Here is a 72089-nt window from a genome sequence, read left to right as displayed (position 1 = left end):
GTTTTAGAAATTGTTCATACGTAGAGCGAATCAACTGAGATATATAAACGCCGTATGCAGGTGATGAAGATATATTGCTGCATAAGTAAGGGAAGTTGCAATAGAAAAGTTAAAGTCATCACGTTTATCATAGAACTTGGTTGTTAGATTACCATTAACGTCTTTTTCAAATAAAATTTCCAAGTATGAAACAGGTGTGTCAGACTCTGTGGTATCTTTTACTTCAAGCTCTCCAGGATATATCGCATCGACATAGGAATGGAAATTACCATTGTTAATTGACAATACGTTGTCGATATATCTAAATGTTGAGTTGAAGGCCGCAGCAAGTGTTTTCTTCTTTTCACGCATAAGATTTTGCACAAATTCAGCTTCATATGAATACAAAAATAAGGTCTGCTAAAAGCGGAACTTATGGAACATATGGAAATTCCAATAGATTGTTGGAAAACCCGGTCTCCAAAAAACCACGTAGATATTGTCAATCAGAAACCCAAGCATCTTTTTGATGTCAACTTCAGAGTTCTTGTGTGTGTAATCAGAATGTGTTTTAACAAAAATAATTTTGCAAATGACCAATGACGAAGTAAGTAAATTTACGAGTTCCATTTTTATTGAAAAAGCAGCTGTCAATGATATGAAAAAGCCTGGGACCCGTTTCATCAAAAATCGTAAAGTTAAGCCTTAACTTAGGGGTACTTCCGGAGCTTTCGCCAAAATTTAGTCAGGCGTAATTTGCGTTTCACCAAGTGGCGTAAGTCTAATCGTAAACGATAAGCTTAGTCGGAGGACTAAGTCCTTGACAACGTTGCATTGCGCAGGCACAAAAACATAAACATTGTCCAGTCGTACAAATATGTATTATATTTGTAGTACGTCAAAGTACAGAATAAAACAAATTATAGATGAATTAATACTTGCACTTATTGAAACATGCATTGGTATATAGTGTCATGTAGGAGACATGTATCTTATAAGAAACCAATTTTAGTTTTTTACAACATTTCAATAATAAAAGTCTTATTGGTTGAAAGAAAGAAAAGGACCGTACATGTACATGTATTCCGGAATAAAGCAAAACTATTTATTTTGGAATTTTAATTACAGCCACTCCCCCCTCTTGCCGAAATTGATACAGGTTAATGACTTCGCTTTTGATGATAAATTTCATGCTTCGATAAATACTGATTCTACTGATAAATACTGATAATTAAGTTTGAGACAGAATAAGATTTAAAAATTTTCATAAGAAATGTATATGCAAGCAAAAATAATGAATTCAAAATGCAAACGGTTTACATATGTTCACATTTTCAGTCAAGAAATAAACTTTACACGTTTACTACTAAGGTACATGTAAGATAATCCTCTCTAAATTTATTAATTTTTGTCAATTCAAAATGATTCATTATAATATTGTTATTGTTTGTTAAAATGACACAAAGGTTCATAATATATTACAAAATACTAGACTCTAGGTCGTGCAGTTATAGAAAAAAATCTATCTGCAGATTAAATGTAATGTACCGTTTTAAAAGTACGCAGAGAGAGAGAGAGAGAGAGAGAGAGAGAGAGAGAGAGAGAAAGAGAGAGAGAGAGAGAGAGAGAGAGAGAGAGAGAGAGAGAGAGAGAGAGAGAGAGAGAGAGAGAGAGAGAGAGAGAGAGAGAGAGAGAGAGAGAGAGAGAGAGAAATGACTACAAAGATATTCTTACAAAAATTCTCTCCCTTTGTGGTCTCTGTCTAAAATTAAGTTACAGCTACTCTTAATTTTGTTTTCATTAAAAATGTATTAAGTTATGCCAAAAAAGAAAAAAAATGTATATTTCCATCTTATATGTGCTTTATATGCGCTCAGAATATCTTATACTATGTAAGATTTACTCTTTTAAACACAATCATGAAAATTAAAGATGTCTTCTGCATCAATATTTGTCTGAGAAAATTTTTTTAGGAATAATTCATTCTTGAACTTAACTGTGTAATTATCACCGTCTTACATCGATATTATAAAAGCAATAATATATTTCCCCATTTCAAAAATCTTTTATTGTTTATGAGACCCCACCCCCCTCACTGGGTTCCGTCTTAGATTCGCCGGGAATTTCAATTGACCCAGATATACCTAGAAAAATAATTACTTTCGTCTTTAACTGAGTACTCTGTACATTCAATATTAATCTGAAAATTAAGGAGGTTCTGAACCCTCTCTCCGACCCCCTCTAGATCCATGCATGTGGACGAGAAGTAAATTAGAAATGGACTCTTCAAACATGACAAAAAACTATTTGGTTTTAAGATGGGTTATTTTTTTGAAATTTTTTCTTAAATGTAGAAAATTAATAGAAAGAGGATTACTATGCTTTTGAAACCAATTTTTTTTTGTTTGTTTTTTTTTTTTTTTTTTTTTTTTTTTGTTTTTTTTTTTTTTTTTGTTTGTTTGTTGGGTTTTTTTTTTGTAATTTTTGTTTTAAAGAAAATATGTTTTTGGGAAAATATTTTCTTTAAAAATTGACAATTTTAATGGGTCTCTTTTTAGTGAATGAAACAGAAACTAGAGGTACCGTAAGCAATGAGTTCAATAAAAGATACACCCCCCGCCTCCCATATAAATATAGTGTCAGTGTCCACGTTTTGCTTTGGGAAACCCAAAAAGTACAATGTACAATAAGGCACAATGGCAACATGTAATAAAGATTCTGTGAAAATTTCATCAGATTTCAATCAGTGGTATGAGAGGAGTTGCGGATAGAGATGAGTACCCCCAAACCGTAACAGACGGACGGACATCCCGATTACTATAAATATATATGTACCCTCCCGCTTTTCAAGCGGAGTGTAGAAATATAGTTGAATAATGAATTGTTTGTATTTTAAATTCTTCTTAGAACCGTATTTTTTCTTTGGAACTCGCTAAATTGTTTAAAATTAAAAAAAAAAAATTATTTTAGCTTTACGCCCTAACTTACGCTTACCCATGAGTAGACGTAAAATTTTGGCCAAAATTTAGTCAGGCGTAACGACACGCTCTTTAATGAAATGCAAATCTTCGTGTAGTCCCGACTTTACACCGGCGTAGCGCTACGACTGGGCGTACGACCTTTGATGAAACGGGCCCCTGGACTTTAATTGATCGTGAGGAATGGTTGTGTATAAAGTTGGAAAGTCGTACGTTTTTAAGCTGTTGATTTTGGTAAAATCTTGTGACTTCAAATTATCCAAAACTCTTTGGAATTTTTGAGTATCCACATCTGATTCTCACCACTTCTTGAATATATTGTTGCACAGTACTCTTGAAGTTCTTCCTTCACTACTCTAATATCTAAGTGAGGAGTAAAGAAAGAGGCTTGGTTGAACATTAACTGGAACCCACAATGTATCTTTGTTTGCAAGGATTCTTATGAAGTTTCCGAATCCAATACATATATGGTAGTTCAAAATCATTTTGGTTCTTTGGGATATTAAAAATATTCAAATCTGACTGGTTTTTAAGAATTTCTTCCTTAGAAAGGGAACTTCGAGTATAAGTTGCTTTACACTTTATCTGTTTATTAAAATCAAACAGGACCGAATTCGTAATTTTTTGATAATATTCAGTTAAAGGAGTTACTAAAACTAGTTTCCTTATGCAACGATTTGAAGTGCTCAATTAAGTCATGATATAATACAAAGCCATAACCTTTACATTCAAATCTACGTTTGTGTTCGTTTGAGGCTCTTCTAATGGATCGAAAAATGTCACATTTCACACGGTCTCCCGCGTGGCGCAGTGGTAAGAGCGTCTGCTCTAGAGTCGCGAAGTAAGGAGATGATCCTTACGTCGCAGGTTCAAATCCCAGTGTCGGACGTGGACATCGGTCCTTCTGATAAGACCATATAAACCGAGGTCCCGTATCACAGTAAGTGTAGGTACGAAAAAAATCCCTCCCTGCTCAAAAAACTTAGGTGCCGAGTATCGGACAAAATTTGCAGCTCTCCACCGGCAAGTGGTGGCGTCTCCATGAGTGAAAACTCGAGAGAGACGTTAAACAATATACAATCAATTACATCTGACACCGAGCTAACAAACAGTAATCAACCTGAAATCCATGAAATATGGAGTTTATTCAAGATCTAAAGTCCATAAAACAATACAAAATAGGAGCAGAGCAAACATAGACCTCTAAAACATCATAGGTTGGATTAGGTACCATGGAGGAGTGAGCATCCCCTGCCGACCGTGTGCTTCTTGTCATGATCGGGAAAAAACAAAAACATCTGTCGACAATTTAATGTGCAAATAATGACTTAACAATTCTTGAAAAACTCAGTCAGCATTTGATTAAATGATAATTTGTATTTCCCGACAAGGTCATTTTGTGTACCATAGAACTTATGAAATGATGACTTGAAACAAGTCTGCTGATGTTTTTGATTCATCAACTTGTTTGTCAATAATTTACCTCGTTTTAAGAACTGTACATACGTAGAGCAAGCTCTTGCATATTGAATCATCTGAGAGATATAACCCCCCCCCCCCCCGAAAAAATTCCAAACAAACAAAACAAACTGGAATCTGACCAAACTCGAGTCAACATGATTATATGAATAAAGTATTGATAATTCGTCAAGTTACTAACCAAAATAATTCCTCTAACGGCAAACGAAGTTGGGGTCGTATTTTCTCCAGCATGTTGTTTTCATTGCTTTAGGAAAATTTACCTGCATAAATAAATTCCTTTATATTACAGAAATCAAAGGAATCGGCTAAATTAAACTTCGGCCAAACTAGAAGCTTTGATAAAGTTAAAAAAAAGATCTATGAAAGAGGATCTCTTTATCACAGCTAGTCTTTGTTATTAACACCATTTTGATGCAAAGTGATTCTATCCAGAGAAAAAAATATATACGGAGCTTTGGTTCACGCGGAATACCTCATCATGCGAGATGATACTTTGATGTAAAAAAAAAAATCCTTTCAAAGCGACGGAAAGGTAATCGAAATTCAATTTTAATAGAACTTTTCGTCATGAAATCTCCATATACAATTGTTTTCAGTTGAAAACAAAATATGATTAAAGAGATTAAAGAATATTTATTTGTAATTTGTAAAATTAATGATAAACATAACGTTCGGTATTCCTTTTGGAGCAAAAAAGAAAGCTTCCTTGTATGATTGTACAGGCTGCGTTACGTCCCGTTTCTTTTCCATTTTAATTTATACATAGAGACATCACTTGTGAATTGGTGAAGTGATTCATCTTTAGACCTTAGCTGAGGCGTTTAGCAGTCGCCGAACCTCTCCTTCAGACTCGTTAAAAATTACTCTTCTCAGGTAGTTTATTCATCGTATTGACCTAAAAATAAACAGCAAATTGTACAGCAAATTGTACGTTTATGAGATCCTGAAAATAAATGATAGAAACAAAATATTATACCCGGTATACTTGTTTGATTCCACACCAAATAAATCAGAAAGCAGGGTAAACAACTTAAAACGTTGTATTAATTTGGGATTTCCTAGTGGAAGATAAACAGTATTCAAGCACTGAAACCCATTCAAGCAATAAATCTATTCAAACGATTCAAATGGGAGATAGAACACACATGGGACCAGGTGCCATAGAGTAGAAAGCATCATCTGTCAACCGGTAGCTCCAATCGTACTCACTTTGTCATGATCGGGCAAACAGAACAATCGAATAGAACTCACTGCAATAATAAAGACCTGACGATATGAATGAAAAACATCAGTAATCATTTGGCGAATAATATATTGTAATTGTTGACAATGTCGTTGTATCGACCATAGAATTTTCAAAATGAGGACTTTAAGCTAGAATCTTGATATTCTTGATTCATCAATGTGTTTAACAAAAGCTAACAAAAGCTAACAATCCTATTATATTTTTATTATGTTGATAACCCCAATTCATATACAGCTTTGGTCCATTCTATCTTGTGAACGCTGACAACAGAAATCTGTCTACATGTTTCTGTACAGAAAACGGGAGCAAACTGTGGCTTTATATGTATGGAATGATTTGAAACAAATATAGATAATAATGTTGATGTTCTAAAATCACAAACATTCTATTTATAGTTTTTTGAAGATAACTGTCTATGCGTAGAAACAATTATCAATTTCAAAGTCTGTTTGTATAAAGTAAGAACAACGTAATCGTTAATTTCAAGATACAGCTGTACTTCCTGTTACATGCCACGGGTGGGGCCCTTATCTCCAATAAATGCCTATTCTTTTCCATGCATTAATAATGAATTTATTAAGACAAGTAGCAGTTCCCACGAGGACTCTCGGTATTTCAGGAATAACATCCTAGTTACAACCAGAAATCTTGCAATATTCTGTTACATTGTTTATTCACTTAACTTGTATATTAAAATAAAAATCTTGCAAACATTTTGATCTTAATTCAGGGAGACGCTATGCGGGCGAAATGATCATAATACTAGGTCGAAGGAAGACCCTTATTTGAAGATAAAAAAAATCATTTTCCAAAGACGTACACAGTTAGTGAGAATAAATCTTGTTAAACTCTCGGTGCTCTGGAATCTGTGCCTGTGCCTAGTAAAACCTTTCGCGTGTTTGCCGTTTGTAGTCATCAGATGTCCAATTGATAACCAGAATTAATGGAGAAAAACATCTTACTTAAAACCCATGAGACTCAGAATTCCTCGAGATCAGAATTCAGAGATCCAGAATTCCTTGGCTTGGCACAATTTTTTTTTTTACTTTTACACTGAAATTTATTTAAGAACGTTTTCTTAGATAGTGTTATTCAAACCAGTGCAAGATGTTTTATCGTCATTTGTTCCACATAAGTGCTTTAACAAAAACCGATGGATTTCGCATTGGCTATTACGAAAATATCATCATCACACATTATTTGTAACTTCCTAAATCCCCTTTTAGTAAGACTACATCCATTTGTTTTCAGTACTAAATGATTTCAGACCTACACTGAATTTCATAACACACTTTCACTATACATCTGTAAGTTTTTACTTCTTATTAAAGACTGATATTTACACACAACACTTTGAGATTATCATTATAAATAAATCATGATATGAACATTTGCAAATATTTTCCAAGATCAACATTGAAAAGAAAATATGTTCAATTCTGTATGAACGTATCCTGGGGTCAGAGGTCATAGCGCGACCAAATCACACGGTGAGATAATATTTTGCCTAGACATGTCTCTGTCACGGTGCAATTGGTTTTGGAATATTTCGACGTTAAAAGATCAAAAATCCATAAAAGAATGCAAAGTAGGAGCAAATCAAACACAGACCTCCAAAACATCGGAGGTAGGATCAGATGCCATGGAGGAGAGAGTATCCCCTGCCGACCAGTCACACCTGACACGTGCCCCTTGTCATGATCAAGAAATAACCGGGTAAATATTCGTCGTCAATTCGGTATATAAATAATGGACTTACAATTAGTTGCAAAAAAGTCAGACAGCATTTGACTCAATAATAAACTGTATTTGCTGACAAGGACATTGTATCCACAATACAACTTACAAAAAAATTATGACTTTAAACAAAACAGCTGAAATTCTTGTTTCATTAACTTGTTTGTCAATAATTTACATTGTACCTCGTTTTAGAAAATGTTGATACGTAGAGCATGCTCTTGCGTATCGAATTAACTAAGATATATAAACTCCGTAAGCAGGGGATGAATGTATTTTGCTGCATGAGTAAGGGAAGTTAACGATAGAATAGTTAAAGTCATCAAGTTTATACTAGAACTTGGTTGTTAGACCACATTGGTTTACCAATAACATCTTTTCACGTAAAATATTCAAATATTAAACAGATTTGTCAGACTCTGTAATATCTTTTATCTCAAACTCACTAGGATATATTGTTGCGACATAAGAATGGAAATTACCTTTGTTAATTGACAATACGTCGTCGATATATCTAAATGTCGAGTTGAAGGCCACAACAAGTATTTTCTTCTTTTCACGCATAAGATTTTGCATAAATTCTGCTTCATATGAATATAAAATAGGTCTGCTAATAACGGGGCGCGATTGGTACCCATGGGAATTCCAATAGATTGTTGGAAGACCTGGTCTCTAAAAACCGCAGATATTGTCAATCATCTTTTTTATGCCTACTTCAGAGTACTTGCATGTACAATCAGAATGTTTTCTAACAAATATTTTCGTAAATGACCAATGGCATGGTATTTTAATTAACGAGTTCTGTTTTTATTGAAAAAAAACAGCTGTCATTGATATCAAAAAGCCTGAGCTTTATCTTATCATGGTACAAAGTTGAAAAGTCGTAAGTTTTTAAGCTGTTGATTTTTTTCTTCAGATTCAAGTCATTTATTCAATAACGTACAACATAATATTGAGGTAAAACTTCCGCAGAAGCCCTTTGGTAATACCTCACCTGGGTTGTCAGGAGCTCCCTGGATCGGTATCAATGTTTCCAATATTTAATCACAGAATTGTATCCAATAGAAAAAGGAGGGGAAAAATACATTTTATATATCAATATTGATATTTCATTTTTATACATATACATAAATATATCATTAAAAACATTTTTGCACAATTTTTATAGGTATCAAATAATAAGTTTAACACAAATAGAAGCATGGCCCTTGTTGCAATGGGAACTGTGTATAAAAAGAAAGAAAGAAAGTCTATCAATTCCACTGTTATTAGTATTGAGGGCCAGGTCACCCTCCAATAAGGGTATTTTTATGTTTTCAGAAAATTTAAACAAGATTGATATGTAGAGCAATTTGAGAATAAAATTAGAAGATAAAAACAAATCAGAATGAATGATCTAAATACATGAATAATTTTTTCTCACATACATAGTTTGTATCTAGCATTACATTTTTATTAGATAATCTTTAACTTCAACATTCACATCAAACATATTTCAACATATTTTAACATAAAGTTTCCAGGTACTAGAAAATTATCATAGCAAACTAGAACACCATTAACCAGTGTATTTAGTGTTATGGATAAAAAATATAACTAACAAAAAAGAATTAAGGATGGTAAATATAAGAATTTTACACATTCAATGATAAAATGTATTTTGGTGAAAATTATTGTAACACAATTAGCTATTGATAGGAAATTAAATATTAACTGTTTACAATATAGTTTGAAGTATGAAGCGCTGCTTATTTTTTCAGAAATGTTTTTTATGCGCAGATCATGATATGAAGAAATTGAACACAGAGAATAGAAAGAGTAACGATTTATTATCACAACATTAAATTTAATATATGAGGTGCATATGAAAATAAAATACTTACTGTAGTACCTATTTAAATCATGTTAGAAAACATCATGGAGCGATGCTTCCTAAGTCAGAAAATCACAATGTTGTATGTGGTTGTAAGAAAAAAATCTTCTAAATATTTCTTCATGTGAAAAAAAATGTCATACTAATAAAAATACTGTATTAAGTACTTGAAACATTAAACCATTTTTAACATGGTCCTTCAAAAGATACAGCTTATTCAATTTATAAGGCTTTTGTTGTTGGATTTAAAGGTTTTATTGTTACATATAATAAAACAATTACAAAGAAATTGGCAAAAGAAATAGAAAGTAATGTTTCCATCATATATCAGATCTCATCAAATTGACTACTCAGAGGTCTCAATTAGGAAACTGATTAAGAAAACTGTGAGTAGTATTCAAATTTTGTAATTTGAAAGTTATCTGTCTTATCATAGGGTCGTTATCCCTTAAACAATTAAGAAGGAATCTTAGTAATCCTGTAATAAAACGGTTGAAATTTTAAGTAAGTAATGACGACCCCCACCTCCCGGAAAAAATTAAAAACAAACAAAAAACGTTGAATTAACGTTTATTCAATGTTTAATCAACATTGATTTTCAACATTGATTCAACGTTAAGATTTCAACGTGGAAATCAATTGTCAAAATCTAACATAAACTAAACGTTGAATCAACATATATAATCAACGTTGATCCAAAGTTTTATTCAATGTTGTGTGCCTGCTGGGGAAACATGATTTATTTTCTCCTTGAAATTTGTCAAATCATGTGATTGTAATAGTAAATTAGATTTCGTTTCATTTTTGAATGCAGTTTTAATACTTAAGTCAGTTATTTTTGAATTCTCATTTTTAATTTTTTTGTTTTCCATATGACCCATTTATAAATATATTTAAGAGTGTTAACAAAGGTTCTTTGGGTTTCCGGTTCTTCAAGTATCCTAGTGTTATTTTGTGAAATACCATTTGGTTGTAGCACATTTTCATGTCTTCTAATAACTTAATTAAGTGTTGCTTTCACTTATGTGCAGTGGAAAAAGAGGTGTTGTTGATTTTCTTTATGGTTTTTACATAAGTTGAATAAACAATTGGATAGTCCAATTTTACATAATTTATCTTAATATACAATATATTATGCACGCATTTCCATAGGAATTCTTGAATTTTATTTTTTAGCTATCACTTTTGAAATACTGTCCCAAACTAAGTTCCATTGTATGTTATTTTGATTCATTTTTCCCATTTTTGTTGATATTTTAGAACTGTTTTGAATTCTTGTTTAATATTTTTGCTGTGTTCTGTAGCTTAATATCTTCATTAGTTACCTCTTTATTAGTACCTCTTTTTCTGAGTAAATTATTATTCAATTTATAAACGAGTTTTGTTTCGCTATGATATACTGAGTTGTTTCTTTTCATTATCGGATGAAACAATTTATAAATGGCTGATATTATTTTACTATATTCAAATATCAAACATCTTTTGTCTAATAGTTTATTAAAAATAGCGTCACTATATTTATTTTAATTTATCATGGGGAATTGTTGTATAGAAAGTTGAAAAGTCGTAAGTTTTTAAGGTGTTGATTTTGGTGAAAACTATATTTAACCTAAAACCGCACTCACCATTTTAACCCGAAAATCACTCGGAGTTATGTTATCTAAAACAGGCGATACCGCCGCTTGTGACATCAAATATTTTGAAAACTTAGGAAATAGTACGATAATTCTCAGCAGCGATACATGTTCTTTCATTATAAACAGAGAAGCCTTTAACTGGACTGTTGAACATCAATGTAAACATTCAAATGTTGGAGCGAAACGAGCTTGCAAGACTAAACAATATCTAGGTCATTGCCCGTCACAACATGCAATACATCGGCCCGTTCGTGAACGTAATAGACCTATATACAGTATTCTTCTCAAATGTAAATATAGAATAATAAACTGCAATGTTCTTATTTTCTAAATAAACAGGAAACGTTACCAGCTAATTTTTGACACTGTTTTTTTTAAAAAGTCTTTCGAGAAGTTTTGACTCATATTGAAAGGTCACAATTTGACGGTGAAGAACTGTACTCGGCATTTAAGACAAGTCAAAAAAGAAATAAATATTGCATATTGAATTTTAGGCATGGCTTAAATCTTGAAAAATGAAAATATAAAGAATGTATTATTTTGATATGAAAATTTATATTTTTTTCCTTTAAAGTGGAATTTAAAGTATAAAGCAAGACAAATACAATAGTCAAACTGTAAGTGAAAACACTGGAAAAAAGTCTGGAAAATTTCCTTATTCCATTAATACTGTGGCCAACAGTAATAAGATTAACAAAAAAAAAAAAAAAAAAAAAAAAAAAAAAAAAACTACTCCAATAAGTGTCCCTGACCTATTTCAAAACAACTGCACATTTTTCCAGATTTTTCTATCTAAATAGAAATTTTATAACAATTTAATTCATCTCGAAACGTAAACCACAAATGAAAGTCACTATGTCTTTCTTTGGAAGCAGTACAAAATGACGTGGTTCAGAGATACCAGGCATAAATCCATATCTAAGCGGCATGCAAAAGCTTGACCCGCTGCTTAGGCATTTGTAATCAATGTTAATGAACCAATAATTGCCTACAGATGCTTTTATGAAATTTTAATTTCACGTGAACTTCAAGAACCATTTCTACAAAGTTCATCTTTCTTCTTTTATACGAAAATTGCCTTATTTATTGAGTTTTTACCCTAATATAATAACATTATATATGTTATCGGATATTCACCTGTTAGTGAAACATAAAATGGTATAAATACTTTGAAAGAATCAATTGAAAATTGTTTGTATGGTTAGGGTTAGGGGTACCCTGAGCTCAGGCAACTAACGCTCAGTATAAATAAATTTAAAAAAGTACAAAAAGGACACAACCAACTTGGTAGGCATTTTCAAAGAGTATTTATCAAGGAATATATGAAAGTCAATTTAGAAACCTTCAAATCATTTAATTTTCGATTAATTGTATGTTGTTTGATGTCCTGTTCGAGAATATTTCACTCATGTTGAGACGTCACCATATACCGGTAAAGGACTTCAAAAATTGACCTTTACTCAGCATTTTTGACCATTGAGCAGTGAGGGATCTTAATCTTGCCAATGTCTACCCAGACATTGGGCGATGGTTAAAAAAATTGATTTCAATATAAGAATTGTCGAATTTGTTAAAACGAATTTGATTGTTTTGTCAGTTTCTTTTAATTCATTAAAACGAATTTAATCTGTTATAACAAATTTGAAGAATTCAATGTAATAAATTCAAAAAATTGTTATCTCAGATAAGACTTGTGTAAATGAAATATTCAATTTGTTTTATCATAAAAAAATAGTTTCTTTTAAACAAATTAGTTCATCCCTTTTATTAAAGTCGTAAATATTTTTCTGTAGCATACAAGAGTTGAATTTCTACGGAAGCCCATTTAGGACCTATAAAAATATTTTTGAAATTTGATATAACGAATTGTAGAATTTGTTATAACGAATTTAATTCATTATAACAATTTCTTTGAATTTGTTACAGCGATTTTAATCAGTTATAAAAACTTGTTGAATTCATTTTAACGAATTCTTGAATTTGTTATAATGAATTAAATTCGCTAAAACGAATTCAAAAATTTGTTATAACAAATTGAATTCGTTTAAAGAAATTATAAAATTTGTTATTATAACAAATTAAATTCGTTTAAACAAATTCCTAAGTTTGTTATAACAAATTAAATTCGTTTAATCAAATTCAATAATCAGGGCCTATAGAAAAGTATATATGAATTCGATATAACGATTTGTTGAATTCGTTTTTACGAATTTAAATCGTTTTAGCAAATTGTGGAATTCTTTTCAACGAATTCAATTCCTTATAACAAGTTTTAGAATCTGTTAAAACGAGTTTAATTCGTACTAACAAATTTTTGAATTCGATATAATGAAATCAACAAATTTGTTATAACAGATTAAATTCATTATAACGAATTCAAAGAAATTGTTATAACGAATTAAATTCGTTACAACAAATTCGACAATTCGTTATATCAGATTCAAAAAATATTTTTCGATAGGTCCTAAATGGGCTTCCGTAAATTTCAAAAAAGGACATAAAATCATTATCACAAATCTTAGAATCTGTTTATACAAATTAATTTGTTATAACAAATTTTAGAGTTTTAGAATTAGTTTTCGTTACGATTAAAAACATGTATTACAAATTAATCTGGGCGAAGCCGAGGCTTTCCATCTTGGACATTTTTAATTGGAGTATAGCCCTAGAGATTTATTAAAGCTAAGACTAGTCATTAAAATTGTTCATTGGCTGTGTGATATTCTATGGCAAGTCAAACGTTGCAATATTCGATCTTTTCCATTTGTATTGTAAAGTTTTCCATTTGTATTGTATAATTTTTATTTGTATTGTATAATTTTTCATTTGTATTGTATAATTTTTATTTGCATTCTATAATTTTAAATTTGTATTGTATAATTTTTCATTTGTATTGTAAAACTTTTTTTTGTATTGTATATTGTTCCATTTTTATTGTATAATTTTCCATTTGTATTGTATAATTTTTCATTTGTATTCTATATTTTCCATTTGCATTGTATAATTTTCATTTGCATTGTATAATTTTTCATTTGCATTGTATAATTTTTCATTTATATTGTTAAAAAAATCATTTGTATTGTATAATGTTTTATTTGTATTCTATATTTTCCATTTGTAATGTATTATATTTCATTTGCATTGTATCCGAGGGATTGTTTATTTTGGTTTGTTATGAAGCCCCCCCCCCCCCCCCCCACCCGGTTCCGACGCCTATGAGAGTGTCATTTTACCTTTTTTTGGTTGGTTCCCCCCCCCCCACTTTCGATTAGCCCCCCTCCCGCTTTCAATTTGCTTCCGACGCCCATGCTGTGATCTGTATTGGTTTCCGGATGGGGAAACAAAAACAGATTACAGTATGGGCGTTGGAAGCAAGTTGAAAGGGGAGCTAAACCAACGAAAAAAAAGGTAAATCCCAATTTTCAATGCCTATAATTATAATGTCTACTTTTTCCAAAAAAAAAAGGGGGCCGGGGTAAGCCCCCCCCCCCCCCCCCCCCGGTTCCGACGCCTATGCGACAGAGTGCAGAGACATCGGCCGTTATAATTGATAGCCAATGAGCGCGGCCCTTTACATTAATTACTGGTCACCTGTCTGTATATCGAGGATCAGACAGGCAAGCCAGTCTATGCTCAGACTGGATAGCACGTGTAAACTTCCAACATATATCTCGGGTATAACCAAATCCAATATATGTTTTGATTAAACCAATGAAATCCTTCGTAACAAACCAAAATAAACAATCCCTCCGATACAATGCAAATGAAAAATTATACAATAAAAATGACTTTTTTACAATATAATTGAAAAATATACAATGCAAATGAAAAATTATACAATGCAAATGAAAAATTATGCAATACAAATGAAAAATTATACAATACAAATGGAAAATTATACAATACAAATAAAAATTATACAATACAAATGGAAAATTTTACAATACAAATGGAAACGATCGAATATTGCAACGTTTGACTTGCCATAATATTCAAGAAATAAAATCTTATATTTCTTGTAGCGCACACTGCCTATAGAAAATGAGCTTGGTTACCACTTGTTATTTACTTAATTGTTTGGAAATGAGGGATGATTGCACCGATCCAGCCAAATAGGAGTGACAAACATGCAGATAGTCTGATATAATAGAATGCCGTCTTTGATTTCATTGATTTTACTCTCAACTCTGTCCATGGTCAATTTCGCAAAAGTCCCCCCTCCCATTTGACCTTTAGGTTTTCTTTTGGGCTTTAGGCTATTTTTTTCTATTTAACCTTATATTGATGTCATAGCTATTAACTAAATGGTAATCTCGCATACTATAACTTTCGGATTAATTCACTTGAGACATTTTTTTAATTCTTGTTTTCATTATTGAAAAGATAGCAAGTTCCACTTTAATGAAAATATGGATTGAGTACCAGAAATATCTTTTAGCGCAGATAGACTCAAACATAAACAATGATCTTAGAAACGAACTACTGTGGTGTTTTCCCAGATGTACGGTAATTTGACTGTAAGTAGAGATTTCAGGCGTATCATTCTTGTTACTCTCAGTAGAATACGTCTAGTTATATACGCGTAGTGTACAACAGAGATCTTCTCTGCTTCATTATTCACATACAGAATGTTTTAACTAAACAGTTGGACAAGGAAGCTACCTTACCAAGTACTTTTATTAGCAAATAATTTATTTTAACTTTTCACTTGCTTTTCGATCTGAACACTTGAATGTTCAACTCATATTGAGGATTTACTATAATCGGTTATGTATATATAGTCCTCATTGACAGCAGGAAACAAGGACTTCTAAAACATTTTCTATCCGATGGGTACTAATAGCGCTTTTCTACTAACCAAACTTTTTTTTATCTTCCTTTAAACGTATTCAACTATTAATACATTACACGATTTAAACACAACTCTTCAACTCAACATTTAGATGAATGGACCAAGTACTTTGAATACATCGTTACTGCAGTCCAAATGCTAATAGGATATATCCCCAAGAACCTGAAATAAAAAAAACTGCGGATTCTATCATATGTTTCATAATTGGATGATAAACTCAAAAAACCCAACTAAAAGCTAAACTGCTTGACAAACGAGATGTCTTCAGATTTCCATCGTCACTGTTCCTTATTTATCTAATTCCGCTTTCGCTTGCATGAAACATATGGAGATAACGAACAGTATTCAAGATCAAAAGTTCATAAAACAATACAAAATAGGAGCAGAGCAAATACAGGGATCAGGTGCCATCACTGCCATGGAGGAGTGAGCATCCCTTGCTGACCGGTCACACCCGCCATGTGCTCCTTTGTCAAGTCGGGGAATAACGGGGAAATTCAGTGTATAAATAATGGACTTACAATTAGTATGACAAGCTAATTCAGAGAATTTGTGTCCCCCGCTTAGGGAAAAAGTAAACCATGCGCAGTTCGGGGGAAGGGGGGGGGGGGGGAGTCGGATCGCCCTGACTGAATTTGTAGCAAATAAAATATGTCGATATGGATATGAAGATTTGATTGCTTATTCTTAATTATGTGTATAGAAGATTCTTTTTATATGGAATATTTATCACACTGTAATGATGATTTTATGAGTTTGAACAAGCTAGACCTCATAATCTTTTTCATTTGACATGCTGAATACTATCATTTAGTAAAAAAAAGTATTTTGGGAAAAAAAAGAAAATGGATCGTCCGGAAATCGAATCCGGGACCTCTCACATGCGAAGCGAGAAACATACCACTACGCCACGGAACTTCTGTTCATTTCTGAAAATTATATGCAAAAATGAAGTCACATACATGTATATATTCACGTTCGATATTGTCAATTTTTACACAATGCATGATGTCTCATTTAACCTTTATCAAACAGTTCTAACAGATGTAATAAGAATATAAAGTCCGCCGAGAACCTGTTTTATACGTAATAACTCTCCTCATGGATCTGTGCTAAAAATTGCGACATATAATACAATAAATACTAATAAAACAAACGGGGTGGGACACTCTGAGAGGGGTGAGAGACGTCCTAGGAAGTTTTGGTATAAAATTACACTGCAATAGCTCAAAATCTTCTTGAAATATAGCCCGTAAAGGATAGTGTTACACACAGACGGAATGTATAAATTTACGACCTTGAACTTTAATCTTTTGACCTCAAAATCAATAGGGGTCTTCCTTATGCCACAGGGAGTTGTAATGTAAAATTTCAGTGCAAAAGCTCAAAGGGTTCTCGAGATATCGGGCGGAAAAGAAAGTGTTATAACAGACAGAATTTGCAAATTTATGACCTTGACCTTTGACCTTTTGACCTCAAAATCAATAGGGTTCTTCTTTGGTCCATAGGGAGTTGCTATGCAAAATTTCAATGCGAAAGCTCAAAGGGTTCTCGAGATATCGTGTGGAAACGAAAGCGTTACAGACAGACAGAATGACGGACGGACGGACGGACAGACCCAAATTAATATCCCCCACTTTTCAAGCGGGGGACAAAAAACGTCAGTCAGCATTTGGCTCAATGATAAATTGTATTTGCCGAAAAAGTCATTGTATCGACCATAAACTTTACAAATCGATGACTTTAAACGAAACTGCTGATATTCTTGTTTCATCAACTTGTTTGTCAATAATTTAACTCGTTTTAGAAAATGTTCATACATACAGCATGCTCTTGCGTATCGAATCAACTGAGAAATGTAAACTCCCTATGCAGGTGATGAAGGTATATTGCTGCATAAGTAAGAGAAGTTTACGACAGAAAAGTTAAAGTCATCGCGTTTATCATAGAGCATATGCTTTTTTACATCTCCAATACTATTTAATGCTAAAGGACATATTCCGAGCAGAATCAATTTCAGACTGTGGCAATCTAAGGAGAGATATTATAATGTCACAGGGAATTCAACAACCTCGTTTTAAGAAAACATTTATTATATTATATATACTACTTATAATTATCTTAATTTGTCCAAGGAATGTACTGTCTACCAAGGCAATATAGTATCCGGGGAATGATTACTCCTCTTGGGCACTTGATCTCACCTCTGAAATAATGTCCCGTGTTTTATGATCTGTTTATAGATGCTAATGCACGTATTTAGATTTTTTTAGCCGATCGGTTACTGTTAGTTATGTTCATTAGGACAAGAAATTTCTATTGTTAAAAAAAGGCAAAGGAAATTTGATTTAAAAAGAAATATATACTGACTTCAATTACACTCTCCCACCGATTCAGAAATCTAAATAGTGCTCACATTTTATATAGTCTTTTCTGTCAAGTCAAAAAATTTCATTATATCTACTCATTATTCATCGGAGATTTTTCTACTAATTCCCTTGATTCTCATTGTCCAGTCAACTTATCGATCTTATTTTAGTTACAGACATCTAATGGAAAAATCATCATCACATGCCTTTTCCGTCAAATCGAGAAATGCGGAGTTTCATCTCTACTGATGGGGGATGCAAGTGATTTAAGATTACTGACAAAATGCATCAATTTATCATTCTGTGTGCTTAAGGTACAGGTGATTACGACAATTTGAAATATTGTCATGGAATTATAGCCATATTTTTTTGTTTTTGACTTTATTGAAATTCATAAGACATAGTTTATTAAGCTGTATAAATGCAGTTTGGTAACCCTTAGTTCAAAAATTTATTTTCAAAAATTTATGTAAAATATATCGAACCTATACCCCTAAAAGTTCGTAAGAAACAAAGTGTGAAAGACGAACAGATACAGATAAATCAAAATACTCTTGTAGCTCAGAAGATGACCCCAAAAAATCAACATTTAATACTTGTTTTGTTTACATATTTTCTTTTCTTTAATCTAAACAAAACGAAAGAATTTTTATGTGATAGAAAAATGTACGGTTCTAAAGCGTTTTTTCTTCATACAAAAAAAATCATTGTTATCAAATTATAAACTGACAGAGTCTGCGTGAGAACCTTGAAGAAGCTATTTACTTTGGAATTATCGAAAAAAAGGATTTGAATTCAAGGATGAAACATTGTGCACTTTAAATAAATGGGCTTCTTCGATGGAATCTACTAAATACAGCTGACAGAAAACGGTAATCGTTATAAATATATCTGAATCATCTGTGTATGTTTCAAGTGATGAAAGCAAATCAGACACGAAATGATTCTTCTCCAAAGCTGTTACTTAGTTAAATATTGATGATCGAAAAACGGTACAGATATAAATTTAGATACCATGTTATTTTTGTTTGTTTGAATTAATAATTGCAAATAGCATGCAAAATGCCTTCTCTTAATGGGTGGAATTGCGTTGATTAAAATGTTTACCACATTGACGAGTAGAATCAATGAGAGTAGATATACATTCCTTAATTTATTTGACGTCTATCTTTAAATAGATAGATTTTAATATTACTTGTAATTGGGCAAATGACACATATCACTTCTGACTATCCACCTTATTTTATAAATCAATGCTGATATATTAGGTTAAAAGAATTAAGCACAGAAATTGGAAAGAGCTAAGTTCCATTCATCCATAATGAAGCCCATCCGACAAACAACATTAATTGACCAGCATTTCTCTCCTCGATTAGAAACAACCTATTATATGATAACCAAGAACAATTTTCTCATGACCTTTTTACGACTTATAAGCATATCCTGAATCAGAGGTTGAGCTATATGCAAAATATTGATGAAACAAATTTATTTTTTAATCAATTATGAAGAAATAATTAGAATTTGAGGAAAAATGACAAATTTCTCAATAATACACAAAAGATCCCAGGTATTGTGAACTGAAATTGAGCAGTTTTATATGTCAGAAATTTACAGGACAAAAAAGGCCCTTAGTGAACTCTTTTCTTTGTACGGCTTATTACCCCTCTACCCAGCCCCCTTTAAGTTCTATCATCTCATTACATGGAAATCACCTGAAAACATAACTTTTTTGAATTATGTAAAAGGTACTTTAAGCATCGAATAATTCTGCAAAGATCACATTATTTTTTTTGCATTTCAAATCATTCGTAATTAAAGAAGGTCAGTTGCTTTCCCATTTATTAAAAAAAAACCAAGAGGCCCAAGCGGGTGTGACCAGTCAGGAGGAAATATTTCTCCTCTATGGCACCTGATCTCACCTTCTTTTTAAACTAGGGGTTCGAATTGGCTTTGCTTTAGATTTGTAGCATTTGTAAACTATATCCAAATCTTTAATGGAATTTATTTAAACAAGCACATGGGCGTAAGTTAAGTTGAAGGATCATATAGTGGAGTGCATCCCACCCTCTTTTTATGTGACTATTATAATTTATCATAAAGATTTAAAAAAAAATCATAATAAATATTATACAATTTGCAACCCACTGCAAGTGGCTGGAATCTTAATATGAGTGAAAATTCTTAAAGGGACGTGAAACAAGAAAGAGAACTATTTCATCACCTGCATAAGGAATTTATATATTAGTTAATTCGATACGTTTTTATGTGAATATTAATTATACTGAGGGGGTGGGGCAACATGACACGTAAATACAAGTATAAATAACATACGTGTGCATATAAAATACGCCACTTTTTAAGAATTTCTAAAATTTTGTGAGGTGCATGGTGTACATTTTTCTGTTTATTTCTATATCCCGTATAACTTTGATTTATTTATTTGAGAGGGTGAGGGTGTGTTGCGGGGGGGGGGGTGTTACATTAGTAATGACACGCTATGAATCTTTTCAACAAGTAATTAGAAAAGGAGACTGTCGTATATAATTGATACATGTCGTTTTTCTATCGGAAGTAATATCACTTTTCTGAAAAGAGGCTCCGGTTTGTAATAGATTGCAAAAATTCCACTATTCTTAATCTGGCATTGGCGTAGTTTGAACATTTCTGTCACTTAGTATTTATAAGTGTTAATGCATGTGATTTAGTTTTGATGTGTTAATGCATGTGATTCAGTTTTAATAAGTGTTAATGCATGTGATACAGTTTTAATAAGTCTTAATACATCTGATTCAGTTTTAATAAATGTTAATTCATGTATTTAGTTTTGATAAGTGTTAATGCATGTGATTTATTTTTAAAAAGTGTTAATGCATGTGATTCAGTTTTGATAAGTGTTAATACAAGTGATTCAGTTTTGATAAGTGTTAATGCATGTGATTCAGTTTAAATAAGTGTTAATACAGTGTAGTTTTCTTGACATGTGACTGAGTCCAATCAATCTTCAGCAAGCTTTTGGATTTAAAAAAGCATGTTTTTCGTGTTTTTTTTAAATTCTTTTTTTCCTTTTCTCTTCATAAATATTTTTACACTTATTGTTATTATCATTGCATGAACCGGTAATTATTATACTCTGTTGTTGAAGAAAAAATATAATTATGAAACTGAATTTGTATAATAGTTGTACGTTTTATTTAGTTAAATAAAAAATATGTTAACAAATTTAATTGATTCAGCACGATATTCATGAGGCCATCCTTAAAAAATTGTTTGTTTGGAATTGCCGCCTGAAGGGTTTCAGACACAGGAGGGAGGGAGGGAAATTATTTTATTTTTTTAAACTGAAGAAAAACTTAAAATTTTTGATAAAAATCTTAGTAAAAAGTAAATACATTTTCTGACTTTTAAATAAAGTATCTTCCATCAACAAAAAATCCTAAATTTACATAGATCTGACACTATCTTTCGGTGTTTTGTATGGTGCATATGATACATGAATAATGGGCAAAAAAATTGATTAAATAAAAAAAAATTCTTCGTACTCTTGGTCAATAAAATTTTTTCAGGAGGGGGCATTTCAATGAGGCGGGAGGCAATTCCAAACAAACTATAATTTTATTTTGGCCTGATATAAGACCCTTTTAATGCTCAATGTACATGTAGTTCTACAACAATCAGAGTCAAATATGTCAAGAAAGAGACAAGAAATAAAATATGCAGAAAGCGCAAGGGAAAATATTCAGTACAATAAAACAAAGATTTTTTTTTCGAACGCAGTCAGTGCGCGATAGTTTGCATTTATTGTTGCAAAACAATGACGTCGTTTTCTATTGTGATGTTAAATTCTGCCAGATTACAGAAAGGAGGGGTGCTTGGAATGGCTCATATTATATTTTCAGTGCGTACTGATCCCTATTGACAAAGCAGGTAACAGAATTGTCTTCCTTTGTAAGGCTCATTACATAAATTGTAATTTAGAAGAACTTTAATTTAATTCTACAAGTGCTAATCCAATTTATACTCATAGTTCCCTTTATTAAGGAAGAAATTCTTCAAAATCATGTAACGATAAATTCAAGAAGTGGTGTAAATGAGATGTGGATACCCAAGAATTCCAAGGTACTTTTGGACAATTTGAAATCACATGATATTATCAAAATAGACAGCTTAAAAACTTACGACTAATCAACTTTATACAAGACCATTCTCCATGATAAATTAACTTCCAGGCTTTTTGATATCACTGACAGCTGCTTTTTCAATAAATATGGAACTCGCAAATATACTTACCTTGTCATTGGTCATTTGTAGAATTATGTAATTATAAACTAGTTTGAGTGTACACACAAGTACTCTGAAGTTGACTTTAAAAAGATGCTTGAGTCTCTGATTAACAATATCTATGTTGTTTTTGGAGACCAGATCTTCCAACAATCTAATGGAATTCCCATGGATACCAATTGCGCCCCTTTATTATCAGACTTATTTTTGCATTCATATGATGCAGACTTTGTGCAAGCTTAATGCGTAACTCGACATTTAAAAACTGGTATATCGACGACATGTTTTTATTAAACAATGGTTACTTCCATTCTTATGCCGTTACAACATATCTAGGTTAGCTTGAGATAAAAGGTACCACAGAGTCTGAGAAATCTGTTTCATACTTGGATATTTTACTTGAAAAAACGTAAATGGTACCTAGCAACCAAGCTATATGATAAACGTGATGACTTTAACTTTTCTATCGTCAACTTCCCTTACTTAAAAACACTATACCTTCATCACCTGCATACAGAGTTTATGTATCTCAGTTGATTCGATACACAAACATTTCTAAACCGAGGTAAATTATTGACAAACAAATTGATGAAAGAATGTAAGCAATCTCGTTTAAAGTCATCATTGCATAAGTTCTATGGTTGATACAGTGACCTTTTCAGCAAATACAATTTATTATTAGTCAAATGCTGACTGACGTGTTCATACTAATTGTTAGTCCATTATTTATACACTGAATTGACAACGGATTTTCCCGTTATTTCCCGATCATGACAAGGAGCACGTGGCGGGTGTGACCGGTCGGCAGGGGATGCTCACTCCTGCATGGCACCTGATCCCTCCTCTAATGTTTTGGAGGTCTGTGTTTGCTCCATTCCTATTTTGTATTGTTTTATGGACATTTGATCTTGAATACTGTTAGTTTTCTCCATATGTTTGATTTTTTAACATGAAAACAATGCGTGCCTCCAGATATTGTGATAAACTAAGTTTGTAAAAACAAATGCAAAACAATATATATATAGTACTCTTTTCTACAGACATGAAGACTTCTTTTCTGTTTATCTCCATATTTGATGATAGGCGTTGACAACGAGATAGCAATTCTACATTACAAATGTAGAAACTTCTAATGATAACAAAATTCGAAACTCATAAAACGGTGCATAATTGAAGGTTTCTTGTAATGGTTGTTTCAAAGCTTCATGTATTTTTTCCTTAACGATAGTTATCCTTTGTTATATCATTTGCCTTTAACAAATTTGCTTGACTTTGTCGTTATAATTTGTTTCCAGTAAAACTTTACTCCGTGTAATGAACAAACTATCTGGTTTACATAAAACGCTCTCATGTTATCAAAGTTGATACAGAGACAGACAATTCCATAATAGTTGCCACAAATGCTGTTTTCAGGAAAAAGCAGGAAATCTGTAATGACACTTGCAAATTGCCCGATCTTTATTTGAATGGAATTCGGTTCCAGTGCTACAACTGCAATACCTTTCTTATCCCTTTCAAAGTAATCATTAAAGTCTTCTTCTGCTACAACTATTAGGAGACCAATATCGAAGTCTGAAATTGTCATCCCATTTTGTCTATTTTTAGCCTGATTTTATGCTGTTCGGACAGCTGAGTCTCGTCTTTATTTTCAAATGACAAACTTACATTTTGAAACACATTTTTACACATTGTAAAATGCAGTTTGCTCGTTAGCAGATAATCACATATGTTAACGCTCCCATATTTTATTTACTGCTTAAAGACTTTTTTCTTTTATGCATTAAACTTTTAAGATTTTTTAAAAGAACTAAATGCGGTATATTGCATATATTTGCCCCCACAAAAGTCAAACTTTGAAAACTTCCTGAAATGTGCTGAAATCAATAAAATATATGAGAAATATAAATTAACAGAAAATATTATAGTGTCAAAGCAGTGTATTCACAATTTTTGTTTTTATGACGTAACAAATTAGTCCGATTTTATATCCTTTTTCAGAAAGAGGACAAAATGGACAAAATTTCAACAATTTTAGCTTTAAAATTTATAGAGCGCAAGCTTGTTCAGGAACAATATTGACATATTTCATTGATATTATCATTCTACACATTATATCAAAATATTGATCCTGAACACACATGCGCTCGGTGACTTTTGCTCAAAATATCGACAAAATATGTACATTTTTCTGTGAAATTCATACAAAACTGAAATTTACGTCATGTTTGTGACGTCATTACGTACATATGGTGTCATTACTTATGAAAATATTCAGTGCTTTGAAATCAGCATATACTCCCCTGTTTAAAAACTTGATTAAATATATCTCCATCAAAGTTTGATTTAGGGGGGCAAATATTGGTTATTACCGAACAAAGTTCTTTCTTTAAAGTCTAACTATGTAAATCGTTTAATCAATTTAATCTAATCTTGAATAAAATTTGTGATGAGTTCATTTTTATTTGTCAGTCGAATTAACATTCAAATAATATTGTTCGACAAGAAGTTCCGCTTCTTTAAATCCTTCCCAACCAATTGCAACCAGTCGAGACGGAATTCCATTTCATAAACGACTAAACTGTTTTAACTGTATATTGAATTCAATACCTTGTCATATTTTTAAAACGGCTAAATAGTTCTTCTTGAACCTTTAACATTTTAGAAAATATTCTAAAATATTTTTTTCAATTGATATGAAACTCATGGAGATAACAGACAGTATTTAAGATCGGAGGTCGATAAAATAATTAAAGAAACTAGGAGCATAGCAAACATGGACCTTTAAAACATCAGGGGTGGGAACAGGTGCTATGGAGGAGTGAGCATCCCCTGCCGACTGGTCACAATCGCCGTGTGCTCCTTGTCATGATCGGGAAATAACGTAAAATATATGAAGTACAGATATGTTCATTCAAGAAAGATCTGAGTATTATCAATTTCTAAACAAGGTTAATGTTATAAAAAGTAAAACATCAAAAACAACTACACACGCAGAAATCAGTCAAGGAAACAAACAAAACAATCAAATTCAAAGAATTATAGTCCCCCCTCATCGCAGAAGTTCTGGGTGAGATGTCTTTTTGTAAATTATTATGGTATATTGTGTCAAATATGAACGCCATATAATATGTCATTAGGAAGTTATCACCAAAGATTTTTTTTGAAAATTAGGTCAGCATGCTCTGAAATTTCTAGTCACAGGTGATCCACATGTCAAATATCAAAGCCCTTTCTCTTCTCAATTTCATGGCAAATTATTATTTTTGAAAAGTATGTCAATATATAAGGTCAAGGTCACAAGATAAAAAATCATAGTGTACAGGTGATCCACATGTCAAATCTTTATCAAAGCCCTTTCTTTCTTTTTAAATTTTATGGCAAATTATTATTTTTTCAAAGTAAGTATCATGCTTGAATATAAATAAATTTGATGGTGCTTTGTTAAGGCACAAATAATTTAATTTCAGTTGTAACGCGTCATTTGATTGGTTAAACGTTTTTTTCCATTTCGTTTAACATAACTTGCCTAGGTCACAATGAGTTACGTCAAAAACGTATCCTTTTTGTTACTTTTTAAATTTTATCAGTCAAAGTAACGTTGCAACTTTTATTCAGCAGTAAGTCACATCATGCTTGAATTAAATCCTTGTGTAAATTTGATGGTGCTTTGTTAAGGCACAAATCAATTAAACACTGGACAAACAAGTCAATCAAATTCATGCCAGACAAAGAGAGCCTTACATTTGTAGGTGTACAGAATGGAAATCAGGTGTTTTACTACGATTATTCTATTTATTATTTCTCTACGTACGAACAAATGCTAAAACGGGATCGGGTGTTAGAGTGAGCATCCCCTGGCGACCGTTGTTGTTTTTCCTCTATATAAACGTAAGGAATACTTTTATACGCGAGAATGCATTTTCGTACGCTCATTGTCTCGAGTTAGTACTCGAAAATAAAGTTCTCGCAAATAAAAAGTGATTTACAGTTTTCAAAATCTTATACATGTATATGATAAGAAGAAAACATTAGTTTTGTATTGTTTTATGGACTTTGATATTGAATACTGTTCGTTATCTCCATATCCTTCTCCATATCCTTCTTGTGGTCTTCAACTCGACAGACGACAACATAACGACAGCATATAATCAATTAACAAGTTATCTTCATTCATGTGTCGATTCGATACATCCAAGAGAACCTGAAAAAAACGCCATGGAGTCTGACACAAGTGTTTCATATTTTGATGTTTTACTGACTTTTAACGATAATGACCTATTAACAACTAAGCTCTATGGCAAACAAAATAGCTTCAGCTTACCTAGCTTCAACTTTAATTCTAATTCATGTAGTAATATTTCACTATCACCTGCTTATAGTGTTTACGTCTCCCAACATTTCGATACTCAAGTACTATCAATTTCCAAAGGAGGAGTGCTTCTCATTGATAAGTGGATGTAACAGGAGTCTCAACAACCTCGATTTAAGTCAGCATTTTGTGAATTTTTAGGTCGATATAGAGGGTTTGTAAGCCAATACGATTTATCATTAGCTCGTATTTTGGAGGAGGTTTTCTTAGAACTTTTTAGGCCTTTCTTAATATGCTGAAATTTGACAACGGAATGTTCCGTCTTCCTTCTCAATCCCTGCTCGCGGGGGGGGGGGGGGTGTAAACAAGCGATGCTTATTTCTCCTAGGCACCTGTAATTTCAAGAGGTCCGTATTAAATACCTATTTTTGTGCATAGATTTTTTAAAATCGTAATCTTCACCTTTTATACATTTCAGACATTTTATGCATTTTTTTTTTTATCATTTCAGAACTTTCAACAATTAAAACTTTAAAAATACGTATAATTTTGTGAGCCTTGTGCATCACACTTTTTACAGAAACATGCAAAACATACAAAAAATAGCGCTTCAGTTGAAAAAAATTCCATGCAATTTAATTACCAAACTCTTGCCTACACGAATAAAGAATAATTTATGGTTTCCATACAAATTTTGCCCTGTGATTTTAAAATGAAACTGGTGTAAAAGTTGAAAACTCATGCTTTTTAAATAATTGAAATTCAATGCAGAAAAAGTCATACAAGTCATTTTTCTCACATGCGTTTTTAAATGCTAATTATGATGATAAACATGTGTATTTTCCCGTATTTTCTTAAAAAGTTGCAGAAGACACCAATTTTCAATGGAATTTTCTTTCAGATAACATTGTCCACAGGCATCGCCCACAAAGATCTTAAGATATGTGATTTGTTATTGAATTTTGCACAAAATATCAAAAAATAAACGTGGGCGACGGCTGTGGGCACTGTATTCTAAAGGAAAAGCATCCTTGAAATATGCCAATTTGAGACTTTTTCTGTTGAAAATAGAAAGATGCTTCACATTAATGACGTCATATTTGCAAAATGGTAAACCTTCATGCCATATTCTTTCCTGATTTATCAGAGTCATTTATTTAACTAATATTTAAGTCAGTTTCAAAACTTTTTGATGTCATTACATTTTTAGGGCGCAATAAAGCTAAAACCATACCTTCCTCTTTGGAATCAATTTCAGGGCAGATTCCAAAAGTGGCCGCGTTTTCGACAAGCATCCGCGGTAGTCACTGATCAAACTAACGCCATTCATGAATACTCTCTACTACGCAACCACAATAATGATTTATTACGACTGCTTGCCCAAAATGACACAAAAGATAAAAAAATTAAACTTTATCACAGCAGATGATTGTACTTTGTACCACAAAATGATATCTCCTATATGATGCACCATAACATTTTTTGATATTTTGTGTCAGATAGCTGATTCTTACATTAAAATAGAATGAATAAAGATTTCTCAACTACGCAAATCCTGCAATGTAGACGTAAATACTGACTATGCCTTTCATAAATTCTCTTCAAAGTCGTAAACATTTTCTTATATTTCAAAATGAAACTTTCATGTATTCATAAAAACAGGACCGACTTTGGAATTTTTTGATAATTTTCAGTTATAGGAGTTACTAAAACGAGTTTAATACTGAAACATAGAGAATAATACATACCCTTTTCCACATCACATCCTGTATCAGCCCGAGACACCAATATCAGCCAGAGGGCCGAAGGCCCGAGGGCTAATATTGGTCGAGGGCTGATACAGGATGTGATGTGGAAAAGGGTATGTTTTATTATGTTCATTACATACTTAGTAATAAAATACAGAACACATTAAGTTGAGAAGAAAATAAATAAATAATCATGCACTGACTTCTTAGAATGTACACGGTCTTTTGTCTCACACAGTTCGGGTTTGTTTCTACATGTACTTCTATTTCAAATGTCCCCGATCCGTAATTTGAAAATAATCAATTATTTATCAATTTGATTATCCTTACATTCAAAAAGCTAAAATTAAGAGAATTATGTAACCCCCAAAATATGTGAAGGAAATGAAGATAACGAACAGTTTTCAATCTCAAAGTACAATCACAAGAACTACTTTTGAGGTTTAATTTACTTAGGGTGTGATATTGATCTGTATCAGCCCTGCGATCCATATCAGTCCTGCAGGGCTGATACGGCTTTTGTGACGTCAGGCATATCGCTTATGCAAAAATCCTATATTTATTACTAAGTATGTAATAAAATTGGAAATGCATCAGTTTAGTCATGATATAATACAAAGTGATAAACTTTAAATTCAAATCTATGTTTATGTGCTTTTGAGGCTCTTCTAATATGGATCGACAAATGTCACATTTTACACGTTCGTATTTCTCACTGATATAACAAACAGTAATCATCTTCAAAAGTTTATGCAATATATGGATAAAATACGAAGAGTTTTTAACGTCTGAAGTCCATAAAATGCATATAATACAAGCAGAGTAAACATGGATGTAGACCTCCAAAACATCAGAGGTGGTGTGCGCTGGAGGAGTGAGCATCCCCTGCCGACCGTGTGCCCCTTCTCATGATCGGGAAAAAACTGAAAAATCCGTCGACATTTCATTGTGCAAAAAATGACTTAATAATAAGTATGAAAAACGTTAGTCATCATTTGACTAAAAGATAAGTATCATTTGCTGACAAGGCATGTATCGACCATAGAATTTTCGAACTGATGACTTTATACGAAACTGCTGATATTCTTGTTTCATCAACTTGTTTGTCAATAATTCACCTCGTTTTAGAAATTGTCCATATGTAGAGCAAGCTCTTACATATTAAATCATCTGTCAGAATTTAACAAAACACCATCACCCCCAAAAATCCAAACAACCAAACAAAACAAATCGGAATCTGACCAAACACGAGTCAACATGATTATATAAATAACATAGCTATTGATAATTCGTTGATTTACTAGCTAAATTAATTCCTCTAACAGGCAAACGAAGTTTGGGCGTATTTTCTCCAGCATGTTGTTTTAATTGCTTTAGGAGAATTTATCTGCATAAGTAAATTCTTTTATATTACAGAAATCAAAGGAATCGGCTAAATTAAACTTCGGCTAATGTAGATGCTTTGAAAGAAAAAAAAGATATATGAAGGATGATCTCTTTATCACAACTAGTGTTTGTTATTAGCACCATTCTGATGCAAAGCGACTCTATCCAGAAAAAAATAACTATACAGAGCTTTGCTTTACATGGAATACCTCATCATGCGAGATGATACTTTGATGTAAAGAATCCTTTCAAGGCGACGGAAAGGTATCGACATTTCTTTTTAATGGAGATTTTCGTCAGTATCTTCCAATACGAGTATATTGTGTCATTTGTAATCGAAAATTGATAATAGCGAGCGCAGCGAGCGACGCTCGCATAGCGAGCTCAATAGAGGAAATTCGGAATGAAATCTGCACAATGTTTCAAGAAATTTTTATCTCACCGCGTGAAAAAATTCCAAACTCCCAATAATCCTTTGCGGTGCATAGCAACATAGTGGCTGAAACATAGCAACAACTTACTTGATAAAAATTACAAACAACGATTTAATGCAATCTCCATGCCACAAAACTATCGTTTGCGTGTTAAGTCAACAGGACTTTTTATTTGACGTCATACGTTCGTCACTTAAACGGCTCGGGTATTTCCGATGCCTGAGAAGTGATTTCTTTTTATTCTTTTCTTCTTTTTTTTAATGATTTGAGGATAGGCAGTGCAAGTAAAAGCTGAGTAAAAGTTTTTGATTGTAAATAACTACGCTCGCCCCAACGGTCGCACCGTAGAACATATTAAACATAAGGCATTCATGTGTAGGGGCATTAAATTCAAACAAAACGAAATACGATTCATTGAATAAATGTACAGGCTGCTTTATGTCCCGTTCGAGATTGCTTTTTCATTTTAACTCTCATAGAGACATATCATTTTTGAATTGGTGAAGGGTTTCATCTTTAGACCTTAGCTGAGGCGTTCAACATTCTCCGAATCTCTCCTTAAGACTCTTTGAAAATTACACTCTCAGGTGGTTTATTCATGGTTTTGGCCGAAAAACAGCAAAATTTGAATGTTTAGAAAACCTTTTATATAAATGATAAAAACACCTTCAACAACTTCATGAAGTTTTGATCTTTACTTAACTGTGATATCTATTAAGCGCATAGGTCAAAAAATTTTATCAAATACTAAGCAAAATTTATAAAGTCAGTGAAGAATTGAAAATGACAAAGGATTTCTTTTGAAAAGTGATTAATCTTTCTTATACCTAAGCTTATCAGCTTTGAATGATGCAAGATAAGCTAAAGGGAAGCAAAAGTAAATAATAATTTCTTATCAAAAGACGACGATCGACCTGCATTTTTGTCACTGGGTGCTTTAAAGATGTTTGTCATGTGTAAGAAAATTCCGTATATCGTCCTGGTAGAAATAAATTCCCATAAGTCAAATGCAAAATCTTGCGATTTTGTCAGACTTGAAAATTCATTTCGAAGTAAAACACTACGTTGGATTTTTCAAAAATATTTAATAATGAAGCGAACTTTCTATACACCCCTAAGAATATGAAACATATGGAGATAACAAATAATATTCAAGATCAAAAAAGTCCATTAAGCAATACAAAATAGGAGGAGAGCAAACACAGACCTCCAAACATTAAAGCTGGGATCAGGTCCTATGGAGGAGTAATCATTCCCTGCCGACCGGTTACACCCGCAGTATTCCCCTTGTCATGATCGGGAAATAACCGAAAAATCCGTCGTCAATTCAGTATATAAATAACTGACTAACAATAAGCAAAAAAAAAAAAAAAAAAAAAAAAAAAAAAAAAAAAAAAAAAAAAAATAAAAAAAAAAGTCAGTCAGTATTTCACTCAATAACAAATTGTATTTGCTGAAAAGATAATTGTTTCGACCATAGAACTCACATAATGATAAATTTAAGCAAGAAGTCTGAAATTCTTGTTTCATTAACTTGTTTGTCAATATCTTATCTTGTTTTTAAAAGTGTTCATATGTAGAATATCCTTTCACGTATCGAATCAACTGAGATATATACACTCCGTATGCAGGTGAAGAAGGTATATTGCTGCATAAGTAAGGGAAGTTGACGATAGAAAAAATAAAGTCATTACGTTTATCAAAGAACTTGGTTTTTAGATTACCATGCAGTAACATCTTTTTAAGTAAAACATACAAATATGAAACAGATGTGTCAGACTCTGAGGTATCTTTTATCTCAAGATTCACAGGATATATCGTATCGACATTAAAAGGGAAATTACCATTGTTAATTTACAGTACGTCGTCGGTTTATCTAAATGTCTGGTTGAAGGCCATAGCAAGTGTTTTCTTCTTTTCACGCATAATATTTTGCACAAATTCTGTTCATATAAATACAAAAATAGATCTGCTTATAACGTTCTTAATTTGTACGCATGGGAATTCCAATAAATTGTTGGAAGACCTGATTTTCATAAACGACATGGATATTGTCAATCAGAAACTCAAGTTTACTTTTTATGTCAACTTCAGAGTACATGGATTTACAATCAGAATGCTTTTTAACAAGATAATTCGCAAATGAACAATGAAAGTGTAAGTGCATGTTCGAGTTTATTTTTGATTGAAAAAAGCAGCTGTCAATGATATCAAAAAGCCTGGAATGGTTGTGTGTAAAGTTGAAAAGCCGTAAATTTAAAAGCTGTTGATTTTGGTAATATTTTGTGATTTCAAATCGTCCAAAAGTTCCCTGGAATTTTTAACTATCCATATCTGATTTTCAACTTTCTTGAATATATCGTTACACAGTACTCATGAAGTTCCTCCTTCACTACTGTAAAAATCTTAGTAAGAAGTAAAGAAAGAGGTTTGGTTGAACATTTACTGTAACGTGCTATGTATCTTTGATTATCCCGCTTCAGACGAATTTGTCGATTACTGGTTGGATAAAAGCGAATCACGTGACGCCCTGAAATTTTCCGTATTACGTCTCCGTTTCCGTATTTCGTCTCCGTCGAGGCGTAATATGAAAATCGGGCACTTGTTATTGGATTAAAACTTAATATTTTCATAATATGCACAAATATATTTTTTATATTGAAAAAAAGTCTTCAGCTAAATGTATCTTCATACAGGGTGTGAAATGGAAATCCGTATTGGGCGAGGCGAATTCTTATAACGTTTCGGAATCCAGTATAAAAATGGAAGTTCAAATTCATATGGTTCTATCGGATATTAAAAAATATTTAAAATTTACATATGATACTACGAATTTCTTCCTTAGAATGGCAACTATGGGTATCGGTTAGACTACCACTTTTAGAATTAAATTGAAAGTTCTTCTAAATCGCAATTTATATAATGAGCCTTACAAAGGAAGACAATGTTGTTACCTGCTTTGTCAGTAGGGACTAGTACGTACTGATCATAATATATGAGCCGTTCCAAGCAACAAAAAAAAACCCTTTATGTAATCTGACAGAATTTTACGTCACAATAGAAAAAGCGGCGTCATTGTTTTGCAACAAAAATTCAAACTATCGCACACTGACTGCGTTCCATCAAAGTTCTCTGTTTTATGTCACTGAATTTTTTCCCTTGTGCTTTCTGCATATTTTTTTCTTGAGTATTGTCTCTTTCTTGAAATATTTGATTCTGATTGTTGTAGAACTGCATTTACATTACACATTAAATGTGCATGGATACAGATTTGAAGTTCATCTTTTCTATATAATATCACATCTTATATATTGTAATAGTATTTCACTCTAAAATATATTCAGAGAAGAAATGTTCGGAAGCAAAAACCCTTCACAGACATTGTCATTCCGCGCTTGGTGTTTCGTACAGTGTTTAGCAAATTGAACACACCCGTGAAACATACACAGTTTTTTGTACAAAGGATCATATGCTCTGTGATTATTTAGGTTTACAATTCACCGTGTGTGTTCAAAATCTGCTCACCACAACTGCACGGACTGACAGTATACTGTGTGTGTGTTTTGGTTTCCAACATTTCTACTCTGAATTGTCTGTATTATAGTTTTAATATTTTTCATCAATACACAACAAGATTACCACTTTTTCTAAATATTAAGAATAGAATTAAAATTTGTGAAAGTACAAGGATCAGGATGTGTCAATCAAACCCGTACAAAAAATTTGTAGAACACATTAAATACACTTTTTTGAATATTAAATACTCGTAGTTAGATTCATATCTTCAAGCAGGCTTCAATCCGAAAGCCTGCTGAAGATTGATTGGGCTCAATCACATATCAGGAAATCTACACATGAATTAATACTTATGAAAACTGAATCACATGTAATAACATTTATCAAAGCTAAGTGACAGAAATGCTCAAACTATGCTCAAACTATGCTAATGTCAGATTAAGAATATGGGTATTTTTGCAATTCCTTACGATTTGGAACATCTGTTCAGAAAAGTGATATATGTTCAGATAATAAAACTATATATGGATAACGTACGACAGTCTCCTTTACAAATCTGGGGAGTTCTTAAAAAGCGACGTATTTGATATGCACACGTATGTTATTTTTTACTCTACGTGTCATGCCCCCCCCCACCCCCTGAGGGGAATGGTTATGTGTAAAGTTGAAAAATCGTAGGTTTTTAAGCTGTTGGTTTTGGTGAAATCTTATGATTTCAAATTGTCCAAAAGTTCATCGGAATTTTTAAATATCTACATTTGATTTTCACCACTTCTTGAATATATCGTTACACAGTACTCTTGAAGTTTCTAATATATCTTTCTACACCATAACATTAAATTTATCATAACCTACCGTTGAGTTTTATTTTGGTCTACTGTGAAATCACTATTTTTCGTGTTGGGTTAAATTTTCGTTGTTTTAGAGATAAGAAGAGATCCACAAAGTTCTCCGCCATGTAAAATGTCATACAAATAACTACTCAAAATTTTTAGCCACGAAATTAAATCCCCAAGAACCCACATTACTGTAGATGTACTTTTTCCCGCGAGGTCATAATTCCGCCGTATCACAATTTTTATTTAATCCGCGGGTAGAAAATTACGCGGATTTCTTAAACTGTCACTATATGTCTTACATTAATATTAAGTACGCTTGGAGAAATTTATGTGGAAGATTTGTGACAGCGTACATAGCGTAAAATAATACCACGCGGAAAAATGTATTTCTACAGTATTTTCTCAAAGCACGAAAATCTATCAATAAATCGTTTAATATATTTATTATTGATGAGTCATTTGATTAAATTACAATGCAAGAAAGAGTGTTATATATATATATATATATATATATATATATATATATATATATATATATATATATATATATATATATATATATATATATATATATATATATATATATATATATATATATATGAAGGAAAATTAAATAATCATTGGATTTTTGATCAGCAAGATATACTTCATTTATATTATGACTATATATATATATATATATATATATATATATTTGCATTGTCTACTTTATTTAAAGAGTCGTTGACATAATAATAAAGTTATAAATAGTGTCGAAAGATTAACAAAATCCCCAACCCTACCCGCAACACCTGCCCATTTTTCCCGACACTGAAAATGTTACTTTAAAAACTTGAAAGGCAATGTAGCTTTGATAAATAAAAACCGCGTTCGTTTTCCTAATAGAGGGTATATATAAAAATAAAGTTTTCAATTACTTATCTTCATCTAAGGCTTTGATTTCTTGAATTAATTAACAATTATATGTAATACAGCTTAATTGCCAATATGAATTAAAATAAATGCAGCATTCATTTGATCTGACATCAAACAGTACATTAGTCTAAATTAGCTGCAGAACTATAGCGTTATGGTTTTATATTTTAGTCTCTGACCATAGCGTTATGGTCAAAGATTAAAATATACTCGGAAGACCTTATAAAGCTACAGGTCGATTCAGCTGCACAAATGTAACCTTTATAAATGTACAATGTAATGAAATATAAATCCTTGCATTACTGTGTACAGTGTAGAGACGATTCATGATATTTCATAACTTATTATTATCAATAACAGTATTTTCCCTCAGCAATGATCTGATGGAAAAGTCGACCTACTTCTACTGCAAGTCATCGATAAGACAATGTAATATTCTATATAATTATACGTATTTACTGTTTTGATTAATGAGAAAAATAATATTATATATGTATTTTTCAAGATTTAATATAAATTTTATTTTTAGTTCGTTTTAATACATAAAATATTTTTTCTTGCATTATCATTTTAGTAAATGGTCAAATTGTTATAAATATAATCAACGAATTCTTGATAGTAAAAACATAATAAAGGGAAGTAGTCAAATGTGGAACCCGCTTTTGATTGGTTAGTATGGATCTTGAATTTCAAAACTCGAATTTCGAATCTCGAATTTCGTATTTCGAAACTTGAATCTCGAATGAGCCTTCTGGGCTTTCGTATCTTCCTGATCAAAACATTTATTTTATGGCGAGTTTGAATTGTCAACAAAGGATCCTTACTATACTTGGCAGTACTCCTGATCTTGCACCAAAATATCAAAGAATTTCCAGGCGTCCATATTGTATGTTCTGTTCACAGATTTATATTGTTTAGTGACGTTTTGACATCGTTCACTCTTCTTTATATATTTATTTAATCTTTTTCAAGGCATTAAAATTGCCTTTTACGTCTATACATGATATGAAATGACATTTTTGGACGGATCATTCATAACTGAAAAGTCAGTGAGCCGAATTTTTTAGCGGCTATGTCGTATGTGAAAATTTGGTTGATGAGTTGATTTGATGATTAGTCCTAGCAGTATAACCTTATTGATATTTTTGGTTTACGATATTTATAGTTTAAAAAATCTTTAAATTTAAAGTAATGGTAAAGATTTTTTAAGTCATTAAACGTTTACAGAGATAATCGTTGAAGGCGGTCAGTACATAGTTAGTGATGGTTGCAGTATTTGAGTTCTTAATGGCTGGCAGTTCTTGACTTTAATGTGCATAAAGTAGACCTTATGGATACATATAAAGTTATATTGAATACGAGATCTCATTTGGTTTAAGGTGGGTTTAATGAGTATGTTTTCCTTTTAAAGGTATTTTTGGTGTCATGAAATATTTGAAGATAATGAAAAGTATTCAAGCTCAAAATTCAATAAACTATAAAAATAAATAATAAAAATAGAAGTAGAACAAACACGGACCTCCAAAACGTCAGAAGTGGGATCAGATTCCATAGGCATGATGGGGGAGTACGTATCCCCTGTCGACCGGTCACACCACTCATCTCAGGGATCAGTCTAGTGATGCAGATAGAATTCAAGTTACCAAATGAAAATGTAAAATTAATAAAACGATAAACAGCCTTATACCCTTGTCCCTTCCTGTGAAGTTTTGATTAGATTAAAGATAAAATTTTTCATTGCATTCAATATTTCATCAGCATCAGCACCCATTCATTTATGACTAAAAATAGTGCTTCTGCAAGTTCATGTGGGCACTGAGTCTATCTTGAAAGAAATGTGATGACAAAATTCTAAATTTTTTTCATTGAACATGGATCCTAGGAAATAATACAGAAGTTAAATTAAGCTGTCTCGTAATGTAGGTAATAAACACAACAGTCCTGCAGCACATTAGTGTGAGAATTAGAATTATATATTAGATATCAGTTCCGATATCTTTTTCTTAATAATTATGTTGCAATTACTAGTACTTAGAATTCAAAAGAAAAAGCTTATGTCCGATCTTTGCTGAAAGGATAAATTCACATACATTTAAATCAACTTAGTCTCATTTATATTCATAGATTACTAGTTACGTCTTTTTCACGTAAAATATCCAAATATGTAACAGATGTTTCACACTCTGTGGTATCTTCAATCTCAAGCTCACCGGAATATATGCTATCGACATAAGAATGAAAATCACAATTGTTAATTGGCCATACGTCCTCATTTACAACCAGAATTTTTGCAATTTTAATGGTCGTTAAAATGATGACGATAGGACCTTTAATCTATCGTCGGGTCGTGTCGCATTTTGGCTGAAATGTCTTTATCCAACTGTTTGGCGTTTGTTTTTAATTTGAACTGACTATGGAATGTTCTATTTAACTCAAAACATAGGACGCACGGCGGAAATGACCGGTCACAGGGGATATTTACTCCTCATTAGCACCTAATTATTTTGCCTATGGAATTTTCAGGCTTCATGTTGTATGCCTTAGTCCCGGATTAATATTGTTTATAGTTTTGCAAGTTCTCTTGAATGATGAATTGATTGTGGCATGAAAATAACTCTAGATCTGAGGTTACTTTTTAAGCCTATGATTCACCCTTTTTTCTGGGTAAAATTGTCAAGAATTGAATAGGAAATAATTGTTCAAAAATATAATTTCCTTTCCTGAAGCAAAAACCTAAAATAAATAAAACAGAAAGCAATAAAGAACAACATTAAAATTAATTCCTTTCGCTACAACACTGTTTATTGAAACCAGGTATATAAGGTTAAATTTGAGAACTATATTAAAAATAAGGGATATAAACCCGTAATAAATGTTCTATAAATAGTGAATGACATTTGATTCAGTGTGAAATTCACAGCCAATATACTAGTATCTGTTAGCGAGCATGTTCACCAGATCACCTCTCCGATTTATGCAATGCTGAAAGATCTTTCAATTACCTATTATTTTCTTGAAAAAAAAATGTTTTACATTTTAGTGTGACCCCCCCCCCCCCTTAAAAAAACCCCAAACCGACAAACTCATTTTGTTACTTATTTAGAGCTAAATCTATACTCTGAAAATTGTAAATTGTTTCTCAAATTGGGACTTATAAATAAATATCTGTGCAATATGTAACAAAGAGCTAAATGTTCGGATGTATGAAGCTAGGTCATTCTTAAAATAGAATACTACTTAAATTTAAACCTTTTTTGATCCAAGCTCTGCTCTATTGCATGCATAAACTATACATTGAATCGACTTCATGAATCATATAAAGACTGAGTAAGCCAGGTTGGTCGATCATTTGCAGAGCGACATTCGTCTAAGCCTATCGGTATAGACCGCTTGTCATATGCAACGACTATAGCTTTCAGAGGCAGCGCCACATACTTTTTGAAATGGATGACACTGCAAACACGTCAAACCAAAGTGGCCAAATTCTACTCGAAGATGACTGTGTTTCAAATATAGAACTCACAGAATGTGTATTTTTGATTCTTTACTCTTCAATAACCGTTGTTGCTCTGGTCGGGAACTTTGTTGTTTGCTACATTATAATCACAGAGAAAATGCTTCAAAGTGTTACAAATCTTTTTTTGCTCAACATAGCAGTTGCTGATATCATGAAAACACTTATATTGGTTCCATTCTCTTTTATTCCAAACCTTATACTTGCATACTGGCCTTTCGGAAGCTTTATGTGTCCATTTGTTCTGTACGCTCAGATCGTGACCGTATTTGCCAGTGCTTTCACCCTGGTTGCTATGAGTGCGGATCGGTATGCGGCAATCATTTATCCACTGAGACCAAAACTAACTCACAAGGGAGCGGTGTGTATCTGTGGAGCAGTGTGGCTAATAGCATTTATAGTTCCTATCCCAACTGCCATAACAGGGAAAGTTCAAATAGCATTTGAAAATAGAACAGGCGTATGCCAGAAGGGCAGGTGCTATGAAGACATGGACGAAAGGTTGAGGTCACCCTACAGTCTCTTTATCATGCTTCTTCAGTATTTTATTCCGTTATTAGTACTGACTTTGACTTATAGCCGCATTGCTTACATGATCTGGATAAAAATAATACCGGGAGAATCTGTTCAGAGACAAGATGAACGCCAAGCCTCATCAAAACGAAAAGTAAGTACCTTTACAACAAACGTTAGCTAAACAAAAACTTTAATTAATAAAAATTACTAACCATTTAAAACACCCCACAATAAAATGCCTGTATGAAAATATGTATCTGTTATCAGTCATTATTTTAAAGACTAGTTTAGTTACGCTAGATTTGCTGTCATTTGTCTGATTTCGTGAGAGAAAGGGATTTCTTGAAGTGTAAAAAAAAACTATCAATTTTGGCTGATCCTTCAGCATCTGAAGCGTTTATGTGTTTTTTATTTAAAAAATAGCTCATTTGAAAGTTCTCAGATTACTGAATTTTACGAAAGACTTAAGAAAAAAATGACGCAAACAAAAAATGACAAACATGATAAAGTGTCAAGAAGTACATACAATGAAGAAATTTTAAGTGAAAAATGTTTGTATAATGTAATGAGGTTTGCTGCAGACAAGTAGAATTTTGAACATCATAGAAGGTTTACAATTCCTTAATATTTTGGAAATTTATTAGATGCTTCATCTGCAACAAAAATAGGACAAGAAATATATAACAATCCAGACATCTATTGTTTGCTTGTGGCATCTGTTCTTAAAAATCTGGTTGGAAATTTTGAGTGCTTTTATTTCGTTTTTTTACACGAAAAAATGATACAGTTTGAGCTCATAAACTCTTTTAATTATTGGTTGTTTTCTTGAATTACATAAGACAATTACATCAAGAATGGCTCATAAGCAACCTTCTGTTATCGGCACGTGCTCTAAAATAAGACTAAATAAATAAAAATGGCTTTTGTGAAAGAAAAACGTGATCACTCTTTCCCGTTTCTTTGCGATTCCCTACGGCAAACGTTCACTTCTAGGTTTCAAAATGAAATTAAAGTAAACCCTTATATATAAAAATACATGTAATGATAATAAAAATAAAAGAAATAATAGTAATATTTATATATTCGTTCTGATGATAAGGTAATTGAAATCAACAAAGTCCTTATATATATCTTCTCTTTGACAAGTAGGACTTAAAATGTACACACGAATGAAGTTCTGTAGTAATCAACGATGAAGAATAATCATGCATTACGTGTGAGTAAAAACGTTATGATGTCATTCTGAAATTATATATGTCTTCTATAATCTTATTGTTCATTTATGCAGATGAATGTATTCACAAGTAAAAAGTACCCGGTATTTCATTCAATTGTAGGTAATTTACAGTATCCTCAATACAAAATTTGCGTTGCTTTTATGATAAAAAATCTAATGAAACTGAAATTTTGAACAAGAATCTGACTTGCTTCCACTTTTTGCATCTGCGAAATCATTTCCTCCTTAATCACTAATCTTGTGTATTTTCCGTATTTAGACTGTTTCCAAATTTTATGGTTGTAGGAATAAATGGTTCTTAAAACGATACTTTTCCTCGAATTGGTATTCAGAATAAAAAACAAATCAAAAATTATTCAAATTTAAAGTTTATTGTACTTAAATCTAAAGTAAAACATTTGTATGCTTCAAATGGTCAGTATAATATTATTTGAGGATTCTCGATCCTTAGCACAGCTCGCCAGTGGGAGACATATTAGAAAAGGCCCCTTCAACAGATCTTGACTTCTTTAATAATTAAATCAGCATTAGGAAAAGAACGACGAAAAGTAAAAAGCGTGTATGTAAAGAAACAGTGCGTTACCGTGATGATTAATTGAGAGATGTTTTTCTCGGAAAAACAAGATTGCTTTCTTTTTATAACAATAATAGTTTACGGAATCTCATAATTACGAGATAGCAGGAGAGTGATTTTACTTTAATGCCAACGTAATTAAAGATTTGAGGGCATGTAGTTTTTACACTGTTCGTCAGCCCGACAAGATGTCTGTCTGGTTGTCTCCAAAAACTTTTAATCTTGATATTAACTCCTGAATGGATAAAGCTTTAATTTAGTCTTCATTTGTTGCATTTGTATTTCATGTGACAAGATCTTTCTTTGGGTACCATCATATTTGATCTTTAGATCTGACCTTAGATTTAATTTTTTTTAATGGAAAACTTTACTAAATTATAACATTAAGACTAGTACAGCTGTTGTAAAGGCTGTCATATGTTACATACATATGGTTCTGTAATACGATACTTTTCCTCGAATTGGTATTCAGAATAAAAAACAAATCAAAAGTTATTCAAATTTAAAGTTTATTGTACTTAAATCTAAAGTAAAACATTTGTATGCTTCAAATGGTCATAATATTATTTGAGGATTCTCGATCCTAAGCACAGCTCGCCAGTGGGAGACATATTAGAAAAGGCCCCTTCAACAGATCTTGATTTCTTTAATAATTAAATCAGCATTAGGAAAAGAACGACGAAAAGTAAAAAGCGTGTATGTAGTTTTTACACTGTTCGTCAGCCCGACAAGATGTCTGTCTGGTTGTCTCCAAAAACTTTTAATCTTGATAGTAACTCCTGAATGGATAAAGCTTTAATTTAGTCTTCATTTGTTGCATTTGTATTTCATGTGACAAGATCTTTCTTTGGGTACCATCATATTTGATCTTTAGATCTGACCTTAGATTTAATTTTTTTTAATGGAAAACTTTACTAAATTATAACATTAAGACTAGTACAGCTGTTGTAAAGGCTGTCATATGTTACATACATATCTGTTTTAATAATTCTTTTTTGATAAACGTAATCCCCCCTCCCCATTAGGTTTGCATGTAATGAGCTATGTGACGTGTAACAAGACATTGTCTCGAATACAACCATTTGATTTTTGACATAGACCGCTGAGATTGACACATTTTAGAAAAAAATGAAGATTGACCTTATGAAGTTTGAACTGTTGGTGCTAAGACATTAAAATATTCTGTAACAAATATGACCCATCGATCACTTTATCCAGTGAGTTTGACCTACTTTTGAAAAGAATGCCGTCTGCCATATGAAACACGATGTTTCTCAAGCACATGCCATTGCTACTTGTTTTTCCTAGTCTGTCATATGAGATGGACTTGTATTTGAAAATCTTTATAATATAAAGTCTTTACGAGTGTAACAGCAGTCTCGTTTAAAGTAATCATTTTTATGTTCTATGGTCAATACAATGACTTTGTCAGCAAATACAATTTATCATGCAGTCAAATTCTGATTGATGTTTTTATACTTACTGTTAATCAATTATATAAGCACAGCAATGACGACGGATTTTTTCATTATTTTCTGATCATGGCGTGGAGCACACGAGTAGTGTGGCAAGGGATGCTCACTCCTCCATGGCTCCTGATCCCACCTCTGATATATTTGGACTTCCGGGTTTGCTTTGCTCCAATTTTGTATTGTTAGATAGACGTAAGAGCTCGAACACTGTTCCTTATATTATATCAATATATTTCACTAGAAATATTTTTTTCCTGGAATAAATCTTTTCTGTCATAATGAACTTAATTTCATTTTGCTGAAATACCAAACACTGATACAAAATAATTAATTTTTAAAAAAGCTGTGCTATACGAGGTGAGAGTGAAAAAGAAAAGGGTTCGTTTGGAATCATACGTTTGGTTTTGACCATAATTCTTTTTAAAAAATTTTTCTAGATAAGCTTATACATACTTGTTTTATGGCCCCAAACCCAATTTCTTTATTATTTAAAAGCGATCATAATATTCTTTTTAAACACGACTCTCGATTTCTGTATGTAACACACAAAACTATCCGACGCTTTTAGAAAAGGTGTATATTAAATGTACTGTAAACCAACTATTATTCGCGTGCTAGTTACGTTTTCGAGGTTCGTGAGAACTGCGTCATCGTGAACCGGTCCCTACAGTATTTGTGTCTATTAACAACGGATTTTTAAAGAGGCTTGATTGCAAATATAATCACCGCGAACTAGCTTACCCCCCCTCTCCCTCCAGTAAATCGCGAAATAAAGTCGTCGCAAATAAAAGTTTGTTTACAGTATATCATGAATTGAATGTGTATATCAAATTATTTAAAACTTTTTATACACTTTATTGATCTTGCAATAAATTATTCAATTGAAATAAAACAAATCAAGTTTGTGCATTACTGTTTGCAAAATTTATTACTCTCATGTTCATGTCTTTAATTCTGTTTTTGATTAAAAGCTCAATCATAATAATTGAAGAGAACTTAATTCTATCAAGCTGTGTAATATTTCGATTTTATCATTGTTTTATCATTGTTAGTAAACCAAATTACCAATGATCAATTGTATTTCCTATTTTTGAACATTCGTGAGAAAGAATGGCATCTTTCCTTGAATATCACACCTTATTATTATAAATTTTGACTTTTCTAACAATTTAATTACTTGTCTACATTTAAAATAAATTGTAAATTCAACAGCGTTGAAGGAACAATAAGTTCATGTGAGTAATAATACTCAATCCAAAGTTTTGATGGTACTAGTTCACAAGTAAGTATCTTGTCAGAATTTTAAGCAAAGTGTCAAGGAAATGGTGCGCCCTCAAAATGAAAATTCACGCAAAATAATCTTTATGGAGTAAGACCACCACTCGCTCTAATTACTTCAAGACATCCTTTACTGTTGTAAACCATGTACCCCTGAATAGGATATTGACCCATCTGCTGCCACACCTACTGCATAGATCTTTCCAAACCGTTGAAATGTGTGAAGAGGTAGAGGGGCTTTGACATTCCTTATAAAAATCCCAAATGTGTTCAATGGAATTCAGAAGCGGGAGTTGATCATTGCATCATCACACAGATGCCTTTCGGTCAATATCCTTGAGTGTTTAGTACGTAAGTGCACCGCTTTAAAGATGATTCAGATGTTTTGTATCAATTTTGAAAATGATCACAAAAAGATGCTAATTACACAAAACAAGTGCCGTTTAGTTCCGATTTTTTTTTATAAGCTACGACACGGAACATTGGTTTTCATGTACATTGATGTACAAATATTTATCATAAAACTTTTAATATATATTAACAAAAATTTCACAAGAATTGAAAATTTTGTTTAATATAACAAAGAAACATAAGCATGGCTGGTATTCAAAAGATCGTTAGAATTGTGATAAATGTATGTCTGGGCAAGTCTCTGGCAAGCATTAAAAGTTTTAGGTGTTTCTCTTCCCGGAAGGACTTTCATTAAGTCTTTCAAAAATATTGATTTTAAAAGATTCAACTTCAAAGGGAACTCGGATGATAAGTCAAGTCCACCAATTCATTCTTATTTGTGACAGTTTGTTGTTTCACGTCAGTTTCAATAATTTTTCACCCATAAGGAGACGCCACCATCAGCCATAGGATGACTAAATTTACATTTGTAATTGAGGTACCAACAAACGAGGAAAGAATGTTTCATAATAGAGTCCTATAAATTAGTAAACTTTGTTTGTAGTGGACCGTAGCATTGAAGTTTCCAATAGTTTGTATATGATGCATAATTTACAATTTTAGAATTTTATGATCATAAAGCACTAAAACTGTTTTAAAACCAAGAATTTTTATAACTTAAAACAAACACTCTGATTTTGAATAAAGTAACATTGTCATAAAAGACAAATGACAAGAATTATTACAGTCTACTGGGATACTCGAGAAAATCTCTCAATTAAAGCAATTTGTCTGCACAACATGGAAAAAATCAATAAATTATATACTGAAGAATTATTAGAATAACGGCTTCAGGATACATTGGTGGCAAAATATTAGGTCTGATAAGTATTAATACGTCAGTTGAGCTGTGTTATCCTAATAAGCATTGTGTCTCCTGACCCGTGTGTTTATAATAAGCTTTTTAAGCCATACAATCACCTTATTCTCTTCTTTGTCAGGATCATTATTCCTTTCTTTTGGCGATTGTTTGTTAAAAATTGAAAATGGAAACAAGTTACACATTCAAGTAAGAGTCATTAAAAACTTGTCCCTTTCGATCTTTTAAGCTACTTTCCATTAGTCTATATAAGAATACCATTTTGTGTAAATGATACTATATACTTTATTTGATATATGATTTGATATATGAGCGTTTTTCTATTATCAGTCTTGATGCCTATATTGTCTAAATGTCACTTTCTACTGTTAATGGCATGGTATTTAAAGAGGCCCTATCTGAATCACTCTACATTAGAACCGATATTGGTTATAAGTGCTACAGGCATAAAAACATATCGTTTGCATTAGATTATAGTTGAAAATATGTATGGATATAGTATACACGTTAAAGAAAATTGAAAAAGCTATCCAATCCGTACTTAATATCATCACAAATTAACTAGGTCAAACAGTGTGTCATGTAATATTATCTCAAGTAAAGCCACTGAGTTTATGGGTGAAGAGAAACTTAAAATGAACCCTAGTTATTTAGATTATTGATATATATGTATATATTGACGTGATAAAATACATCTTGCACTAATTTAACATACCGTCACAATATGCTACATACACGTGATAAAGATGTCATGTTATATCTTTCAATGTATCATAAAAATGTTGCAGTAAAGGTTTACTTTTTATTTATCAGATCATTGACGAAAACACGATGAAAATGGCATTTAAGAATACATAACAATATATCAAGTGGATATTATCTCGATATATCTCTTCTCCGGAAATACATCAAGCTTTATTAGTATTTTTAAACCAATTATACGAGTCGACTCAATACTAGTATTCTTGTAGTGAATCTGCAAAACAGACACTACAGAACCTACCATGAAAGTTTCGAATATGGATATTTTACTGACTATGAACAATATGGGTCACCTATCAACCTCATCTTTTGATAAACGAGCGGACTTGGACTTTTCTATCGCCAACTTTCCTTCTTCATGTAGCAATATTCCGCCATCGCATGCAGATAACGCTATTGTATCCAAATGTATTCGATACTTAAGAAGATGACCTAAGTACTTTGGAATAATGACGATAGTGACCAGTGATTGATCCAGAAAAATCCACAAGCAAGACAAATCTCTGAATCTGAACAGGGCATACAACAAGTATTCTCAAAATTACAGGGGTGATATGAGGTGCTCAGGAAGAATAAGCAAGCCCTGTAGACCGGTCTAGATAAATTTCTTAAACAAGCAGGTACTAAGTTTATATTAAAGTTGTTTTACCACCTCTTTTATATTCAGCATTTTTGGAATTCTTTGGTCTTTATAATGACCTTGCTAATAAATATGACGTATTATTGGGTCGTTTTACGTGAACTTTTTTATCTATCATCCATTGCACCTTTTTTTCAAAACTAAATTTGGCAAGGAAACAATCCATTTACCTGATCAGTACATGGGACTCACGGCGGTTGTGAACCACCGACAAGGTACGCTTATTTCTCCAGAGCACCTGAGTTTACCTCTAAAATTCTCGAGGGTTTTTAATGATTTTGATATTTAATTTAAGAATTCAAGTTGCATATTGAAATGACATAAAACATACCAAAACAAGTAATGAAAATTTTATGCCACTATTACAATCAGGCATTAGCTTTCTTTTCTTCCTTTTTGCGCCCGTACAATGAGTGCATTCCCCTTTAAAGTTTTTAATCAATTTTCCTTGATATTCGAGATATACTATTTGATCATCTCATACTTGTTGTATAATATTGTCTAGAATATTAGAGTTTTTCTGTCATTGCAATGTTGTATCGGCTTTTATCAGAAATTTCGCTGTGAGGCAATTTTGACATTGTTTCCCTTTCTATTTTATATAAATGGTTGTTAACTCCAAACTTTACCATGGAGGAGATTAGAAACTCCGACATTTTCAATATATTTTTTTAAATATCCTTCTGATTCACTTACATGACTTCTTGCAATCTGAGTACACGTTCTTCGATATTTCTGCGGCGATGATAGCTTCTCAACATTTTCAGTTTCTTTTCTGACATTGCTGAATCAATTTCTGCTAATTGTTATAATTAAGGAGGCACATAGAATTTTCAGGATTTCATTCTGGCTCCCCGAGGCCGTAGGTATGAGTCGATGGTCGAGGAATTTTATACTAGATGATGCTTGATTAAATTCTTGTTTTAATATATTTAGATATCTTGACAAAGTATTGTCAATTAACAATTGCGATTTCCATTCTTATGCCGATCATTATATCCTGGTGAGATTGAGATAAAAGATACCACAGAGTCTGACACATCTGTTTCATATTTTGGATATTTTACTTGAAAAAGACATTAATGGTAATCTACATTGTAACAACCAAGCTCTATTATAAACGTGATGACTTTACTTTTCTATCAACTTCCCTTACTAATTCAGCAATATATCTTCATCATCTGCATACGGGGTTTGTGTATCTCGGTTGATTCGATACACAAGGGCATACACTACGTATGAACAATTTCTAAAACGATGTAAATAACTGACAAACAAGTTGATAAAACAAGAATATCAGGAGTTTTGTTTATAGTCATTATTTCGTAAGTTCTATGGTGGATACAATGACCTTGTCAGCAAATACAATTTATCATTGAGTCAAATGTTGGCTGACGTTTTTTCATACTAATTGTTAGTCCATTATTTAAATTGACAATGCATTTTCCCGTTGTTTCCCGATCATGACAAGGAGCACACGGCGGGTGACCGATCGGCAGAGATGTTCACTCCTCCATGGCACTTGATCCCACCTCTGATGTTTGGAGATCCTTGTTTGCTCTGCTCCCGTTTTGTATTGTTTTGTGGAGTTTTTGTATTGAATACTATTTGTTATCTCCATGTGTTGCATTACCTTTTCATCAAATACAATTTATCTCTGAGTCAAATGATGACTGACATTTTTCATACTTATTGTCAGTTTATTATTTACACACTAAACTAACAACAGATTTTCTATTATTTCGTGATCATGACAAGGCTAAGGAGCACACATCGGATTTGACCCGTTGGGCAGGGAATGCTCACTCCTCCATGGCACCTGATTCCATCTTTGATGTTTTGGAGGTCCGTGTTTGTTCTTCTCCTGTTTTGTATTGTTTAATGGACTTTAGAGCTTAAATACTCTTTGTTATCTCCATAAATTTCATACAGGGTAGGAATCTATTCAACATAAAGCAAAATGCAAAATTCTTTTTAAAAATCTCTCTCCCTGTATAATCAACAATCAACGATTTAAAAGAAAATTGGAATTTTAGCAGTATATATATTAAGATATTAATATCAAATTGCAGTATTCAAATGTCAGTTCACCTCTTTTCGTGTAGCAATATATCCATCATCATATGCAAAAAGTTTATCTTCTAGTTGAAAGTGTAAAACTCAAGATAGACAACAGGAAAATTTCAAAAACACAACAACCTACAGACAAAAAAAATCACAGGATATAAATAATCTACAGGGCACCAATAATCTTGTTTAAAGAACAAAAGAATATAAAACTCTGTAATGGATATAAACAGAAACATTACTTCAGAGAACTTGGCGTTTAAATGAATGTTGAATAAAATGATCAACATTGCCTGGCATTTCTTTAGAAGTTTTATTTCATCCGGATTGGTCGACAGTGGATGCTTAGTCCTCAGTAGAAGTAACTGATCTCACATATGAAAGTTTCTGAAGTTCACTGGAGACTCTTATCTCAATATGTTTAGTTTTAATGGACTTATTCTAATTCCACGATTTCGGTTCATTATCTACACGATTATTGCATATTATATCTGTTTTGAAAATAATTTCCTCATGTTTGATTAAACTTTTCAGGATGTGAATAATCAATGTAACCTTTCTTTTTGTGCAGTTCACAATCCAGCTTTGAGGGATATTTGTTCTGAGACGGTCTCACATTGACTTTATGTCCAAACAGCTGATTGACGATCACTATTATTGGACAACCTTTATATCATAACATCTGATTGATTATCACCTAGGGTGATTTTGTAGGGTGAAGGAAGAAAGTTATGACGTTAAAGCTTTAGATCTGAGTTTGTTTATAGTCTTCTTTAGATCGATCAGTGTTTGTGATCTTCACTTATTACCTTCGAACGATGTCAGTATTGGCTAGTACAGATGCTTTTAATTACTGTTTCATTTTTTTTTTCGGAATAAGACAACAATTTTTGGGGGGGGTTTTGCATATTAAGACATCACATCGTCATTTCTAGCTCCAGTACCAAAATGATCGATTTCTGGATTCGCATTTCACTATTAAGAAAATAAATCCATACAGGAATTGAAAGTATTTTCAAATTAAGGAAAAATCTTTTATACTTCACTGTGCACAAATTTTTCCTGGTAATCATTATAAGCAAGACAATATACTGACCCTAGCATCGATAGAGTTGAGATCAGCTGCCCGAATATAGTAAGAATCCCTATAAACAGTCAAATTTCGCCTAGTGCGTTCTGTGTTAGCCATGTAAAGGAACCTTAAATATTTAAAACGTCAATATCTCAGGTCCTACTGTGACTTTATCATGAAAAATTATCAAACCAGAATCTGTTTTTTATCATACCGATTATTTGAAGGAATATTGATCAATCTTTACATTTTTTTTCAAAGTGCGTTAATATGGTCGATATTAACGCACTTTGAAAAAAAAAAAATTTTCAAAGTGCATTAGCTTGGTCCCAAATTTTAACGCACTTTGAAAATTTTTTTCAAAGTGCGTAATTTTTCAAAGTGCGTTGTAACAAAGCGTGTATGTAGAGAAACAGCGCGTTACCATTTTATGTTTAATTGAGAGATGTTTTTTCGGAAAAAAAAAGATTGGTATCTTTTAATAACAGGAATAGTTTACGGAATCTCATAATAACGAGATAGCAGGAAAGTGATTTTACTTTAATGCCAACGTAATTAAAGATTTTGGGGCATGTAGTCTTTGCACCGTTCGTCAGCCCGACAAGATGTCTGTCTGGTTGTCTCCAAAAGCTTTTAATCTTGATAGTAACTTCTGAATGGATAAAGCTTTAGTCTTCATTTGTTACATGTGTATTCCATGTGACAAGATCTTTCTTTGGGTACCATCATACCGGTATTTGATCTTTAGATCTGACCTTAGATTTATTTTTTTAATAGAAAACGTTATCAAATTTTAACATTAAGACTAGTACAGTAGGTTTAAAGGCTGTCATATGTTACATATATATGTTTTAATAATTCTTTTTTCGTAAACGTAATTTTCCCCTATTAGATTTGCATGGAACGAGCTATGTTACATGTAACAAGACATTGTCTCGGATACAACCATTTGATTTTTGACATAGACCGCTGAGATTGACCCATTCTAGAAAAATTTGAAGATTGACCTTATGAAGTTTGAACGGTTGGTGTTAAGACTTTAAAATATTCTGTAACAAGTGTGACCCATTGATCACTTTGTCCTATGAGTATGACCTACTTCTGAAAAAAAATTACCGTCTGCCATAATATGAAACACCATGTTTCTCAAGCACATGCCATTGCTACTTGTTTTTCCTAGTCTGTCATATGAGATGGACTTGTATTTGAAAATCTTTATAATATAAAATCTTTACGAGTGTAACAGCAGTCTCGTTTAAAGTAATCATTTTTAAGTTCTATGTTCGATACAATGACTTTGTCAGCAAATACAATTTATCAGGAAGTCAAATTCTGATTGAAGTTTTTATACTTACTGTTAATCAATTATATTAGCACAGCAATGACGACGGAAACTCTTTTTCATTATTTCCTGATCATGGCATGGAGCACACGAGTGGTGTGGCAAGGGATGCTCACTCCTCCATGGCTCCTGATCCCACCTATGATATATATGGATTTCCGCGTCTGCTTTGCTCCAATTTTGTATTGTTAAATAGACCTATGAGCTTGAACACTGTTGAGTATATTATATCAATATATTTCACGAGAAATATTCTTTTTTCCTTTTCTGTCATAATGTACTTTATTTCATTTTGCTGAAATTGATACAAAATAATTAATTTAAAAAAAAAAAACTCTGTGCTATATGAGGTGAGAGGGAAAAAGAAAAGGGTTCGTTTGGAATCATACGTTTGGTTTTGACCATAATTCTTAAAAAAAAAAATTTCTAGATAAGCTTATACATACTTGTTTTATGGCCCCAAACCCAATTTCTTTATTATTTAAAAGCGATCATAATATTTTTTTTAAACACGACTTTCGATTTCTGTATCTAACACACAAAACTATCCGACGCTTTTAGAAAAGGTTGATATTAAATGTACTGTAAACCAACTATTATTCGCGTGCGAGTTACTTTTTCGAGGTTCGTGAGAACTGCGTCATCGTGAACCGGTCCCTACAGTATTTGTGTCTATTAAAAACGGATTTGTAAAGAGGCTTGATTGCAAAATTTAATCACCTCGAACTAGCTTACCCCCCCCCCCCCCCCCCACCCCGTTCAGAAAATCGCAAAATAAAGTCGTCGCAAATAAAAGTTTGTTTACAGTATACCATGAATTGAATGTGTATATCAAATTATTTTAAAACTTTTTATACACTTTATTGATCTTGCAATAAATCATTAAATAAAACAAATCAAGTTTGTGCATTACTGTCTGCAAAATTTATTACTCTCATGTTCATGTCTTTAATTACTAGTATGTTTTTGATTAAAAACTCAATCATAATAATTGAAGAGAACTTAGTTTTATCAAGCTGTGTAATATTTTGATTTTATCATTGTTTTATCATTGTTAGTAAACCAAATTACCAATGACCAATTGTATTTCCTATTTTTTAATGTGTACATTCGTGAGAAAGAATGGCATCATTCCTTGAATATCACACCTGATTATCATAAATTTTGACTTTTCTAACAATTTAATTACTTGTCTACATTTAAAATAAATTGTAAATTCAACAGCGTTGAAGGAAAAATAAGTTCATGTGAGTAATAACACTGAAAGAAATACATAGTGATTTTAACTAGTGTGCCTCGTAAAGCGTTTGTCGTGATTAGTAATCTTTCTGTTTACTGGCTAAGATAGTTAGAAATGGAGGTTGTATAGGGGTTGTATAGATACTTAAATACCTAGTGAAAGTTACTTATCAATTCTAGATTTACTAATCTTATTTAGTAAATCTACCCAATACCTAGTAAAACTACTTTTAAGGTAGTGATTGTATGGACAGTAAATTTTCTAGTCTTCTTAGTACTTCAACTAGTTTTTTTTCTCAGTGAATACTCAATCCAAAGTTTTGATGGTACTAGTTCACAAGTAAGTATCTTGTCAGAATTTTAAGCAAATTGACAAGGAAATGGTGTGCCCTCAAAATGAAAATTCACGCAAAATAATCTTTATGGAGTAAGACCAACACTCGCTCTAATTACTTCAAGACATCCTTTACTGTTGTAAACCATGTACCCCTCAATAGGATATTGACCGATCTGCTGCCACACCTACTGCATAGATCTTTCCAAACCGTTGAAATGTGTGAAGAGGTAGAGGGGCTTTGACATTCCTTATAAAAATCCAAAATGTGTTCAATGGAATTCAGAAGCGGGAGTTGATCATTGCATCATCACAAAGATGCCTTTCGGTCAATATCCTTGAGCGTTTAGTACGTAAGTGCACCGCTTTAAAGATGATTCAGACTGCTTGAGCTGTCACAAGCACCCATTTCTTATCATTTTTTGCACTTTTGAAATTGTTTTCATGTTTCAAAGATTGTAATTTAACACTTTTTTAACCTAGTGTGACGCGAAATTTGACCTCAGACGAAGATCAAGGCCACTTCCGGTTTGGTTATATTTGTCTCAAACTTTCTAATTGTGATAAATTGGCGACAGCAAATAGAAAAATGTATTTAAATGGGTAATGATACTGCTTGTTAATTTAAAAGTAATAAAAGTAATACCAAGGACAATTTAACACTAAAATAAAAGTGAATACAGCCTGTGAAGGTATGGTTCAGATATCAACATTTCAACGGCTCTCCCATCAATTTCAATGGTTATTTTTCCAATGTTTTGTTTCAATTTTGAAAATGATCACAAAAAGATGCTAATTACACAAAACACGTGCCGTTTAGTTCAGATTTATTTTTTATAAGCTACGACACGAAACATTGGTTTTCATGTACATTGATGTACAAATATTTATCATAAAACTTTTAATATATATTAACAAAAATTTCACAAGAATTGAAAATTTTGTTTAATATAACAAAGAAACATAAGCATGGCTGGTATTCATAAGATCGTTAGAATTGTGATAAATGTATGTCTGGGCAAGTCTCTGGCAAGCATTAATAGTTTTATGTGTTTCTCATCCCGGAAGGACTTTCATTAAGTCTTTCAAAAATATTGATTTTAAAAGATTCAACTTCAAAGGGAACTCCGTTGATAAATCAAGTGCACCAATTCATTCTTATTTGTGACAGTTTGTTGTTTCACGTCAGTTTCGATAATTTTTCACCCAAAAGGAGACGCCACCATCAGCCATAGGATGACTAAATTTACATTTGTATTTGAGGTACCAACAAACGAGGAAAGAATGTTTCATAATAGAGTCCTATAAATTAGTGAACTTTGTTTGTAGTTGACCGTAGCATTGAAGTTTCCAATAGTTTGTATATTATGCATAATTTACAATTTTAGAATTTTGTGATCATAAAGCACTAAAACTGCTTTAAAACCAAGAATCTTTAAAACTTAAAACAAACACTCTGATTTTGAATAAAGTAACATTGTCATAAAAGACAAATGACAAGAATTATTACAGTCTACTGGGATACTCGAGAAAATCTCTCAATTAAAGCAATTTGTCTGTACAACATGGAAAAAATCAATAAATTATATACTGAAGATTTATTAGAATAACGGCTTCAGGATACATTGGTGGCAAAATATAAGGTCTGATAAGTATTAATAACGTCAGTTGAGCAGTGTTATCCTAATGAGCATTGTGGCTCCTGACCCTTGTGTTCATAATAAGCTTTTTAAGCCATACAATCACCTTATTCTCTTCTTCATCAGGATCATTAGTCCTTTCTTTTGACGATCGTTTGTTAAAAGTTGTAATTGGAAACACGTTGCACATTCAAGTTAGAGTCATTAAAAACTTGTCCCTTTCGATCTTTAAAGTTACTTTCCATTAGCCCATATTAGAATACCATTTTGTGTAAATGATACTATATACTTCAAAGTGATATATGAGCGTTTTTTCTATTATCAGTCTTAATGCCAATATTGTCTAAATGTCACTTTCTTCTTGTAATGGCATGGTATATAAAGAGGCCCTATCTAAATCACTGTACATTAGAACCGATATTGGTTATAAATACGACAGGCATAAAAAATATCGTTTGCATTAGATTATAGTTGAAAATATGTATGGCGTATGGCTATAGTATACACGTTAAAGAAAATTGAAAAAGCCATCCAATCCATACTTAATATCATCACAAATTAACTAGGTCAAACAGTATGTCATGTAATATTATCTCAAGTAAAGCCACTGAGTTTATGGGTGAAGAGAAACTTAAAATGAACCCTAGTTATTTAGATTTTTGATATATATATATATATATATTGACGTGATAAAATACATCATGCCCTAATATAACATACCGTCATATGATAAAGATGTCATGTTATATCTTTCAATGTATCATAAAAATGTTGCAGTAAAGGTTTACTTTTTATTTATCAGATCATTGACGAAAACACGATGAAAATGGCATTTAAGAATACATAACAATACATCAAATGGATAAAATCTCGATATATCTCTTCTCCGGGAATACATCAAGGTTTATTAGTATTTTTAAACCAATTATACGAGTCGACTCAATACTAGTATTCTGATAGTGAATCTGCAAAACAGACACTACAGAACCTACCACGAAAGTTTCGAATATGGATATTTTACTGACTATGAACAATATGGGTCACCTATCAACCTCATCTTTTGATAAACGAGCGGACTTGGACTTTTCTATCGCCAACTTTCCTTCTTCATGTAGCAATATTCCGCCATCGCATGCAGATAACGCTATTGTATCCAAATGTATTCGATACTTAAGAAGATGACCTAAGTACGTTGGAATAATGACGATAGTGACCAGTGATTGATCCAGAAAAATCCACAAGCAAGACAAATCTCTGAATCTGAACAGGGCATACAACAAGTATTCTCAAAATTACAGGGGTGATATGAGGTGCTCAGGAAGAATAAGCAAGCCCTGTAGACCGGTCAGGATAAATTTCTTAAACAAGCAGGTACTAAGTTTATATTAAAGTTGTTTTACCACCTCTTTTATATTCAGCATTTTTGGAATTCTTTGGTCTTTATAATGACCTTGTTAATAACTATGACGTATTGTTGAGTCGTTTTACGTGAACTTTTTTTTCTATCATCCATTGCACCTTTTTTCAAAAACTAAATTTGGCTATGAAACAATCCGTTTACCTGATCAATACATGGGACTCACGGCGGATGTGAACCACCGACAAGGTACGCTTATTTCTCCAGAGCACCTGAGTTTACCTCTAAAATTCTCGAGGGTTTTTAATGATTTTAATTTTTAAGTTAAGAATTCAAGTTGCATATTGAAATGACATAAAACATACTAAAACAACTGATGAAAACTTTATGCCACTATTACAATCAGGCATTAGCTTTCTTTTCTTCCTTTTTGCTTGCCCGTACAATGAGTGCATTCCCCTTTAAAGTTTTTATCAATTTCCCTTGATATTCGAGATATACTATCATCCGATCATCTCATATTTGTTGTATAACATTGTCTAGAATATTACAGTTTTCTGTCATTGCAATGTTGCATCGGCTTTTATCAGAAATTTCGCTGTGAGGCAAATTTGACATTGTTTCCCTTTCTATTTTATATAAATGATTGTTAACTCCAAACTTAACCATAGAGGGGCTTAGAAACTCCGACATTTTCAATATCTTTTTTAAATATCCTTCTGATTCACTTACATGACTTATTGCAATCCGAGTACTCGTTCTTCGTTTTTCCTGCGACGAAGATAACTTTTCAACATTTTCAGTTTCTTTTCTGTCATTACTGAGTCAATTTCTGCGAATTGTTACAATGAACGAGGCACATGGTGTTTTCAAGATTTCATCCTGCCTCCCCAGGGCCGTAGGTATGGGTCGATGGTCAAGGAATTTTATACATGTACGAGATGATGCTTGATTTAATTCTTGTTTTAATATATTTAAATATATTGACAACGTATTGGCAATTAACAATTGCAATTTCCATTCTTATACCGATACGATATATCTTGGTGAGCTTGAGACAAAAGATATCACAGAGACTGACACATGTATTTTATATTTAGATATTTTACTTGAAAAAGACGTCAATGGTAATCTAATAACCAAGCGCTATGATAAACGTGATGACTTTAACTTTTCTATCAACTTCCCTTACTTACGCAGCAATGTACCTTCATCACCTGTATACGGTGTTTATATATCTCAGTTGATTCGATGCGCAAGAGCATGCTCTACGCATGAACAATTTCTAAATCAAGGTAAAATGTTGACAAGCAAGTTGATGAAACAAGAATATCAACAGTCTCGTTTAAAGTCATAATTTCCTAAGTTCTATGGTCGATACAATGACCCTGTAAGCAAATACAATTTATCATTGGATGAAATGCTGACTGACGTTTTTCATACTAATTGTTAGTCCATTATTTATACACTAAATTGACAACGCATTTTTCCGTTATTTCCCGATCATGACAAGGAGCATACGGCGGTAGTGACCGGTCGGCAGGGATGCTCACTCCTCCATGGCATCTGATCCCATCTCTGGTGTTTTGGAGATCCGTGTTTGCTCTGCTCCTGTTAAGTAGTGTTTTAAGGACTTTTCATATTGAATACTATTTGTTATTTCCATGTGTTTCATTACCTTGTCAGCAAATACAATTTATCATTGAGTCAAATGATGACTGACGTTTTTCGTACCAATTGTCAGCATTATTTAAACACTTAATTGACTACGGATTTTCTGTTATTTCCCGATCTTGACAAGAGCTCATGGAGGATGTGGCCCATTGGCAGGGAATGCTCACTCCTCCATGACACCTGATCCCACCTTTGATGTTCTGGAGGTCTGTCTTTGTTCTGCTCCTATTTTGTATTTAATAGACTTTAGAGCTTGAATACTTTTTGTTATCTCCATAAAGTTCATACAAGGGTGGGCATCTATTGAATATAGGGCAAAATGCAAAATTCTTTTTAAAACTCTCTCTCCCTGGATATTCAACAATCAACTTTTAAAAAAATAGGATATTTGATCAGGATATTAAGTAAGATATTAATCAAATTTCAGTATTCAAATGCCAGTTCACCTCTTTTCATAAAGCAATATTCATCATCAAATGCAAAAAGTTTATCTGCTAGTTGAGAGCCTTAAACCCAAGATACACAACGGAAAAATTTCGAAAACGCGACAATCTTTTTAACAAATAATCTTGCATCACAGGGTATCAATAATCTACAGGGCACCAATAATCTTGTTTAAAGAACAAAAAAAAATAATTTCTGTAATGAATTTACAGAAACATTACTTCCGAGAACTTAGTGTTCTGTACCCCTGTAATGCATGTTGAATAAAATGATCAACATTGCTTGGCACTGGTTAAGATTTTCTTTAGAAGTTTTATTTCATCCGTATAAAGACAATGGACTGGTCGAAAGTGGATGCCAAGTTTTCAGTAGTATTAACCGATCTCACATAGGAAGGTTTCTGAAGTTAACTAGAGGCTATTATCTCAATATGTTTAGTATTATTGAACTTATTCCAATTCCGCGATTTCTGTTTATTATCTATGCAATTACTAGTATTGCATATATCTGTTTTGAAAATAATTTCCTCATGATTGAGTAAACTTTGCAAGATATGAATAATCACTTTAACCTTTCTTTTTGTTCAGTTCACAATCCAGCTTTGAAGGAAATTTGTTTTGAGACGGTCTCACATTGACTTTATGTCCAAACATCTGATTGACGATCACTATTATTGGACAACCTTTACATCATAACATCTGATTGATAATCACCTACGGTGATTTTGTAGGGTGAAGGAAGAAAGTTATGACGTTAAAGCTTTAGACCTGGGTTTGTTTATAGTCTTCTTTAGATCGATCAGTGTTTGTTATCCTCACATATTACCTTCGAACGATGCGAGTATTGGCTAGTACAAATGCCTTGTATTTTTAGGAATAAGACAATATTTTTTTAGGTTTGCATATTTAGACATCACATCGTTATTTCTAGTTCGAGTACCAAAATGCATGATCGAATTCTGGATACAAATTTCACTATTAAGAAAAAATCCATACAGGAATTGAAAGCATTTTCAAATTAAGGAAAAATCTTTTATACTTCACTGTGCACCAATTCTTCCTCGTAATCATTTTATCTTTAGGTAAAACTTTTTTAATAGACAAATGATTTCATTATATAAGTAACAAATACAATGCATTAAAGACGAAATGCATGTTAAGGGCAACGGGAATGTCAACTATTATCAAACATGACTATCTCTATATCATGCTTATATTTCATAAAAATATTGAGCAGTTATCAAACTTTAAATACCCGTACATTAAGAAACTATGAATTATAAGCAAGGCAACATACCGACCCTAGCATCGACAGAGTTGAGATCAGCTGCCCAAGAAGGGTAAGATTCCCTATCAACATTCAAATCCGCCTTGGGCAATCTGTGTTACCCACGTAAAGGAAATCCGTAGTCATATTCTTTTTATAATTTTGACTACAGATTTACATAAAAGAATGCCTTTTTAATACGTGAGAATTGTCATACAAAATCCAGTGAAATACGGCTTAACGATAAATCATATTTAAGTGTAATAGAGAGCAAAACAACTACGGAGGAGATTTCAGAAGCTGACTTTTAAGCAAAATACTGAAAATTCTGTAACCAATATGCATTTGCTTATGAAACTCATAAAACTACATAAATAAAATCCCCATCCTGTGCAGTAGCAACATCTAACGTTACAGTGCCCCTCTCGAATCACAATCATGGTACTCGGAAATCTACCATGTTCTTTGAATTGCTCATGGTGTTCGTTTTGCAATAAAAATGAATTATTTCATTATAATTTTGTGATATTGAATAGACAATAACGACGTGTTATAATGGATTAACAATGGTATTGGTCACGTTCCTGATTAAGTTAACTGAGAACAGTCTTTTTTGTGTTACAACATTTTCCATCCCTTGACTTTGGAGTTTGACTTGCATTTTAAGACTGCCATACGGGGACATTGGTGTTTCACAAACATATCTTGTTTCTAAATAACTACTGAATATTGATTAATTTCTTCAATAAAAAAAAAACGTATTCTTGTTTATTTATCGATTAAATCTAAATTATTGATTATATCCTTTTAAAATGGGTCTGTTTTACAAAATTTCGAAAAAAGATTGTTCTTTCCTCAGTGCAAATCATGATCGATAATACAATATTTTACCAACTTTAAACTACTTTTAACGATTAATAATGAATTATCTTGTTGCTTTTTCCAGTTATGCATACTGACATCATGCAATCATTCTTCTTATCAAAACAAAGTCATTGATATATAAATCAAACGTCAGTTAATCTACAGTAAAAAATCTTTTATTTTGCAAAGTTGTTACGTTACTTGTCAGCCATTAATAATTATGTTTACATTTATTCTACCTGACATCACATTAACACAAAGATAACGAACATTTTGGCTAGACGTACGCCCCCGTTACATAATCATATTAAGTGAATTGTGGAATATCTTTACCTCTTTTATCTTTTACCGGTGCCACTAATAAAGCATATAATCATAATATCAACTCTACACCGGCAAAAGGTTACGTCTTTATTAAAGTGAAAAAAATTCTTGTGATGGGCATAACACAATCGAATAACAAACAAAGACTTAACAAATACCATAAGTACTGTTAGCCTAATTTGTCACTGGTAAATCACCTTCAAAGCAGCTTAAGATTTTTATCCCTGAACCATTTTTTAAAACAAATTACGTTTTTTTTTTCTTTTTGGAATTCAAATCTCTGCTGGAAACTAATTTCATACATGTACATTTAGAGACTAATTATCTTGATCTTGCTAACAAAAATGCCCATTCGCGTAACAGCCAATACATTCATTCAGCATGTGACATCAAATAATATTTAGAAATTTGGTTTACTTATTTGGAATCTCATTGCATACAGATAGATGTAGAACTGCAATTCTCTGATTGAGAAAATTTAAACAGATAAAGCATTCGTTTTTTTTTTGTCGGTCACTTCGGAGATTTAATGGTCACTTCAGACAAAACTTCTTATATTTTATGCTTTTCTCCACTTTATAAGTGGTTCCAATAATTTACCATGCTTTCGGGCAAGTGTATGTTCTTTGAAAGGTGTTTTAACGCACGATCTTTGGTGGAAATAAAGATTTGAAAACCAACCTTCCAAATCCATAAAGTGCTGTATGGGATCGACAGTAAATAAGGCATCAAGAATAGTTGTGAAATACATGCTGAATTATTATCATTTTTATGCACAGATTTTGTAGCATTTAAAATTCTTTGAAAAGAAGAAAAAATGTTTCAATAAAAAAAAACCGACTAATCTACGAAGCCTTTATAGAGACTTCAGCGATATAAAGAACCTTGTAGCACTTCGAAAAGATATGAAATACAGGATGTTTATGATATATGTTACATTTTTAAGTCAAATATTTTTCTTATCTATCTTATTTCTAAAATGAATCATATATAATTTTAATCAAGTCCTGCGTTTTTAATCACTATGAAAAAGTCGAAGAAATCATGGTACTAGTATTTTTGGTGTTTAATTGTTAAATAAATGTCAATGTCATAATTTCGATATTCCCTCCCGACCGGCCACACCAACCGTGTGCTCCTTGTCATGATCAAGAAATAACGGTAAAACCGTCGATAATTCAATATGTAAATAATGACCTTAGAACTGAATTAATAAAATTGTATTTGCTGACAAAGCATTGTATCGATCAATAACTTATAACCAAGACTGTAAAAAATCTTCTATCATCAATTTGTTTGTCAATATCTTCGTTTTAAAAATTGTTCATAGGTACATGCTCTTGCGTATCGAATAACATGATAAATAAAGACACAATATGCAAGTGCTGCATAATTAAGGGAAATTGACGATAGAAAAGTTAAAATCATCATAAAGCTTTCTTGTTAGATTACCATGGACGCCTCTTTTGGTAAAATATCCATATTTGAAACAGATATGTAGGATTTTATGGTCACTTTTAGTCACTTTTAATTCAAGCTCTCCGGGATATATCGTATATATAAATTAGATAAACATTTTATATAAAAATATGTTTTCCCAATAAAAATATTATTCACTGCTTAAGATAGATAAATTAATATTCCTTTGCACTTGAAATACATGTAGTTTGCACTATTTTTCCTAATTAATAGATTAAATATAAGCATTGCACAGGAAGAAACATAGATTCTGTAACATTACATGGTTAAGTAGACAATCAGGCTCTGACATTACGTAACAATCGTCGAATAATGAACAAGCAATTTATTCCATCTGAAGAGGACCTTTGCTATTCATCTTTGCGAAATCACGGGAGCTATATATATATTAAATCAGAAAAATTCCTGACAGTATTTAATTTGTAGAGAATTTATGAACAAGAAACATAATTCATATTTGATAAATGTTTTATGGTTTATTTCTCGCATTGCAAAATGCATTTTATTTTGTCTATCACGCAATTTTAGTCAACTTTATGTAATTGAAGTACTGAATAACTCAACATTGTTAAAAAGTGCTATATCAAATGTTGTTTCCCTTCTTCCTAGACAACGGGTTACTTTCAAAAAAAAAAATACTGCCTTCGGAATTTTTGCGTGTAGAGTTCAAATATATATCTATTCAATATTCTTATTTCAAATTGGTTAAATGCATGGCTTTGATATCAAATAATTAAGTTAAATGCCATATCTAAAAGTTTTGTTCTGATTGATAGATTTTTGATGAATAAGTCCTCTTCATAATATTATAATTTCCAGCATGTTGTTTTCAGATTACAAAGTCTACTTAGATTTTGCTTTGGTTCAGGATGGTTTTAAAGTTAACAGCAGATTATACCTCTAAATATGAAGAATGAATTTTTAATCAAGTAATTTTATACCTGAATAACGAATATACTACGTTTTAATCTGTAACCTTTTCGAATTAATTTACAGATTTAGTTTTAGAGAAACGTGATAGCTTGTGCATGTGTCTTAGGTATCACGTTGTTGGATGCATGTAGATCTACTTACACAGTCATGGTTCCTCGCTTGTCATATCTGCAGTTGCTGAGTAGAAGTAGCTGCCATAATTATTTATACTGAAAAAAAAATGACACATTACTCATAAAAGAATTTATACTTATTTATTGCGGCGAGTATTGGCCGTGGCACAAGGAAATACAAACATTGTGGAATACTAACTAGTACCATTTCAATTGGGCAATTCAACCAAGTTTAAACTTCATGTGTGTTTCAAAGTCTTATACCGACCCGGGTTTACCGCGGAAGGTCAGCGCACATGCAAACTGTTCAAAGTCAACATACAAACTGTTCACAATCAATGTCATATCTTAAACGTCAAATATCAAGCACATACACTTCTTATATCAGATATGGTCAAGAAACATCTAGAACTTCAATATTTTTCATAACCTGTAAGTTCACTGTATACATGTAGTACAGCTCAACAGTAAATATCACTTTCACCAAGAGAAAGCTTAATTTAGCTTAGTTTAATAGCATATTATTCAGTTATCAGTTGACTTGGTGTGCACAGACGCTTCAATTACAAAGCAACATTTCATGTTTTTTTGTGAGCATTTGTTTTGCGTTTTTACCTTTGGTAAAGGTTCAGCAGAAAGGAAGGTGAAGAACAAACCTGACCGTTTATATACAACACTTGCTGTGACAACAGAACCCGACTACGTACAATTAAACAAATATTGGGAGCTATATACTAGACTAAAAATAGTACATATGTCCCTTGAAATAAGCTTTTCTCGTACAATGATAGAGTTTAATTTGTATGCACAAAAAGATGCTATATAACATTTTGTCTGCCTTGCTAGGAATCAAAGAGTAACAATTAGGAGATAAAAGTCTGAATAAACATTTGCATTGTGAGCCAGTCAAGAATCGGCCACACTGCTAACACTGGTACTAGCGATGAGTATGGTTTTTTTGTGAATTGTGACCATCATAACCAGGAAAATCAATATTTTTTTTCAATCTCATGATGCTTGTTTTTTAAATCCAAATTATTCAATAAAACCGAAATTTCAGGCGATAGCAGACTTCTTTCAGTGGATTGATATTATATGCTGGCACATCAAATCATGAATGTACGGAAGAGAGCTTAGTCTACGCCGTCAGTAGCCACATTTAATGAACCGCAAATAGCAGTAATTAATGCTGTGTTTTCTTCGATTTGATACAAAAGACAAAAAAAGAATGAAGAAGAAAATATATGATTAAGGGGACAGCCACTTGAGTCTGAAGGGGGTCATATTTTGGAAATGAATTGTCTATCCGCGAAAATTGTGAAATAAAAAAACTGCCATCGACTGGTTTAGAAAAAAATCATGGGCACCAAAAAGCGGAACATCCCCTCTCAAAAATGAAATTCAATAAACCATGGCAACACTCGACATCAACCCGCTGCAAATTCGTTTACAAAACACTTTAAGTTTCCGAGATCCAGTAAAAATAAAGGCACCATTTGTTACATCAATAATGCTGCTGAATTGAAGAAAAACAACTTTTCTCGTCGGATGCTTCAAATGATATTCTTTCGTAAAAAACGAATATTGTGGAATCTTCGTTATTATTTGAAGATTCAGAGAATCCCAAGAGATGATTAAATTGCTATGAACTAATAATATATAATTGTCTGTATTTGACTAGTGCTGGCAGCAAAATGGAATTTGATAAAAATCTGAAAATAAGGCGACATATTGTTGTTTTGTCCTCTCATGGCATTTAAGGACCCCCGTTTTATCTTGTTTGTTATTTCTGATTCTAATTTTTTTTCAGAACGACGCATATAAATTTAGATGACGCTGCCTAATAACGTGAATAGAGCTTTTGAAAAAAAAAACATGACAATCACTACAAAGCAACCATTTGTCCCTGAAACTAACAACCACATCTAGAAAAAAATATTCATAGATATTACAAATGTTTTTGAAAAAAAGCCTTTCGAATTTCACCACAGATGCCCTGTAGCAAATTGTAATTGAATATGACATAGAAGACGAAAAAACGTGTTTGCCTGGTTTATCAGCGAAGGATCAGGCATGTTACGAGAGTAAATTTAATAAAAGACATTTTGATGAACAAGTAATCGGCTTATAGAAGGAGAATGGAAAGTCCGAAAAGCTCTTATCTGGTCTGCTTTTGTCAAGACTTATATAAATCTTAAGGTCAACAATGTCAAATTTTGAAAGTGTACCAGTCTTAATTTAACCTATGGACAAAGAATTACTTCACAACTGAATTGGGTTTTAATAGTTCTGGTGATTTCTTTCATTGATGAAATATATATGAATATAACGAATAGTATTAGTTCAAAAGTCCATAAAACAGAATATGAGCAGAGCAAACACATACTATATAAACATCAGAGGTGAAAACAGGTGCTATGAAGGATTGAACATCCACTGCCGACCGCTCAAACCCACGGTGTGCTTCTTGTCTTGATCGGGAAATAATGAAAAATCCGTCCTGTATAAATAATGAACTAACAGTATATATGAACTATAATTAACTATAAATAATGAACTGACAATATGTTTGAAAACGTCAGTCAGCATTTGACTTAATGATAAATTTTATTTTCTGACAAGGTCATTGTATCGACCATAGAAATTACGAAATGATTACTTGAAACAGACTGCAGGTATTCTTGTTTCATTAACTTGTTTGATTTACCTCATTTCAGAAATTGTACATATGAAGAGCATACTCTTGTTTATCGAATCCATTGTGAGATATAAACTCCGTATGCTGGTAATGAATGTATATTGCTGTATAAGTAAGAGAAGTAAACGATCGAAATGTTACATCACGTTTATCATAGAATTAGCTTGTTATATTGCCATTGAGTAATGTAACATTAATTGATGTAACAAAATGATTACATATGAAAATATAAATGTCCTGAACCTGACTTTCAGTTTGCTGTCAAGATAAAGACTTCCAACATAGCCAAAGAGCGAGAAATGCATCTTGTCTTAGCATTTATTTGGCATGCAACCGAACAATAACAAAATAAGTTTTCTTTATTTCAAACAGCATGAAAACTAAAGCATCATATGACATATATTATCTTAGCCATCCCTAGACCTCCACCTGACGACCATTTCTCTGCACAATTTATATCCCAAGCTTACATCCTTTATTAACACTAATGTCTATTTACCACTTAATCATGAACCTTATCACAAATTCTAGAAATCAAATTTATGTACACCGCAAACAATTTTCACATTCATAAAACAAATTTCTCACCTTGACATACGTTTAAAAAATACTTCGAACTTATCACTCTAAATATGCAATTCAGAATTCATGGGATCAGTCAATAATTTAAATGGCAATTCAGATTAATTTTTAACATATTTTGATATTTTGATATTTGACATATAGAAAACTGAAAAGAGGAAAATAGAAGGATCTGCATTTTTTGTAAACGTTATCTCATCAGTCTAAATGCCGATACAGGTGAACACATATTATTCCTTTGCACTGCAGTTTACCTGGATAACTTTTGAACGACCGTCTAGAATTTCGAGAACACTAAAAAACTCTGATTTTAGTCATAAAATTGAAATCTTTTTTTTTGTAGAAGCATATGTTGATTTGATATCCCACTGAGCTTAAAATAAAATAACCAGAGAGTCTGCAACATATGTTACATATTTTTTACTGAATGTAGAGGATAAGGGCAGGTAACAACTAAATCATATGAAAAACGAGATGCCCTCAACATTTTTTTTAAAAATAGAGAAGGATATGGAGATAACGAGCAGCATTCAATATCAAACTCCATAAAACAATACAAAATAAGAGCAGGGCAAACACTGACCTCCAAAACATCAAAGGTGGGATCATGTGCCATGGAGGAGTAAGCATCCCCAGCTGACCGGTCACACCCGCCGTGTGCTCCTTGTCATGATCGGGAAATAACGGAAAAATCCGTCGTCAATTCAGTGTATAAATAATGGACTAACAATTAGTATGAAAAACGTCAGACAGCATTTGACTCAATGATAAACTGTATTTGCTGACAAGGTCATTGTATTGACCATAGAACTTACAAAATGATGACTTTAAACGCGACTGACAATATTCTTGTTTCATCAACTTGCTTGTCAATAATTTACCTCGTTTTAGAAATTGTACATACGTAGAGCATGCTCTTGCGTATCGAATCAGCTGAGATATATACACTCCGTTTGCAGGCGATGAAAGTATATTGCTGCAAAGTAAGGGAAGTTGAGGATAGAAAAGTTAAAGTCATCAGTTTATCATATAGCTTGGTTGTTAGATTACCACTAACGTCTTTTTCAAGTAAAATATCAAAGTATGAAACAGATTTGTCAGACTCTGGGGTATCTTTTATCTCAAGCTATTCAGGATATATCGTATCGACGTAATAAAGCAATGGATTCAAGTTTCACTATCTGTCTGAAGTTCAGACAACTCGGATAACTACAATTTCTGATTTTTAAAAAAATAATTCTTTAGATCTTCTTACACGATGTCGTTTTCACTCATTTTTAGTTCACCTGAACTGAAAGCTCAAGTGAGCTTTTCTGATCACCCGTTGTTCGTCCGTCCGTCCGTCTAGCTGTCTGTCCGTCCGTCCGTCTGTTAACTTTTCACATTTTCAACTTCTTCTCAAGAACCACTGGGCCAAACTTGGTACAAAGCATCCTTGGGTGAAGGGGAATTCAAATTGTTAAAATCAAGGGCCAAGTTCCCTTCCAAGGGGAGATAATCAAGAAAATACAAAAATAGGGTGGAGTCATTAAAAAATCTTCTTCTCAAGAATCACTAGGCCAGAAAAGCTGAATCTTATGTGGAAGCATCCTGGGGTAGTGTAAATTCTAAATTGATCAATTCATGACCCCCGGGGTAGGGCTGGGCCACAATAGGGAATCAAAGTTTTACATAGAAATATATAGGGAAAAACTTTTAAAATCTTCTTCTCAAGAACCACTGGGCCAGAAAAGCTGAATCCTATGTGGAAGCATCCTGGGGTAGTGTAGATTCTAAATAGTTCAAATCATGAACCCCTGGGTAGGACTGGGCCGCAATAGGGAATCCAAGTTTTACATAGAAATATATAGGAAAAAACTTTGAAAATCTTCTTCTCAAGAACCACTGTAGACAGGGATTTCTACAATCTCCCTAGGGACGATATTTCATACCTTTTTTGCTCGTTTTAACGACTTTGTTAACAAATATAACCTACCAAAGGGTCGTATTATGGGTAATATGGTTCATATTGTTAAAACATTTGTGTACACCATCATTTTGACATCCTCTAGAATGAAAACATCAATAATGGGTATATTGTCGAACATCGTCTCTGTCAATTCGAGAACATAATCACTCCTCATTAACATTTCTGCACCGTTTTCTGCGATAAGCCTCGTTTAAATCACTTAAATATAGTTCATTTTATGATTGGATTATTTCAACACTTCCCTTTTTGTTTTTTGTTCTGTTTTTGTGAATAATCTTTGCCAAAAGGTGTAAAAGGCTTTAAAAAAGTCCACATGGAGTATAACATGAACAAAACAACCAGAAAGAATTTGAATTACTTTCTCTATATTGGATTCTCAAACTTCATGAAAATCCTTAAAAACAAAACACAGAAAATGTTCTTCCGAACCTTTATTGACTCCTTACAAAATTATTAATAGTAGACAAGGAGGAAACTTCAGGTGTAATGTGCATCAATATACTCGAGAAGTGGTGTTAATCAGATGGCGATTCTTTAAAATTGTTGTTTAAAAGTACGGGTAACTCTTTCAACGATAAATGATCACTTGTCTCTTTAAAAACAAGTTCTCTAAATGGATCGGTAACTTGCATGCCAAAATAATAAGCTTGCATGTCGAGGGAATTGTATTGCATGTTAATATGAGGAAATGAACGTGAAAATGAACATGTTTATACCAGGAATGGTACTCAATCAGTATTGTATGTCTATGTAATCCATTTTCAAGAAAATAGATTCATACAATTCAAAATTTGAAAACAGGACGATAAAAGGTAGCTAGAATTAGCTATCGTTTCCCGCTGTCGCTCACACCCGCCATAAACCTTTCATGTCAAGAATATGCAGTATTCAACTATCAAATTAGAAATAAAAGCATTACATATATCATAAATTACTAAAAGGCGTTATAATCAGGTTCGGAGTATTAAAAAAATAAATCACTATAACTAAAATCTCAAAGCGCTGGCAACAAAACATTTAGTTTTTTAAAAATGTTTTTTCTTCAAAGGAGATAGAAAATATTGGCAAATAAACAAATAAATGACCTGTAAGGTATACAAACATTTCTATAATGGACTAACAATTAGTATGAAAAACATCAGACATCATTCGACTTAATGATATATTGTATCATATATATTAAGAGCAGGGGTTGCTCACTCCTCCATGGCACCTGATCCCACCTCGGATGTTTTGGAGGTCCGTGTTTGTTTCAATTTTGTTTTATGAACTTTAAACTTGAATACTACTCGTTATCTCTATATTTCATTAATGCATGTTTCAAATGCATTAAATAAAATCAATAGAAAAAAGTTCAGCAATGGCATGAAAATTTCCAGATCATTCAGTACTCCCATTTATATTCTTCGTCGTTTTTTTAATCACTTGGCTTCAAATGCCTGCAATATTGAATTTTTCTTACTAACTTTTTTATACTTACTGTAAAATATGGTAATAAATAAAAGTTGTCATATATTGATTAAAAATCCTCTAATAACGAAAAAATGTTTCCCCGAAGAAATAAAACTCGATAACTATACGTATTTTTACTCATAATTATTCTTCGTTTTTGTATAAAATGACATCATCAGCATGTGTCTTCCAAAAATATGACTATAATTAGTTTCGTGATTTTTTACGGGATCAAACAAGCAGCCTTTCTAGAAATAATTGCAGGTCTTTTCTGAACCGAGCTCGAGGGATAACACATTGACTATTTTTCTTTTATTAATGCATGCATCATCTTTTATTACCTAAACTTGTACATAATTTATTAAAGTAATTACACTGATCAAATAATAACCAGTTTTCTAAATCAACTTGTTACTTGAAGTATGAACGTCACATCGATCAAACAAAGCTGAAAACTTACTTAAAAGAAAAATAAGTTTCTAATTCTGAAAAGTTGTTTGCAGCATATCAAGTGGACCTGAAACATAATATTATTCAATAATTTAAGAATTTTTTTCCAAGTTACTCGCTATTTGTATGTTTAATCATGAATACTAATGAGATCATTACCTTTTATTACGTTAAACGTATACCTGTATTTATCGTTGAGTAAATAACATCAGATAAAAGCTTCGGGTTCTATTCAAGGAATACTAGTAATGCTTTCTGTGACTAAGATTTAGTTCGACTGAGTTTCGATTTTTTTTAATATCAAGAAAAAGTTCAGGGTTAGAACATTTCCTGCAGTCAAATTTTAAAAAAAAACATAAGAGTGATTTGAGATTTTAGCATTGTGGTGATAGGAAAAAACCACTGCACAATTTAAGCTGTACGATACACTATTGATTTTTTTTAAATAAATCATTTCGAAGCAAGGAGATATTAAAGTTTTAATTCCAATTAAAATTCCTTTTCCATCAGGGCTATAAGATTTATAGATGCAAAATAAACACAAAAACAAACAAACAAACACACATACAAATGTAAGATAAATAAAAATAAGGTATGACAATGTGATTTAATTCCATTTTTAATTTTCTTTTTTTTTTTAATAGATGGTGAAAATGATGATCGTAGTGGTTCTTCTTTATGCTATCTGCTGGCTCCCTTTACATACTCTACAACTGGCGACGGATGAAAATCCAGAGATATTCATTAACGTGAAGAACATCCGGTATATGTGGATCACGTGTGAAGTCATTTCCGCCAGCCATTCTTGTTACAATCCATTTGTTTACTTCTGGATGAACAGAAAATTTCGCAGTGCTTTTCGAAATTTCTTTAAGAAATGTTTTTGCTGTTTAAGAATTGGTCGATTTAAGTACGGAGACATTCCATTGTCAAGGCAAACATCGATGACGACGACTGTTAAATTCGCACGCCAGTCTTGCAGTGGCAGGAGAAAACTCTACTCACATCCATCACTTTCTAATCATTCCAACGAGAAAGCGTGATATATTTGAGTTGAATGAGGAGAATTAGTCCGGTACACTAACAATTATAAGGCATATTCATTGTAAATAATATATTTAATTACCTGATACAGTTTCACCTACTAGTATATGAACATATTTCACTATGGAAATGCTAATATACTTCGTTTTGTTTCAAAACTTGAACTCAAATTGAGACGATTTTGCAAGTCTCTTTCCCGAAAAAGTAAGAGGTATTAAAAGTATTATATTTGTCAGATCCTTTACTAAGTTTTTCATTTTGAAACATGAACAGGAACTGCTGAGAAACATGAAACATTGCTCATTTAAGACAGTTAATTCACCACAATGATGTACAAACAATTCTCTGTTTCTGTAGTTGTGTTTGTTTTAGTGTATGATACAGATTTCATGGAAATACCGATTAAGAAAACAAATAAAATGATTTTTGAATTGATCTGTTTATCTCATATTCGAACACATAAATATTGTTTTAATATGAAAGTATCATTACTTCTTTTAATTTGTTTTCTAGTATTGCTTTTAAACTTTTTCCTTTTAAAATGTCATTTGCTTTATAACCCTGCAAATAAAAGCACCTATTAACATAGAAGTAGTTATGCTTCCAACGTTATCAAGGTTTTCTGACCTCTTTTATTATTGTATGATAGGAATATTTTGATCAGAATTGATATTAGAAAAACCTTGTGATCTATGTAAACTTATCTGCATTTGTAATTCATGAGATTTCAAGTAAATTTTAATGCTAGTTGGTGAATTGTATGATAGATAAAGTTCAGTTGCATCATCAGCATGAGTCTGTATTTAACAGAGCTTTTTCTACCAACTGGGAATAGTACAAATACCGATTCAATTAGGAAAATAGAATTAATACAAATAAACATCGACTATTGCTTCCGTACT

The 72089-nt window shown here is 32.2% G+C and overlaps 1 protein-coding gene across 1 annotated transcript; it reads left to right on the top strand.

The window, feature by feature from the left end:
• Positions 1-38987: 38987 nt before the first annotated feature.
• LOC134269729 (RYamide receptor-like) lies at positions 38988-71881 on the top strand. Its single transcript, XM_062751933.1, has 2 exons — positions 38988-39762; positions 70788-71881. The coding sequence occupies exons 1-2, from the start codon at positions 39025-39027 to the stop codon at positions 71184-71186; spliced, it is 1137 nt and encodes a 378-aa protein (XP_062607917.1). The 5' UTR covers positions 38988-39024; the 3' UTR covers positions 71187-71881.
• Positions 71882-72089: the final 208 nt, after the last annotated feature.

The sequence above is a fragment of the Saccostrea cucullata genome, unplaced genomic scaffold (genome assembly GCF_032062105.1).
Source record: "Saccostrea cucullata isolate Sc308-1 unplaced genomic scaffold, CSIRO_AGI_Scuc_v1 ctg382, whole genome shotgun sequence".
Classification (NCBI taxonomy): Eukaryota; Metazoa; Mollusca; class Bivalvia; order Ostreida; family Ostreidae; genus Saccostrea; species Saccostrea cuccullata.
The sequence above is the reverse complement of the archived record's forward strand: the minus strand, read 5'-3'. Positions and strand labels throughout refer to the sequence as shown.

Coding starts and splice junctions, on each gene's coding strand:
- LOC134269729 (XM_062751933.1), top strand. CDS start 39,025: ATGGATGACACTGCAAACACGTCAAACCAAAGTGGCCAAATTCTACTC. Junction 39,763..70,787: donor AAGCCTCATCAAAACGAAAA/GTAAGTACCTTT, acceptor TTTTTTTAATAG/ATGGTGAAAATGATGATCGT.